We start from the raw sequence: 72089 nt of genomic DNA on the forward strand, positions 1-72089 counted from the left end.
TCAATACCAATATTTAACAACTAATAAAATATTAAATTTACACAATTCACCTACGGAGAAGAGCTTGTGGGAAGTATGAAAAAGAGGGCTGCAAATAGAGAAAAAAGTGTGAAAGAAAAATTTATTTGTATAAGTTAGCAGAACCATTTTCCTCTTTAGAAATTGTACAGGAGGAAAAGCGAAACAAGTCAGAAGATATTCTTGTTAGGCATAAAGATTCTCCAATCTGAATAAAAGAAGTCCATGAGAACTCTACTCCATCCTCTGGAAAAACAGAGGGTATTCTGGGGTTGCTTGCTTTATTCCCCCTCCCCCTTCTTTTTTTCTCAATGATAGTGTGCTCACACAAGAGAATACTATTAAATTTAAACTCTGAGGGTGGAGTCCAATTTCTTCTTTTGTATTTTGGCTACTATCTGGTGCTATGGTTTGCTTAGTGGAGGGTGTGAATAAATATTGATTTAGCTGGGTGTGATGGTTAATTTAATGTGTCAACTTCACAGGGCTAAAGGATGTTAGTAAAACATTATTTCAGGAGAACTAGTAAATCTCAGCTTGTAAAACATTATTTCTGGATGTATCTATAAGGATGTCTCTGGAAGATTAGGATTTAAACAGTGTACTGAGAAAAGATCTCCCTTACCAATGTGGTTAGACATCATCTAATCCACTGAGGGCCTGAATAGAACAAAAAATTGAGGATGGGCAAATTCATTCTTTTTGTTTGAGTTAAGCCATCCACCTTCACCTAACCTCAGACATTGGTACTCCTGGTCCTTAGGCTTTCAGACTCAGATCAGGACTGACAGACACCACTGGGCTTCCCAACCCCCACCCCTCTTCCCAGGTCTTTAGATTGGGCTGAATTACACTGGTGGCCTTCCTGATTCTTCAGTTTGGAGATGGCAGATAGTGGTTGACCTCCATGACAGTGTGAAACAATTCCTATAATAAATATAAATATTTACATATTGGTTCTGTTTCTCTGGAAAATCCTAACTAATACACGGGGTGATAGATTGAATGAGCAGACATTTAGACTCAGGTGAGGTACTCTTGCAAACATTTTGGCCTCAGAGACACAAACAAGTGTGTATAACTTGGGAGATTAGAGTCAAATATACATAGGCACCAATAACATAGACCTGCGCCCTAGTAATTAGGCCATAGCACATGCTTCACAAAAATACCACTTGACAAATGGCTCATCCTGAGAAAAATTCCACTAATAGTTCTGCCCTGATTTGCTTTGTGATCTTAAATAATTTATTACCTTCTGTCATTCTACCTCATTTTCTACATCTATAATAGGATATTCTATCAAGGTGCCATGAAAGCACATTAGCTAAATGTGCTGTTGCAGATGGAATTAGGTGTTATGTGCTGCCTGCTTGGAAATATTTTTTGAGAAACAAGTCAAAAGTATTTTTATAATAGGGTTATTCCTAAAACAAATGACATAATTAAACGCAAGTGTATAAGCAGAGCATTAGGTGCTCACAGCTTATACTTATAGAAATTCAATACTTCTAAGTATTTCCTGTATCAACCATTACTCAGCCATATTGGTATAAAATATAGAGGAATTAGAGTGATCATAAGCAGATATATCAAAACCTTATTCCAATAGATACCTACATTACAGTTACTGTGGCAACCCGCAACTTTTCTTTTCCTGCATTGTGTATCAAAGCCACACGATGTTTTGGCAAATGACATTTTAGGAGCCCAGGTTCCAAGTACAAAAGTTAATGACCCATCTCAATGAACTGTATTTTTAGTCTTGTTCAGTATTGTGGAGGGAAGTATTAAAGTGCTACAGTTCCTGGAAAAAATGGCCAGACTTTATTTTTAGTATAAACAGTCAGAATCGAGGTCTATTCACAATAAGCAACAAATGTGGGCTTCTATATAAGCTGCTATTAGGGAGCTTTCTAGTGCCAGACATAATTAAATGGTAACTGATAATTTTTGAATCTTAAAGTATAACAGAATTCTGAACTTCACTTATTGGTTTAATTTATACCATTATAAGTAACAAAAATGTTTTTGGTTTTTCAAGTATATGTTGTGTTCAAGTCACTATGCCAAGATCACAGACAGGAGCTAACAATCTAATGTAAACTGCATTTTTTGGGGGGGAACTTTCTTTTTAAATCAACATCTTCACTGTTAGCATAATATACATATATACAGAAAGGCACACAAATTGCAAGTGTGTAAGCTCAGTGAATTTTCACAAAGTGAACACTGCAATTCCCACTTCAATCAAAATACAGAGCATTAGTAATACTCTAATAATTTGTTTTCAGTTTGGGCTAATATATTAGTGACCATTTTTGTACATCTTTGGTAAACATAGCTCCATAGCTCAGAGTGCAAATGCTGGGTCATAGGATATGCATATGTCCAGCTTTAGTAAATAAAGCCAAACAGGATTCCAAAGTTGGACCAATTTGCATTCCTGTCAGCACATATGAAAGCTCCAGATACTCCACATCCTTGTCAGCTCTTGTTATTATATGTCATTTACGTTTTAGTCATTCTGGTAGGCTTGTAGTGATACTGCCTTCCACTTATATTTTCCATTTCCATGGTAAGTAATAAAGTCAAATACCTTTTCACAGATTCATTGACTAAAAAATCCCCTTTTGGAGATGTCTACTCAAGTCTTATGCCCATTTTTCTATGTTAGTCTTTAGTATACTGATCGGGAAGAATTCTTTACATATTTTGGATATGAATCAGCTACATGTATTGCAAGTATCTTCTTCCACTCTGTAGTCTGCCTGTTCATTTTCTTAACGTGTCTTTGGCAAAGAGGTTAAGTTTAATGTAGCCCAATTGATCATTTTTTTCCCCTTAAGGTTAATTATTTTTTGTCCAAATTTTTGCCTACCCCAAAGCCAAAAAGATATTTTCCTATTTTTCCTTTAAAAGCTTTGTTTTCTCTTTCATATTTAAATCTACATAACACTCGGAATGGATTTCCTAGCATGGTGTGAGATATGGTCCAATATCTTTTTTTTCATATTAATATCCTATTCACCCACTACCATTTATTGAAAAGAACATATTTTCTAAATCATGCTTTTGAGACAAGCCTATATGAGAGGGCACATTCGGCAAACATAGGTCTTTAAAAGCAGTACTGTATATAATCATGTGACTAATTTGGAATGCTCTAGACTGCCAATACAGATGTAAGAAAATTAATTTATCTTTAGACTAGAGTTGGCAAACTTTTTGTGTAAAGAAGGAGATAGTAGGGGCACCTGGCTGGCTTGGTCGTTTCAGCATCAACTCTTGATCTTGGGGTCATGAGTTCAAGCCTCACGTTCGGTGTAGAGCTTACTTAAGAAAAAAAAAAAGAATGAGATAGTAAATATTTTACGCTTTGTGGGTCATATAATTTCTGTCCTAACTACTCAGCCTTCCTACTGTGTACTACTATAGCAAAAAGGACAGCTATAGACAACATGTAAATAAATAGGCTTTGTGGGTCATATAGTTTGTCCTAACTACTCAGCCTTCCTACAGTGTGCTACTGAAGCAAAAAGAACAGCTATAGACAACATGTAAATAAATGGGCATGTAAATAAATAATATTCCAATCAAAATTTATTTACAAAACCAGGTAGAAGGCTGGATTTGGCCTCATGGCCACGGTTTGCCAACTCCTGCTCTAGATTGTCCAAAAATTACCAAATAATTATGTATTTCTCTATTTCCTTGTATCAGTGAAAACCAGCTATAGGAGTAGGCCTTTGGCAGACAGATGGTCTGATCCTACTTAGGAATTGTTCATAGGAGTTGATATCGATTCATCCAGTCTTAAGCTACCTTAGCTCTTTCATGACTATTTAAGGTAAGACTGAGTGAATCAATATCAACTTCTCCAGTGAATCATCCCCAGGCAGTCATTTGGTGAGAATTTTCAGAATGGTTTGGAAGGAAAGGATTACATGTGGTATAAAGTTCCCTGAGAGCAGAGAGAATGGAATTCTTGAGGATCTGATAGGATCATCCTCCCAAGTTAGGCCATTTCATTGGCAGCTTGAAAGCTCTGTGGGGACCTGAAGATCAGGGAAGTTTGCACCTAGTACTGGAAACACTGCCGTGTTCCCTGTTTTAGTGCAAATGAACTGTGCCCTCTACCTAAATTAAAGACTGTATCCTCACCCTGTGTCTATAGCCTGTTTCTGTCAATCACTTCAGAAACTCTTCTGATAGCTACACTCTGGGCTATAGAAAATAAACTTCATTGTAAGTGAATATCAGAAATTGGTTTAAGCCACACACCAATCACAAATCAAGAAAAAAAATTTTTAGTCCAAGTGGTTTAAACATTTATATTTTCCCCTTGTGAAAACATTCTTTTTTCACTTCTTGATATTTTATTACCAGGTTAATTAACACTGTCAGTTTTGTATGGGTCTAAATAGAGAAGTGAAGTTGTCAATGCATTTTGCTGAGGGATTTAAGCCTCAACCTTCCTCGTTTGTCAAATTTTCACTCATAATTTATATATTTTAATTAACTACTATATATATATATATATATATATATATATATATATATATATATATATATATATATATATTTTAAAGACTCCATTTATTTATTTGACAGAGAGAGAGTCAGCCAGTGAGAGAGGGAACACAAGGGGGGGAGTGGGAGAGGAAGAAGCTGGCTTCCAGAAGAGGAACCTGATGCAGGGCTCAATCCCAGGGATCCGGGATCACGCCCTGAGCCGAAGGCAGACGCTTAACGACTGAGCCACCCAGGTGCCCCTAACCACTATAATTTTTTAAATGACAGTTGAAAGCATTATTTAAGAATGAAAAATGAATCAAATTTTACCTAGGTAGCTACTTAATCAAATCACAGGATTTTAGAGATAACAGCAGTGGACAAGTTAGTTGCCACAGAGCATTGTCCTAAATGTTTTCTGGAAGCTTCTCTCCCCACTAGGTTCCTCACCTAGACACAGTTGTTTCAGTCAGAAGTTGTTCCCTTCATATGGCCAGTAGGCACTGTTCTCAGATAATCTGGAACTGAGACCAAGGGATTTTAGCCTGGGTGTGGCTGCTGTCTTGAATATAGGAAATGAAAACTCAAGAGTTGCTGTTTATGTTATTTTCCTCATGTGAACTGAAAATCAGAGTGAGCTGCACTGCAGCAATAGTGAAGAATGAAGCAAATGCAGAGGTTGGGGTGAAGGGTGTCCCTAGATAGCCTATAGCACTCCAGTCTGTTACTGAAGCTCAGCTTCAACCCTGCCTCTGTGAGATGCACATTTATTCTTTAAACCAATTCCCTCCTCTTTCTCTTTCTCTCTCTCAAGATAGGTAAAGAGAGTTTCTGTTAGTCACAACTAAAATATTTCTAACTAATACATCATCTAGTCCACACTTTTCATTGTCTAGGAAAAGAAATACAAGCCCAGGGATGATAAATGATTTGCTCAAAGACCTCATTTTTCAGTGACAGAGCTGTGACCAGAACCCAGTCTCCTCCCTTTTTGCCAGGTTTTTCTCCAGGTAATGCTAGGTAGACATTTATTGGATGGATGAATGAATGAGTGACCCCATGAATGAAATCACCTTGAATCTCAGCTTGTAATTAGTTTTTTCTAATGGGTTTGCTCTCTTCTTTTGGTCTGAATAGGGGACAAACTGTCTCTGGGATACTTAATTCCCAGAAGGGAAAGTGCTCAGCTTTAGAGTTGTGCTTCTCCTGCTCAAACAGTTTGAGCTAATTATGGAAAGGCCTTATTTGGTACAGCAGTTTTGTGCACTGCCCAGATGTCCCCTTCAGAAGGAGGCATTCATTTCCCTAGCTCCTGGAAGTGCTGGCTGCTGAAGGTTCACAACTATTGCTCTTTCTAGTTGTACCACTGAAGGGAATTGTCTCACTGAGGCTATATGCCTCTTCCCTGCGGTCTGCCTGTCCTCAATGACTGCCGATGCCAAGAAACAAAAGTCTGGTCCCCTTGCCTCAGCTCAGCTCAGCACAGTTCTGAAGGCCATTTCATCTGCAAGCTTCCTTTGCAGCTGTGTGGCAGTTCAAAAATTCCCTTACTCCCTCACAGGGATTGTTCCTGAGCATCCTCCTTAGTTTAAATCTCCTGCATGCACAAAGTCTGTTTCTCTGGGAGTCTTATCTAAGACAGTAGAACTTTCACTCTGTTACCAGAGTAAAAGATAAGAGGAGCAAAAAAGCTACATAAAGCAGTTTGTATCAGAAAGCTTAAGATTCCCCAATGTTCTCCTGTCTCACAAATGAAACTCCATTTCTTTCATTCTAATTGATATTTTAAAATTGTGTTAGCTGTGAGTAATTTTATAACTGTTTATTTCTTTAAGAGATTAAAAGTACATCATCTTGTATATTTATTGTATTTTATCAACCACTTCCTAATAAACTTTTATATTCTTAAAACTGTTTAATTTCTCTATAGCAGTAATTACACTACAACTGCCTCCTTCTTTGCTGGTCTTCCCTGCTAGATTGCCTTGTCTTTGAGTCTCTAGCACCTATCTTCGGACTGCCCCTAAGCAATTCAGTTAATTTTGGTTGAATAAATAAAAACACTGTATTCAGTTGAAATTTGGAAAAAAAATTATAGCAGGAAAAAAAATTCTTAAACTGAAGGCCTGAATCACATTTCATTAAATAAGATTTTTTTTTAAATTAAAAAAAATTTTTTTGGGCTGCCTGGGTGGCTCAGCCGTTAAGCGTCTGCTGAAAGTTCGGGTCATGATCCCAGGGTCCTGGGATCAAGCCCCGCATTGAGCTCCATGCTCGGCGGAAAGCTTGCTTCTCCCTCTCACACTCCCCTTGCTTGTGTTCCCTCTCTCGCTCTCTGTCAAGTAAAAAATAAAATCTTAAAAAAAAAATAATTAAAAACATTTATTTTATTTATTTTAAAGATTTTATTCATTTATACGAGAGAGCAAGAGAGAGAATGTTGGTGGGGGGCGGTGGTAGAGAGAGAGGGAGAAGCAGACTCCCCACTGAGCAGGGAACTGAGACACAGGGCTTCATCCCAGGAACCTGGGATCATGACGTGAGCCAAAGGCAGACGCTTAACCTTAACCCACTGAGCCACCCAGGCACCCCTGAATAAGTTTTCTTATACTCAGAAGCCTTGAGATATTAACAGTGGATTGTCAAAGACATTTTAGAAACTTGTTTGTTTCTAAAAGAATCAGTATCTGGAACTGAGTTTGGCAACATGTGAACCAAGCTAATGTAGAACCATTCCCGCAACAAAATGCTGAATGAGATTCAACTTGAGTTTCCTCCAACTTTTATTTTGAAAATTTCAAAGCTAAAGAAAACTTCAAAGTCTGTAAATGAACAAAAAAACTTACCTTTTTTTTCTTCCTTTCTTTGAGTGTCTTCATGAACTCATGGGTTATTTTTTTATTTAATGTATTAGTCCATGATAGTCTAATTATTATTTTTGATCCATATATTGTCCCAAATTTGACTGAAGAGTTCTTTTCAATCTGGCTTCTGTGTCCTTTTAACATCACGACATTAGTCTTTTAGTACTTCTTTGCATTCTGGTTCATATCATATGGCTGAGCTCACAAGAAAAGAAAGGAAATTCATATTTGCTAGAAAGAAAAGATAACTGAAAGCCAAACCAGAGTGTAATTGTAAGCTGACAGTGAAGTAACCCAGGAGGCTGTGAGGGGACCTGGACCTGGACCTTAATAGCTAGGGGCTTAGATTTCAGTTCCCGCATAAGATCTCTGTATAAAGCAAGTCCCCTTCAAAGAGCTGCAAGTACCATGAAAGGGGACTGAAAAACTGTTCATAAGGCCAGAGAGAGAGCAAAGATCCAGGGACTCTGGGTGGAGGGAAAAAGACATTGGTGAGAGAAGAAAATCACTATGCCATGCAGTGGTTCAGTATCAATTTTACATTACCTGAGTTGTATGGACGTCTCCAAGGTACACTTGACATACCTGGCAAAAGCATGCAAAAATCTCTTTGGAGGGACACCCCCATGATCTACAATTTCACATCAGATCTTCGGAGAAATAACAATTGCCATTTAAGATATACATATAATCAAAAAATTAAAAGACACATGAATAAAGACTGTTATGAACACAGGAGTATTGAAAATCTAGACAGTTGATAAAATAGAATATTCTGAGGGAGACTATTAGTACCTTTTTTTTTTTTTTTTTAAGAGAGAGTACACGTGAGAAGGGGGGGAAGGGACAGGCTCTACGCCCAGCATGGAGCCCAACATGGGCCTCGATCCAATGACCCTGAGATCATGACCTGAGCCAAAATCAAGAATGAACACAATGAGAGACACCTAAGAGAAGCTCCACTAGGAAAAAAGCGTAGAGAATGTTCGTGAGATATTGAAAATAGAGTGGATGAGAAATTTCCATAATTGAAGCATGGTGTGAATTTTCAGAAAAATGAAATACACCAAGTTTGAGTAGGATAAACAAAAATAAAATCCCTACGTAGAATACCAAAGAAAACACAAAACTCTTACAAGCAATCATAAACAAAGGGCAAATAAAGTAAAAGGGACTGGAATTAAACTGCTAAAAACATGCCAGCAGTAAAAGGAGGTTAAAAGATAATGTTACAGTATCTGTGATGTGCTAAGGGCAAAAAAGTCAACATAGAACTCTGTACCTAACTAAACTACTATTCAAAAGAAAGGGTGAAAATAAGTATTTTCAGACACAATGATTGAAAGAAATATTAAGAATGTATAGAACGGTCAACTGCTACTATTTTTCAGTTCTTCGACCAATATTACACTTAAAAAGAAAATCACTATGGCTTTGTAGTATTTTTTAACAGCTTTATTGTACTATAGTTTATATACAAGTTAAGTATACATATTTAAAGTGTACGCATGCATTTTGTACATTTTTTGACATGTGCATACACCCATGAAACCATTACCACAATCAAGGTATAATGAACATACACATTATCCTCCAAAATTTCCTCATGCACCTTTTTAACCCCACCCCCCACCCCTTCCCATGCCCTCATCCCCTGGCAACTACTGATCTGCTTTTTATCACTATGAATTAGTTTGCAGTTTCTAGAATTTTATATAAACAGAATCATAGAATATGTACTTGTTTTTATCTGGTTTCTTTCACTCAGGATAAAGTATTTGGAGATTCATCTATGTTGTTGCAGGTAGCAATAGTTTATTTCTTTTTATTCCAGATAAGTATTCCTTTGTATGGATATGATAAAATTTGTTTATTCATTCATCTGCCAATGGACATCTGGGTTGTTTCCAAATAAAGTTGCTACAGTCTTTTTTATTGCGATATAATTGACATATAACATTATATTAGTTTCACCTGTACAATGTAATGATTCAGTATCTGTATGTATTATGAAATAATGGCAAAAATAACAAGTAAAATAAGTCTCGTTAAAATTCATTGCCACACATAGTTGCAATATCTTTCCTTGTGATGAGAACTTTTAAAATTTACTTAGCATTTTTCAAATATACAATATTATTAACTACTGTCACCATGCTGTACATTACATCCCCATGATTTATTTTTTTACAACTGGAAGTTTGTACGTTTTGACCACCTTTGATCACCCTTTTTGCCCACACCTAACTCCTTGTCTCTGGAAGCTACCAATCTGTTCTCCATACCTATGAGTTTAGCCTTTTTGTTTTCAGGGTCCACAAATAAGTGAGATGATACAATATTTGTCTTTCTCTGTTGGACTTATTCCACTTAGCATAATGTCCTCAAGGTCCATCCATGTTGTTGCAAATGGGAAGATTGTATTTTTTTTTAGAGCTGAATAATATTCCTATATATATATTATATATACATACCACATTTCCTTTATCCATTCATCCATTGATGGACACTTAGGTTACTTCCATGTCTTGGCTACTGTAAATATGCTGCAGTGAACATGGGGATGCATGTATCTTTTCCAGTTAGTGTTTTCATTACCTTGGATAAGAAGCGGAAGTGCTGGATCAAATGGTTGATTTGGAATTTTTTGAGAAACTTCTATACTGCTTTTCCATCGTGCCTGCACCAGTTTGCATTCTGCTAACAATGTACAAAGATTCCCTTTTTGTCCACATTCACATCAAAACTTATCTCTTGTCTTTTTGATAAGTCATTCTAACAGATGTGAGATGATGTCTCATTGTGGTTTTGATTTGCATTTTGCCGATGAATAGTGATGCTGAGCATCTTTTCATGTAGTTGTTGTCCATTTGTATGTCTTCTTTGGAAAAATGTCTATTCAGATCTTCTGCGCATTTATTAAACTGGATTGTTTGTCTTTTGCTATTGAGTTGTATAAGTTCTTTACACATTTTGGATGTTAGCCTCTTATCAGATATGATCTGCAAATATTTTCTCCAATTCCATAGGCTGCCTTTTCCATCTGGTTGATGGTTTCCTCTGCTGTGCAATATAAATAAGTCTTTGCATGGATAAGTGCTTTCATTTCTCTTAAATACCAAGGAGTGGAAAGTTTTGGATTATATGGGGAGTATACGTTTAACTTCTTAATAGTTTCTCAAATTTGTTCTGCCATTTTGCATTGCATTCAGCAATGTCTGGGAATTTCAGTTCCTTTAGATCCTTGCCAACCCTTGGTATGGTCACTCATTCTAATTTCAGATCCCAGAAAAGGTTATGTAGCAGTATCCAATTGTGATTTTAGTTTCCAAAGACTAATGATATTGAACATCTTTTTATGTGCTTATTTTCCACTTTCATATCTTTTTGATGATTTGATAATGATCATTTTTTCAAATATTTTTGTTTTAAAAATTAGGTTGTTCCCTTATATATTTGGGATACAAGTTCTTTTTTTTTTTTTTTAAAGATTTGATTTATTTATTTGACAGAGAGTGAGAGAGAGAACAGAAGCATGGCTGGAGAGGGAGAAGCAGGCTTCCCACTGAGCAGGCAGCCTGACAACGCAGCTAGAACCCAGGACCCTGGGACCAGGACCATGATCTGAGCTGAAAGCAGATGCCTAACGACTGAGCCACCCAGGCGCCCCTGGATACAAGCTCTTTATCGGTTTATTATTTGTGAATATTTTCTTCCAGTCTGTGGCTTGTCTTTTCATTCTCTTTACAGTTACCTTTTACACAGCAAAGGTTTTTATTTTGATAAAAGTCCAGTTTATTAAATTTTTCTTTAATATATGGTGCATCTTGTGTCATATCTAAGAAATCCATGCCTAACCCAAAGTCACAAAGATTCTCTCCTGTTATTTCAAGAAGTTTTACAGTTTTAGGTTTTACATATACTATGATCGATTTTGAATTCATTTTATGTATACAGTTTGAGGTACGGATTAAAGTTCCATTTTTTGCATATGGTTATCTAATTTTACTCTTTTGTCATAGCTGATTTAGCTGTTTACGGGCCTTTATTATTCCTCATAAATTTCTGAGTAAATTTTAGTAGTTCCTGAAAAAACCCTACTGCAATTTTAACTGTGATTACAAAGAATTTAAATGTCAATTTGGGTAGAATCAACATGAGCATAAGTTTCCCCAATTGTATCACTGAAATTCTCTTGCCAGTCATCAAAACCACCTCCCTGTGTCTAAATCCTACTGGAATTTTAATTGCGATTACCCTGCAACACTTCCTCTCCAATGAAACACTTTTTTCACTTGGTTTCCAGGACTCTACCCCAGGGGTCAACAAAGTTTTTCTATATGGGGACCAGATAGTAATTTTAGAGTCTGTGGGTCAGTTTCTGTTGCAGTTACTCAACTATGCCATTATGGTATGAAAGCAGCTATAGAAAATATATAAATGTGGTAGTATTTCAATAAAATTTTATTTACAAAAAAAGGCAGTGGGTCAGATTTAGTCTGTGAGCCACAGTCTGCCAACCTCTGTTCTACATTCTTTTTTTCATTCCACCTTACTAGAAACTTCTCTGTCTCTTGTGCTTATTGTTCCTTATTTCTTTAACCTCTTAACATTGGAGTAATCTATGACTCAACTTTCCTTCTTTAGGTATAATCAATGTCTTGGTGATTTCATCCAATATTATGATTTTAAGTAGTTTATCTATATTAATGGCTGCCAAATATGTAAGTCCAGCCCAGACAACTTCCGGAGCTCCAGCTATTACATTTGATGTCTTATTAATATCTCCACTTGGATATCTAATAGGCATTTCAATCAATACACGTCCAAAACTAAACTCCTGATCTTTGTTCACAAACCTAGTCTGTTTTCACCATAATAATTGATGGCAACAATGTATTTCCAGTTGCTCAGGCCAAAACCCTTGGGAATCATCCCTGACTTCTTTCTTTTTGTCTTACTTCACATTTAACCCATCAGGAAAACCATGAGTTCTATCAAAATATATCCAGAATCTGGCCACTTCTTATTACCATCATTGCTGCCACTCTGGTCTAAGCCATTATCACCTCTTACCTAGATTTATACAATGATTTCTAATTGATATCCATGCATTCAACCTTGCCCCAGAGTCTATTCTCAGCACAATAGCCAAAGTGATCTCTTTAAAACTTAAAATCAGATCATATCAACTTCTCTTTTCAAAACCATCTAATGGCTCTGTATTTTATTAAGAGAGAAAACCATAGTCCTTGTAATTGCCCACATACACTGGCATCCACTCCCCACCTCCTTCTACCACCATATGATTTCTGTGCTTTCATCTACCACTCACTCCGTTAACCACTTTGCTCCCTTCAAAGACAGCAGGCATGAACAAGTCTTAGGAACACTGCACTAGCAGTTTGCTGTTCGGAAAGCTCTCCCCTTACATACATACATGGCTAGATCCCTCACATCCTCATCTTTGCTCAACTATCACTTGTCTTGACTCAACTATCACTTCATGAGAACTTCCCTGATCACATTTAAAATTGCAACACCCTACTTTTCCTGGCTTCCCTATCTCCCTTTTCTGCCCTTCCTTCTAATTTACTTGTTAATTTTGTCTATCCATCATCTCCAGAAGTAAGTTTCCCCGGGGCAGTGAATTAGTGAGAGTCCTAATAGGAACAGATGGTACACTTAAAATATGGCAGTTTGAGAATGATTTACTTGTAAAGGGACCATTTACAAAACTATGAGTGTAGGAGAACCTACAAGGAACAGTAGCAGATGAGCTGTTGCAACTCCAGGCCTGAAGAGGAAAGGGAAGCTCTTACTCAAACCAGGAGAGAACTGTATAGACTCACCTTGAGAGAAGCTTTGAGGGATAGTGCAGCCTGAGGCAACCTCTCAGGGACAGTCAGAAAGATAAATACCTGCCTTCACTCTCCTCCCTCCTTCTCATCTCCCCATTAGCTGAACCAACTAAAAGTCAGAAGATAACAGAGGCCACTTGAGCTGGTTCATACAGGTCAGTCCTCCCAGAGAAGGTTGCGAGCAGGGTCAAAAACGGCTGACAATGGATCTAAAATGACAAACAAGACAAGGCAGGAGTTTTTGTTACTTGGGTTTATGTCTGTATCATACTCACAATAGGTTTACAATAAAAGAGTGTCTAGGTCTCTCTGTTCAAATAAAAGGGAATGATTGATTATGGCAATTGTTACTGAGAAAATGAATAAAATGAGGACTAAAAATTGACCTTTGGACTTCCAAGTGGAGGTCACCAGTAACTGGGACAACAAGGGTTTGACAGGAGTGGCAGAGATTAAATCTTGATTGGGGTCTTTGTAAGACAGTTGGGAAGGAAGTGGAGACAGCAAGCACAGAAGCCTCTTAGTAAAAAGTGCAGAAAAATGGTGTTGAAGTGCAAGAGCAGAGGTGGGTTCAATAAAGCTTTTTTTTCAGATGCGAAATATTTCAGAATGTTGAATGCTGTTAAAAACAATCCAGTGGGAGCGGAAAAAAAAAAGATTTGGTGGAGGAGAGGGGTAATTGTAGAGACAAAGTCCTTAAATGATTCCAATATACAGTAAGTAACTTGGGATATGATCATAGTTGTTTTACATGTAATCAGGAAAAGGATGGGCAATCCAATAAATGATGCTGAGGCAAACTTTTCCCATAAAAAAGAATAAAATTAAACCCCTCCCTCATATTATAAACAAAAATAAATTCTAGATGGCATAAAGGACCAAACATAAAAAGCAAAACTTAAATGTTAAAAGGGAAATGTATTAGAACACCTCTGACTATGGAGTAGAAAAGAATTACTTAAAAAGGTACAAAAGCAAAAGAAAAGATACTTAAAAATGGATACACTAAAATAAACTCCCATACTACAGGTTTACATAAACAGTGTTAAAAGACAAGTCACATTATGGAAGAAGACATTTATATCACAGATAACAAACACAAGATTAGTACCCATATATATAAAGAGGGATCAATAAGAAAAAGCCAGATAATCCAAGAGAAAAAAGTGAACAAAGGAGATGAACACACATTCATAAAGGAAAACTGTAATGACCAATGAACACAAGATGATCTACTTCACCTGTAATCCAGAAATGCAAATTAGAATGTGATACCGTTTCATATCCATCAATTTGAAAAAAAATGAGAGATGTCATATATAACAATAACAGTGAAGATATGGAGAAAAGGGACCTCTCACAGAGTGTTGACTAGAATATAAACTGGTACAAATACTTTAAAGAACAATTTAAAGATTATTGGAAGGATTGGATATGTACGTACCCCATGACTCAACAGTTCTGCTTCCTCATATAAATTCAGATAAACTTTCGGCACAAGAATCCATGTGTTGGAGTTTTTGGTAAATTTGTTTGCAATATCAAAAAACAAGACAATACTATTGTTCATCAAGAGACATGGATAAACTATTTCATTCTTACAATGGAATAAGACATAAAAGACCCAGTTATTTATCTAACAAAATAGATCAATCTCATATAAAAAATTTTAAAAACATAGATCTTTAAGACCTAAGTATGATGAAAATAAGTTACAGAACACATGGAGCATAACACCATTTATTTTCATTTTAAAACCTCAAAACAACACTATATATTGTTTTGAATACACATAAAAAGTATAAAAACAAGTATGGAATGATATCCACCACTTGTAAAACAGTAATTATACCTGAAAAGAGAAAGGAGAATGAAAAGGAAGTGGGACTTTAGCTTTATAAGATTTTGTGACTTATAAGGAAGGACATCTTTAAACAAATATGGCAAAATGTAACCTCTGTCAAATGTGGGAATGAGGTTCTTGAGTGTCTGATACACTAGAAGCTAATATTTTTACTATTTCATAACTAAGTTTTAAATAAATCACTAATTGCTTAAGTATTGTCCTTTAAAAATTATGCATTTTTCTACTCATTGTAAAAAATATTTAAACATGCAGGAATTACCTTAATAAAAATCTCCAATTTACCATTCCTTTCACCAAAACTCATTTTCCTACCTAACTACAATTGACCCTTGAACAACATGGGGGTTAGGGGCACTGAACTCCCACATGGTTGAAAATTGACATATAACTTTTAATTGGTCCAAAATCTAACTTCTAAAACCTACATGTTGGCCTTACTGATAACATAAATGATTAACACGTATTTTGTATGTTATGTGTATTATATACTATATTCTTATAAAGAAGTTAGAGAAAAGAAAATATTAGGAAAATCATAAAGAAAGTACATTTACAGTACTGTACTCTGCCAAAACAAAAAGGTCCATATAAGTAGACCCATGCAGTTCAAGCCCTTGTTGTTCAAAGGTTCAACTGTACTAACATTAAGCACGTGTATTTTTTTAAATATGAAGATTTCTATTCATTTGTGTGTGTGTGTATATATATATATATATATATGCACAAATGTGTGCAATAATACTTTTGTACATAAATGGATTCATAAAGAAGATATATTGTGACTTGCTTCTTTCACTTGATGGTATATATATTTTACATCAATCTTTTCAACACCTGCATAATATTCCAAAGCTACATTTCCTGTAATTGTTCCCCTAAATTTGGAAATTTAGACTTTCAATTTTTTTTAAACAATGCTACAGAAATTCTTATACATAAATCTGAGTGTTCATTTATTAGTATTCTTGTGTGTTACAGAGATAAAGACAGAGAAATAGATTTATTTTATTATTTTTTAAGATTTTTATTTATTTATTTGACAGAGAGAGTGAGCACAAACAAGGGGAATGGCAGGCAGAATGAGAGGGAGAAGCAGGATCCCTCCTGAGCAGGGAGCCCGATGTGGGGCTCAATCAGGACCTGAGCCGAATGCAGACACTTAACCAACTGAGCCACACAGGGGCCCCAATATGTTTATTTAAATTTTGATGTCAATTTTCCTTTCAAAAAGGCCCTATCACTTACATCCCTTCCAGAAATATTTCAGCTTGCCCATTTCCTCACGCCCATGCTACCTTTACAAATAATGGATATGATCAGTTTCTTTAACTGATCACTAGAGAGGCTTAATATTTCTTCTTTTGTGAACTTTTTATTTATATCATTTGTCCACTTTTCACTGAGTTATCTTTTACTGACTGAGTCATAGGAGTACTTATATCTTTTAATCATTTATGTTAGCGGCAAATATTTTCTCTGAACTTTTTTTATAGTAGCTTTCACAGAGTACAGAAGTTATATATTTTTACGTAGATGTATCTTCAGTCTTTTGGGATTTTGATAAATAACATTTAAATTCTTCATGTCAATAATTTTCAATTGTCCCATCTGGGAACATAATACATCTTTCATTTTTAAGTTACATGTTTTTTAAAAAAATCTATTACTATTTCATAGTTTTGTCTGCTAATATAAACAGGATCTTTTTTCTTAGATATATATATATAAAATACATGTATCTTGAAGAAAATCTCAAACCCACTGGCTTTAATAAAATATGCATGTGAATTATTAATCTCTATTGCTCCTAATGGTTACGTTTATAAAAAAAAAAGAAGAAATCTGTTGAGATAGTTAAATTAATGTGAATGAAGAATGGAACACAGGAATTAAGATTAAAGAAAAAAAGCTAAGGGCGCCTGGGTGGCGCAGTCGTTAAGCGACTGCCTTCGGCTCACGGCGTGATCCCAGTGTTCTGGGATAGAGCCCCACATCAGGCTCCTCTGCTAGGAGCCTGCGTCTTCCTCTCCCACTCCCCCTGCTTGTGTTCCCTCTCTCGCTGGCTGTCTCTGTCAAATAAATGGATAAAATCTTTAAAAAAAATAATAAAGAAAAAAAGCTAGGGTGGAGCCTGGGTGGCTCACTCGTTAAGCACCTGCCTTCAGCTCAGGTCATGATCCCAGGGACCCGGGATCAAGTCCTACATTGGGCTCTGCTCAGTGGGGAGACTACTTCTCCCTCTCCCCTTGCTCCACCCCCTGCTCATGCTCTCTCTCTCTGTGTCAAATAAATAAATAAATAAATAAATAAATAAATAAATAAATAAATCTTAAAAAAAAAAGAGGAAAAAAAAGAAAAAAAAGCTAGGAACTGCTAAAAATGTTCAGTAATACTGAAATAATTAAAATATATTAAGTTAACCTAGGTCAGCCAACTTTCCTCCAAATATATAATATAGATACTTAATGAAACAATAGTAAGTCAGGGAATTTACCAGTGATTGCATTGTGACAACTTTCAGCACTCTTTTATAAGAGCAAATTTCAAATATGAAATAACAATTAGGTATAATTTCCACATAAATAAAAACTACACATGGGAGATGAAAAATTAACGTAGCAAATCTTTTGACATGTATAAACCATTTCACAGACTACTAAACACTCTCCTCACAAGTATTAGAAGGCATTAAGGATAGTTAATGGCTTAATGTTAAGTGTAATATGTCTGAGGAATTTAGAAAAATCTCTGATCTCCTAAAATTAAATTATCTTATTATTTTTAAATTAAATTATTTAAAAATACGACATTTCAAATCCAGTATAGATACACCCATGTTTTGCCAACAAACAAAGCTTGCATTAAGAATCCCATAAAAATTAAAAACTGTGTATCACCATTGAATGGGAGAATTGGTCAATGAACGGGAGAGAACACACTGTTCACTAAGAAAAGAGAATGGTAAAGACACACAGATAAAAGAGAAACAAAAAAATATTACATACAATTCTTTAGTTCCCACCATTAGATGGTAGAATAACACACTGTTTTGTGATACTACTAATCATGTCAAGGATGGATGGGACGTGTGGAAGAAGAAAAACCATTTAAGTTTTATTGATTAAAATGGAAAGAATGTAGCCACATATTACATTTTCACAATAAAGTCTAGCTGTGGCCTAAGTACACTATTTCTACTAAGGCTGTATTACATAGTTTGATTAAGGGTCACTATTTCCTAAAAAAAATTAGGATTTCTTTATTCCACAGTGATCCTAGGTGATTTTGATATTTTATTCATCTGTCTTCAGACGACTTATTAGAAAAATGTCTTTACGGAAACAGAGAGATAATCTATCTCTGAAAGGAAACTGAATCATTATTTGTTAGCTACAGAAATAATTTCAGTGTTTTAGGAAACAAAGGCCACCTTCTGTAGAGAGTTGGCACACATTGTGATTTTTTTGACCAATTTAATGTTTATGGAACTACACACAAAATTAATCTAATAATTTTAATCTCATAGCTTCATTTCACATGGGAGGAAAATCCACCAATTTGTCATATCACTGCATTCTTAGTTATGTTAAGACCAAAATACTCATCAAGGTCAAAGACAATTGAGTATGACATATACCTCCTGAGCATTTATTTTAGTTTGTAAAGTTTGAGTTTCAAAGCAAATGACATGTCTTATTTAATGCTGTCTATAAATATTTAACTATGTTCTACAGTTTTCAGCAATGTCCTTTTAATGTGAAATTTACTTATGAAGTGATACTTTCATTCATTCATTTTCAATAGGCTGGCTATGAACTACTTGCATTTTCAAAACTTTTGCCAGAGTTGTATATTTAGAATTAAAAAATAAAAGACTTGATTTTATCCTAGAAAACTCATTGCTTCTGAGTTGGTGCATCACAATACGGCACATTTTCTATAAGGAGCTCTTTCCTAGGGACCAATTCTGAAAGAAAAACAAAAAGAATAATTGATATCATTAAAATTAAAATAAAATGAACATAGAAACACTCATTACCCCCTAAAATTTCTAACAGTAAAATACTGAATTTTAAGGTAAATCTTCCAGAAATATTTTATTTCAGTCAACTTCAAAGGTGAAGTCCTTGATTTTAAATGGCAACTGTTAACAGGGTTCTCATTTCAGATTATATTAAGACATCTATGATCAATTTAACCCTTTATCATTTATTCATTAAATATAACTAATTACCTGAACAGAATTTGGCTAATGTACATTATCACCTATCTGATGACAGATTACTGATAATCAAAACAAACACCTTGAAAATTTGTTAAACTGCCTACTATATAAAAAGCAAGACCGTTTTCCTAACTTAAAGACTCTAAATAAGTTTTACAGAATAGTGGTTCTCAAATGGGGGTGTTTTGGGTTATCGCACCAAGTGAAGAATGCTGCTGGCATTTAGTGAGCAGGAGCCAGGGATGTATGAGGCAATCTGGTGCAGTAAAGAACTATGCTGTTCAAAATGCCAACAGTGCCCCACTGAGAAACCCAGTCAAACAACAACAACAAAAAATATGAGTCTTTGGTAAGACATCCTACTGGAGGTCAAGTGAGATAAGATACAGCTCTTAATTAAGACAGAAAATTTTGTAAAGATCAATGAATTTTTCCTTTTTTTCTCCAGAAGAGATGAATTCAGGTATCATGATCAAAAAATGCTCGTATCACATTCTTAGAAATAACCTGGATATACTCTTCAAAAATACTATGGTCAGGAAAGACAAGGACAGATTGAAGAATTGCTCCAGATTAAGGAAGACTAAAAAACATGGTGACTAAATGTGATATGTGTGATCTTCAACTGGATCCTAGACCAGAAGGAATTTTTTTCTTCTGCTACAGAAGACAAGTTAGGACAAATGAAAACATCTGAATAGTAGAGTTGTATCAATTTTAATATTCTGGTTTTTATTATTTATTATTTTGTTGTCATTTAATTATTCTGATAATTACACTGGTTTTATAAAAGAATATCTTTGCAAATTTAGCAAACATATATGAAAGTACTTTTTAGAAATACACTCTTTCTCCAAATCTAATCCTAGTGGGCTGTCATGATTTTAAAAATGACCATTTGGGGGTAAAGAGGCATTATGTTTACAATTTACCCTCAGAACATTCAGAAAAAAAATGAGGGACAGATAATAAAGCAAATGTGGTAAATGTTAGCATTTGTGGTATCTGGGTAGAGGAAATTTCCAGACCCTTCAACATCTCTTACATCTTTTTCTATAAATCTGAATAATTTAAAAAATTTTTAAAAAGGTATCATTAAAACAGATCCAATTCAAAAGGAAAAATAACTGATCTAACTAAAAATAATGTTCTCATGAGCCAGATGATAAATGTGGTTTACCAAAATGAAAATCAGCTAAGTAATTATTGTTTAACCACTGTTTATATTTCATCTGCTTCTACCAATCTTTGGAGATACCACCAGAGAGCAAATTATAGTTCAGGTTTTAACACAGTAGCAACGGCAGTAAATCGTTTCACTTATCAAGCATATATGTGCCATGCTGAACATTACATCACAAAATGAAAATGCAGAAGCGACTATAGAAGAGTCTCTTCCGTACAGCATAGTGACTGCAGTTAATACTGTACTCCATATTTGAAAGCTGCTAGAAGAGTAGATCTTAAAAGTCCTCATCTCAAGAAAAGCAATTTGTAACTATGTACGCAGACAGACATTAACTAGACTTATTGTGGTAATCATTTTGCAACATATACAGATATGGAATTGTTGTACAAATGAAACTAATATAATGTTATATGTCAATTACAGCTCAAATAAAAAAAAAGTCTATTCAACCTTAAGGAGTTTACAATCTGGTGGAAAAGACAGATTAACCAAAAGTCCAACAAACAACAGTTCAAAAAAAATAAGAAATTTAATTTTCTCACATATCAAGAAATACAGATTAAGGCGTCCTGGGCTACTGCAGGTCTTCACTACACTAAGAAGCCAGGCTCTTTTTAAACCCCTGCTCTGCTTTCCTTCATGTGTGATTTTTGTCTTTACTGCTGCTGTGACATCACCATCTGTACTCCACGCAGGGAGAAGGGAATAGGGCAAAAGGAGACTGCTAGGTTGGCTTATGCCTTTTCAACAGGAAAACTATACCCTTCTTACAACAACATCCAGTACACTACAGCTCAGGTGGTCAGAAAGGTGAAATAACTTTTTTTTTGGCTTGGCACACTGTGCCCCAAACAAAATTTTTCAGCCGGTAAGAAGGAATGGATATTGAAGAGGTAACAAGCAGTACACCCTCTGGGCTACACAACATGAATATATACCCTTTGTTTCGTATACAGAATACACCCATTTATTCCTTGACCCCCAAGGTCCCATCTAGATTCAAGCTGAGTACCTCTGGCTGATGTGCTAGCCTTTCCATTAGGTCTAGCCAGGGCCCACATGGTAGTTACCATTCGACTACAGTAAAGAATAAATAGATACAGCAATGACAACCTGGAATAGGAAACACATGGCAGCCACTGTAAGACAGTAAATCCTAAATCCTGCTAGACAGGAAGAGCAAGGACCCCTTGCTTTGGGCAACCCAATAAATTCCTTAGTCAGCCAATCTGGTAGCACATATCCTGTTTTCTGGGAGACTCAAAGACCCTCTCTTGTCCACTGTTCTTCAAGGCTCCTGGTTCTGTATGTTAGGGGAATCCTTGTCCAGAGGTGGGGATACTGGGGAAGATGCCATTCTTTGAGGCTCTGGAGTTTCACAATCCACTTTCTACTGATATGAGTTTAGAGGCCCAGGGATGGCCTTAAGAGTTGAAGTGAGCTAGTGAGGCTTGGGGTTTCTTGGCAATATACTTCATTCAAAATTATTTTTTTCTAGTCATTTCTTTGTATAAGTAGCCTCAGGAAAACATTCTGATAATTTTAAGCATAAAAATTTTCATCCTTTGGTAATGGTCTCTATGTTCTGCCCATTCCCCAACCCTAAGATTAATGGATACTTCTTAAAGTAATGAAAAACTATAGGCCCTAGTGAGTAAATGCATTGTATATCTGATCCTTGTCTGGAAAATGTGAAAGGCTTGAGGCACTAATTTTATTTCAGGTCAGAACTCAAAAGCCTCCTGCTCATATTGGCTATAGGGTTAGTGGATAAGAGCAATTCTCATTTGCAACACTGCAAGACTCCAAATATCAAGTATAGGACTCTCAATCAGAATGCAGACAGAAAAGTGCCCTTAGCAAAACAGTACTTCTTCCATATTTGCTTTGCACCAACTAGCTAAATCTGCATTCATCCTCTTTTTCAGTGTTTTGCTGAAAGCATGAAGAAATAACCAGAACACCTTGACATTCTGGTTATTTCTCTTATTGCTGTAGCCTCAGCTGGTACTTGGTCTGTGTCTCAAGAAACATTGAGGCACTGACCTTATATTTCATCACTACATAACAAGGACCACCAGCCTAGAGACTGTAAAGGTCAGGTCCACAACAGTCTTATCCCCCTCTGTCCTTGCCTTCCATTCAACTAATTTCACATTTTAGGCTGTGTAATTTTCAGTATCTCACTTCTGGTAATAACTTTTCTTGTTCTTAGTTAAAAGTAACAGAAGCTGACTCTGGCTGACTAAGTGGAAAAGTCATTCATTAAAAAGGTTATTAGTCTAACTCATGCAATTATTCTGAGGGCTTAAGAATCAGGCAGCCTTAAGACTAAGCTTCCAGCAACAATGTACAAAACCGTACCACAAAACTGGCCTGATGATGAAAACTACTGCTGCCTATTGGGTACTAGAAGAAATTGCCACCACTTCTACCACCATGGAACACCAGAAGCTACATTTCAGATGCTGCTGGAAACTCAGTTTTACTACATCTGCTCCTGTCACCACACCAATGATACTTGTGAATCCGTAACTTGACTCTGCAACCACTGATGCTACTCTTGCCTGCAAAAGAGATTCAATGCCAACTGTCTTTTCTCAAGTTTGTTTCTGAATATGAGTGAATATACTTCACCTATGTCACATTCTATGCCTGAGCTTTAAAGAAAAGGGGGAACTGAATTTTCTAGTTTCTATGATGGGAATTTAGAACTCAAAGGGATGGAAATCCCTGAAACAAAATTATCAATTCAAAGAGTGGTAAATAACCAGAAAACCTGTCAAATATTCACTACTCCATCCCTTCACCCTTTACCCTTATTGGGTAATCTTTGGAATCAAAAAGTGTCCAACAACTGAATTTTTCTAAATTAACTGCTAGCACTTTCATTAGGGCAAATATATCATAGGTATATTTATATGCTGTATACTATTTCTCACTATAATGCTGCTTTATTGTTTATAAAATCCCTGACTTTGCTCTCTATATTAGATGTCAATGCACCATAACAGCATAAGTTTATTGAAGCTGTCGGATCTTGAAAAATAATCATACTGAGATCATGATTTATTTCCTGTACTTTAGGCCCCTGAAAAACCTTATCTATTATGGTCATATGAAACGTATCACTTAAAAAGCAACTACTTAAAATAAAAAGCCTTTAATTCACTTATGGCCCAAATCAAAATTTAGGTCAAGATTAAAGATAAATAAATAAATAGAACAAAAGAGGAAGGAATATTTCCAAACTCATTTCATGAGGCCAGCATTACTCTGATACCAAAACCAGACAAGGACACTATAAGGAAAGAAAACTAGAGGCCAATATCCCTGATGAACATAGATGTAAAAATCCTCAACAAAATATTAGCAAACCAAATTCAACAATATGTGAAAAGGATCATACACCAAGATCAAGTGGGATTTATACCAGGGAAGCAAATCAGCATCTACAAATCAATGTGATACACCACATTAACAAAACGAAGGAGTAAAAAAAAAAAAATCATGGAATCAACTCAAAAGACACAGAAAAAGCACTTAACAGAATTCACTATACACTCATGATAAAAACTCTCAGCAGAATGGGTATACCAGAAACATACCTCAACATAATGAAAGTCATATATGACAGGCCCACAATTAACATCCTACTCAATGATAAAAAAACAGAAAGTTCATCCTCTAAGATCATGAACAAGACAAGGATGCCCATTCTCATCACTTCTGTTCAACATAGTACTGAAAGCCCTACCCAGAACAACCAGGCAAGAAGAAATAAAAGGTATCCAAATAAGAATAGAAGAATGGTCTCTATTTGCAGATAATATGACGTTATATATAGAAAACCTTAAAGACTACCAAAACTGCTAGAATAAACAAATTCTGTAAAGTTGCAGGATAAAAAAACAATATACAAAAAATAAGTTGTATGCCTATATACGAATAACAAACTATCAGAGAAACCTAAAAAGATCCCATTTATGATTGTGTCAAAAATAATAAAATACTTAGGAATATATTTAACCAAGGAGGTGAAAGACCTGTATGCTCCAAACTATAAGATAGTGATGAAATAAATAGAAGACAACACAAATAAAAGGAAAATTATTCTATGCTAACGATTTGGAAGACTTAACACTGTTAAACTGTTCCTAATACCCTATGGAATCTATAGAATCAGTGCATTCTCTATCAAAATTCCAATAGCATTTTTCACAGAAATATAACAAATAATCCTAAAATTTATATGTAACCCCAAAAGACCTTGAAAAGCCAGAGCAACCTTGAGAAAGAAGAACAAAGTTAGAAACATCACACTTCTTGATTTCAAACTTTACACAAAGCTATATTAATCAAAACAATATGGTATTTGCATAAAAACATAAGAATAGACACATCAATCAATGGAATAGAACAGAGGGCCCAGCAATAAACCCATGCATATACTGTCAACTAATTAACAACAAAGGAAATGGAAAAGGATAGAATGGGAAAAGACAGTCTCTTCAATAAATAATTCTGGGAAAACTGGACATCCACATGCAGAAAATGAAAGTGGACCCCTATTTTATACCATACACAAAAATGAACTCAAATGGGTTAGAGGTTTGAACATAAGACCCAAAACCATAAAACTCCTAGAAGGAAACATGGGAATAAACTCGTTGACATTGACCTTGGCAATGATTTTTCGGGATTAGACAATGAAAACAAAGGCAATAAGAGAAAACATAAATAAGTGGGACTAAATCAAACTAAAAAGCTTCTTGCACAGCAAAGGAAATCGTCAACAAAATGAAAAGGCAACCAATGGGATGTAAGAAAATGTTTGCAAATCATACATCTGATAAGAAGCTAATATCTCAAATATATAAAGAATGCATATAATAGCAAAAAACCAAACATACAATAAAAATCTGATTAAAAATGTGCTGAGGAGCTGAATAGACATTTTCCCAAAGACCTATAAATGGCCAATAAATATATGAAAAGGTGCTCAACATCACTAATCATTAGGGAAATGAAAAGCAAAACCATAATAAGATAGCACCTCATGGCTGTCAGAATGGCTATTATCAAAAAGACAAATAAGAAGTAGGGCAAGGATGTGGAGAAAAGTGAACCCTTGTGCACTACTGCTGAAAATGTATATTGGTTGCAGCCACTATGGATAACAGTAGGTAGTCTCCTCAAAAAATTAAAATAAAACTACCATACGATCCAGCAATTCCGCTTCTGGGTATTCATCCAAAGAAAATGAAATCACTATCTTGAAAATATATCTGTACCATATGTTCACTGCAGCATTATTTATAATAGCCAACACACTGAAACGATCTAAATGTCCATGGACAGATGAATGGATAAAGAAAATGTGGTGTGTATACACACACACACACACACACACACACGCGGTGGAGTATAATTCAGCCACAACAAGGAAGGAAATCTTGCCATTTGTGAAAACATGATGGGCTTTGAGGGCATTATGCTAAGTGAAATAAGTCAGACAACGACAAACACTGTATGATCTCCCTTACATGGAGAATCTAACACAAAAACAGTAATAAAATATAGAGAGATTAGTGACTCAGAGGTGGAAAGCATGGGGATTGGATGAAATGAGTGAAAGTGGTCAAAAAGCACAAACTTCCAGCTTTAAGATAAACAAACTCTGGGGATGTAATGCACAGCATGGTGACTATAGTTAACAATACTGTATTGTATATTTGAAAGATGTTAAGAGAGTAAATCTTAGGGGTGTCTCCCTGGCTCAGTTGGTAGAGCATGCAACTCTTCATCTTGGGGTCATAAGCCCCACATCAGGTGTAGAGTTTACTTAAAAAATAATACTAATAATTTTTAAAAACCTTAAAAAAAAGAGTAAATCTTAAAATTCTCATAAGAAAAAAATGTGTAACTATGTGTGGTCATCAAAGTTAACTAAAAACTTGTAATAATTTCACCATATGTAGATATATAAAATCATTATGTTATATACCTAGAACTAATACAATGTCCTATGTTAATTATATTTCAATTAAAAAAATCCATACATGGCATGGTTTATAATAGTTTGGTAATCAGAGAGTTGTTTAGGATATAAATAAATTTAAGACATTAAAATATTTAGAATATTTAGTTCCACAGTTCTAGAAATGTCTCTAAACATATTAAGCACACAAATACATATAAGCTCAAATTAAAGAACTTGAAGAAAAACTGTTTTTTTTTTCTAAGAACCTGTCCCAACCCACCAAGTGTTGGATTTGGCGCTCTGCCTATGTGCCTCAACGACACCTCTGCCCCCCTTATCATGGCACCCAAAGGATTCTAATACTTAGCTGTTTATTTTCCACGCAGCATTCTAAGTTCCATTAGGACAGAAACTGTCTCGCTCATTTTCTATTCTCAGGGCCTAGCACAGTATGTATTCAATAAATGTTTGTTGGATCACCTGAACTTGCCTCAGAATAGAAACCATAAGATAGTTTCAGGCAAAGACAAATATAAAAAAACCCCAAAGAACAGAAGTTTAAAAATGCACCCGAAATAAAGAATAGTTTCCTGGAACTTTTTTTTTTTTTTTTTAATATAACACACATGTACTTTGTCTTTCACATGTATGCCAGAGAAGAAATTTTAATAAAATGGATAATGCTGTTTAGAAATGAAGTATGATTAATATATAGCCATGTGAAGCCCTGAGTTTTCTTGTTCACAAGTTGTTCATTATATATTTTCTTATTCATAGTTTTTTTCTTATTCACAAAGTTGGTGACTGTCTATAAAATATGTGTTTGATAAAGGCCAACAATAAAACCAGTTGCCAATGTTCATATGAGAAAGAGGGCTTTGAGAAATGTCAATAATCAATGAACACATGTAGAACAAGGGGATAATTTCAGTATTTTTCTCATAGTTATTATTTTTCTATACACTATCTAGGGAAGGCTAGGCTAGACCAATGATGAAAATGGTATGAATCAAAGATTATGATTAATCCAAATTCATGTACCTGAGATACCAAAAAACAAACTAGACAAAACACAGAAAAAAGTAGGGAATACATGGAAAGAAAAATAATTTCCCTAGTTTCCCTAATATTTTTTTCACTTGTCCTGCCCCAGTTTCCCCAATATTTGAAAAGATTTTAAAAATAATGAATCAACAAAACTAAAATGGGAGAAGATATTTGCAAATGACATATCTGATAAAGGGTTAGTATCCAAAATATATAAAGAACTGATACAACTCAACACCAAAAACCCAAAAAATCCATTTAAAAATGGGCAGATGAATAGACATTTCTCCAAAGATATACAGATGGCCAACAGAAACACTAAAAAATGCTCAATATCACTCATCACCAGGAAAATGCAAATCTAAACCACAATGAGATATCACCTCACACTTGTCAGAAGGGTTAAAATAAAAAAGACAGTAAACTACAGGTGTTGGAGAGGATGTGGAGAAAAAGGAACCTTCATGCACTATTGGTGGGAATGCAAACTGGTGTAGCCACTGAGGAAAACAGTATGGAGGGTCCTCAAAAAATTAAAAAACACAACCACTCTATAAGCCAGTAATTCCACTAGTGGGTATTTACACAAAGAATAAGAAAACACTAATTTGTAAAGATATATGCACCCCTATGTTTACTGCAGCATTATTTACAATATCCAAATTATGGAAGCAGCCCAAGTATTCACCAATAGATGAATGGATAAAGATGATGTGGTATACATGTATATGATGGCATATTATTCAGCAATAAAAAGAATGAAATCTTGCAATTTCCTACAATATGGATGGATCTAGAGAGTATATGCTAAGTGAAATTAGTCAGAGAAAGAGAAATAGCATACAATTTCAGTCGTATGTGGAATTTAAGAAACAAATGAAGAAAAAAAGAGACAAACCAAAAAACAGACTCTTAACACTAGAGAATAAATTGATGATTACCAAAGGGAGGTGGGCAAGGGGAAGGGTAAAACAGGTGAAGGAGATTAAAAAAGTACACTTACCATGATGAGCACTGAGCAATGTATAGAACTGTTGAGTCACTATATCGTATACTGAAACCAACATAACACTGTATGTTAACTATAATGCATTAAAAAATTAAAATAAAATGCTGCCATTTTACAAACTTTTTTTTTTTTTTTTAAGATTTTATTTATTTATTTGACAGAGATAGAGACAGCCAGCGAGAGAGGGAACACAAGCAGGGGGAGTGGGAGAGAAAGAAGCAGGCTTATAGCGGAAGAGCCCGATGTGGGGCTCGATCCCACAACGCCGGGATCACGCCCTGAGCCGAAGGTAGACGCTTTTAACCGCTGTGCCACCCAGGCGCCCCTGACATTTTACAAACTTTTAAAAAATGAGTTTTGCTCAAATGATGAAATTATTAGGTCTGTAATAAAGAAACTTTAATTATCTGCAAGGATAGAGATGTGATTTTTTTTAAAAAGGGAAAAATGAGAGGGGCACCTGGTTGGCTCAGTCAGTTGAGCATGTGACTCTTGATCTCAGGGTCGTGAGTTCAGCCCCATATTGGGCATGGTGCTTACTTAAAAGAAAAATAAAAGGGAAAAAATGAGAAGTTATTTAGTATAAAGATTTCTTGGTAGGTGTTCATATTTTATTTCCACTGTAGTTATTATTTGAAAGGGAAGGAAAAAGAGACACGGACTTAGAATTCATCTATCTGTTTCGGAACTTGGTGATTATTCTTGCAGATGAAGTTTAATTTTATTATTTTCAATTTCTATTATTTTTCATGTTGGGACATTATCTGATATTTTTTAGAAACACACTATCACAACTCTACTTTTTAGCCAAGTAGCCAAATTTTAATTAATTTCTGTATATCAATACACATACTGCTAAAATTTGTGGAGAGATTTGCTTTAAAGTAATTGTAAAACAGAGATTAAAAAATCAAATTTGTTATATCTTGGACTCATAGAAATAAATTAAGAAAAACAGACCCATATATCTCTCAATAGAAAGAATGAGGCCATTATTAAGGTAATATAGCATTTTATACCTATTACCATGAAAGAGTCAAAATTTTCAACCTTGTGGGAAAATTAAATTATATAGAAAACCAACAGATAAAAAGAAATTTAAATTAATATTGTCACATCTAAAACCAGGCATCTGAAATACAGATATCAAATTTAGTTAGTTGAAATAAACTAAATTTTCATTAATATAAATAAAAAACCTTTTTTTAAAATGATAAAAATAACATTTAGCTATGACTACCTGTATAAAATATTGGCTATATTATACAAAAGCTCTAAAGATCATTATTAAGATTAAAGATGATGACTAAAATCTGCACTTTAGATTAACTACGTTTACTGCTCTTATAAATACAACTCAAATCTAATAATTTCTGATAAATTCTCATGAACTAAAATAACTTTAAAGCTCTATAGGACTTATACTACTAAATATCAAGATTTATTATGAGAGTGTAATAATTAAGACATTACGGCAAATGATCCATGGATAGAGAAACTAATTACATGGATTATAAAGTTCAGAAACAGATATCTGCATATATAGTTATTTGATTTTACAACAAAGGTGATCCTGCATTGCAGTGGGGAGAACTGGTCTTCTCAATAAACGATGCTGGATTAACTGGACATTCACATGTAAAATAATAATTTTTTTAAAGCTTTTATTTATTTATTGGACAGAGAGAGACACAGTGAGAGAGAGGGAACACCAGCAGGGGGAATGGGAGAAGGAGAAGCAGGCTTTGTGCTGAGCAGGGAGCCCGATGTGGGGCTCGATCCCAGGAACATGACCTGAGCCGAAGGCAGATGGTTCATGACTGAGCCACCCAGGTACCCCTAAAAAAATAATTTTTGGCAAAGAGTTTATGATTTCACTTCTATTTGGAACCAAACAACAACAACAACAACAACGAATAAAGAAAGCAGAAAGAGACCTATAAATACAGAGAACAAACTGGTGGTTGCTGGAGGGGACAGTGGTGGGGGAATGGGCCAAAAGGGTTGAAGGGAAGTGGGAGGTACAGGCTTCCAGTTATGGAATAAATAAGTCACAGGGATAAAAGGTATGGAACAGGGAATATTGTGAATGGCAGTGTAATAGTACTGTGTGGTGACAAATGGTAGCTAGACCAGGGATTAGCATAGCATGTACAGTGTTGTCATATCACTATGTTGTGCACCAGAAACTAACATAACATTGTGTCAACTGTACCTCAATTAAAAAAGAAATCTTTACTTCTATCTCACACCATATACAAAAATCAACTCTAGTTGATAAATAACCAAATGGAAACGATAAAACAATAAAGCTCTGGGAAGAAAGCACAGGAGAATCTTTTTATGACCTTGCTTGAAACAGCCAAAATTTCTTAAACAGGGCTCAAAAGTACCACCATAAATGAAAAAACAGACAAACTGGATCACATTAAGAACTTCTTATCAAAAGACAACATTACCAAAACAAAAAGCAAGCCATTAATAGAAGATTCTTTTAATACACATATCCAACAAAGAATATATATTCAGAACACACAAAGAATTTCTTCAAATCAATAACAAAAGGCAGATAACCTCTTGGAAAAATGGGAAAAAGACTTGAACAGACATGTCATATAAGAGAATATCCAAATGGCCATTTAACAACTGAAAAGGTGCTAGTACTTCATTAGTTACCAAAGAAATGTAAATTAAGATCACAACGCAATACCATTATCACAACTACCAGAAAGGCTACAATTAAAGATGCAGAGTAGCAAGTGTTGGTGAGGACATCAAGCAACTGGAGCCAGACACCGCTGCTGGAAGTGTAAATTAGTCTAACCACTTTGGGAAAACTGGTTAGTAGTATCATACATTAATTTTTTTTTGATAAATACAGTGGAGCACTATAAATGTCTTTTCTTCTTATGATTTTAATAACATTCTCTTTTTTCCAGCTTACTTTATTGTAAGACTATAGTATATAATACATTTAACATATAAAATATGTGTTAATGTACTGTTTATGTTATCAGTAAGGCTTCTCATTAACAGTTGGCTATCAGTAGTTAAGTTTTGGGGTAGTCAAAAGTTTTACATGAATTTTTTTTTTTTTTTTTTTTTTTTTTTTTTTTTGAGAGAAAGAGATCAAGCAGTGGGGAGGGACAGAGGAGAGAGAAACTTTTTTTTTTAAAGATTTTATTTATTTGGCAGAGAGAGACACAGCGAGAGAGGGAACACAAGCAGGGGGAGTGGGAGAGGGAGAAGCAGGCTTCCTGCTGAGCAGGGAGCCCGATCCCAGGACACTGGGATCACGACCTGAGCCAAAGGCGACGCATAATGACTGAGCCACCCAGGTGCACCGAGGAGAGAGAACCTTAAGCAGGCTACACGAGCAGCGCAGAGTCTGACATGGGTCTCTATCCCAGGACCCTGAGATCATGACCTGAGCCGAAATCAACAGTCAGACGCTTAACCAGTTGAGCCATCCAGGAGCCCCTATACGTGAACTTTCTAATGTGCAGGAGGTCAGCAACCCTAGCCCCTGCACTATTCAAGAGTCAATCGTGTATGTGTGAGTGTGTGTCTGTGTGTGTGTGTGTGTATATGCGTGTGTTCATATATATGTTTACACATACGTACATGTATGTGTAAATATATGTGTAAATTTTACTTTTCATATATGTATAAATTTTAAACTAAAAGGCATATTCAATAAAGCATCAATATTCATTATACTCCAGAACTAGGAGCAACCCAAATGAACAGGAAGGATAAACTGTGGTATATTGAAACAAGAGTCATAGAAATGTTGCTGTACAATATAGATTAATCTCACAAACACAATGTTGAAAGAAACTAGACAAAACAGTAATCCTATATGATTCCATATATATGAAGTTCAAACGTTTTATTATATTAAAAGTCTATAGTATTAATAGGATACTGGTTAGCTTGTTGGGAGGGGGTATCTGGAAGACATGAGGACATGAGGGGTTTTGGAGATTCTGGTAATATTATTAAGTAGCTTACTGTAGATGTTGGTTACAGGGATATCACTATAAAAATTCACTGGCTTTATAGTTATAAATTGTGCACTCTTCTGTTTGTATGTTACACTTCGATAGTTCACTTTAAAAAAAAGCCTTTCAAAAATATGAATATCATTTTTTTTGTTGTTGTTGTCCCCAAAGATACTTTAGGCACTGAAAACAAAATATAATGTGAAATGAAAATTCTGCTGAAGTCCTACAAGGAGTCTGGAGGTATAATGGAGGATCCTCAACTATATTTCCATTTCCTACAATCATTTTTAAAATAACTCTAATCACAGAATAAAAGGTAAAGAAATAGACAGTTTAAGTAGGGTGATAAATGATAACACAATAGTTAAGAACTCCAAATAACCATGATGAAAAACTAGACATACTGTCTTTGTAACTACAGTTGTGTAATATAACCAGTGGTTAAAATTAAAAAGAAAAAATAAATTAAAACAAGGCAAAGACAAAAATCTAGTAAAGCAAAGTTTTATAATCTAGCATTTAAAATGGTAGCCTTACAAATATATACAAGATATACCATACTGTCTGGCAAAATCAAGCTGTTTTACTAACCAGCATTAAAAGTGCTACAATTGCTCAATATTTTAAAGTACAATGAAGTCAGAAAATATTTTTCTTTAATTTTACTTACTCAGTGTATTGTGGTCTGTGTGAATACCTTGTATAACAGATGTTCTGAGTAACAATTCAACATCGGAACCTATTTTTATTAGCTGTTAAGAAAACCAAACAGAATAAATCCTTTGGATATTTTTTCAATGGTCCTTATGAATGCACTGCTTTTGAAAACTGTAGGTTTACTGTTATTTCTTTTTGGGTAATACTGCCTTTAACTTTTTGTAACCATTCCAAGCACACAGAAAACTCAGACATATGTGTACTTTTACCTTTTATCCATCCATTCCATATTTTGTTCCAAAATAGATTCAGAGTATTTTTTTGTTGGAATATATATCTTATATGTTTAAAATGCTGTTTTCTTTGGGAGAGGGTTGAATCATTCTTTTATAGTGTTGGATGTTCTAAACATTAGAAATAATACTGAACTAGGAGTTGGAATACTTGGATTCCATAGTTCTATCATTAAATATAAAGCCTTGGATTAATAACCTACTCTCTTTAAGTTTCAGAACTTATCATATGCAAAATGAAGAAGTGGACTAGAACAAAGATTCTCAAAGCTTGAGGGACCTTGAGACCCTTTCAGATACCATGAAGTCAAAATGATTTTCTTAATACTAAAGCCTTCGGCACTGAGTTGTGAGCAGAGGTAGAGCTTTCTCCATGGAATACCACTTTATATGAATGAACAACAGATAAACTATGATCATTTAGACTTGGGTATTTGGCAAACATTTTCTTGAAAATGAACGAGCTGACTGTTACTTCAAGAAAACAACTAACTGTATTTGCTGACAATGGTAAAATTCAAGTTTTCAAGAAAAAATCAGCATTCTAGGGAAATTACCTGCCCCCATGAGCCTGATAGTTTATCAATGCTTAAGGATTTTTCTGATGAGATAGCTATTAGTATTAATAAATATAATTTTAAAGTATTACATACTGAATATGTTAACATTTAGAAGATATGCATTACTTGGTGAACCTGTATTTTCCAAATCAATGATGCAAGATGTTACAAAATCATGCATGGTAAAAGATCCATTCAAAGAGAAAGACAGATTAAATCTATTGGTCTACTAAATGAAGACTTAAGGCATGTGGGAAAAGAATATCCTAGGAATAAGCAACAGCATAAATGCCCTGAGACAGGAAAGTTCTTGGTAAATTCAAGTGCCTTCAATGCACTGAGACTGTAAGAGTAAGAGGGATGGAGGAGGCTGAGGTGGGAAGTTAACAGAGGTGACATGATACAGTCTTATAGGTCATGGTAAGGGTTTAGATTTTACTTTGGGATGAGAAGCTATGGGGTTGTGAGTACAAGGAGTGATGCGATATGCTTTGTTATTTAAAAGGCTCAATCTGCCTTTAGAAGTACTGAGAATAGGCTGTAGGAAGTTAGGGAGGAAGCAGGGAGACCCACTAGGAGGCTGTTGTAACAATCCAGAGAAAGATGATGGTGGCTTGAACTAGGAGGTAATGATGGGGAGAATGAGAAGTGGTTGAATTCTGGATATATTTTGAAGTCAAGAAAATTGGCTCTTTTTGGTTGGATATTAAGTGTCAGAGAAAGACAGCTATTAAGAAAGAGAGCACCAAGTTTTTTGGTCCGAGCATTAAAAGGTGGGAGCTGCCATTCACTGACATGGAGAAGGAGTGGAAGAGCAAAGCTTCAACTCCCAACAGATCTGAGAAGGGACTTAGCAGGAGAGAGAAAGAATAAAAATGGGGAAAATGGGCCCCCTCATCCATTGGAGGTGCATAAACTGAGTTCACTCATAGGTCTAAGGCAGAAAACAAGGCTTAACAAGGGATAAGGGGAAATCAGAAAGGATGAGCAGGTGGTGGTCTGTATGAATCCTGGAGCCAAAAAAAAAAAAAAAAAAAAAAAAAGAATCTATCTATCTACTTACCTACCTATCTATGTCTCTTCACGCATTGGTCTAACAGATTAGAGTTCCATAATGCAACTAACCTTTAAGGAAGTTCACTATTGTTGAGGTGTAGTATCAAAGAATATTCACAATTTATTTGAAAAGGCTATTATATACTCCTACTCTTTTTCAACTACTTAACTGTGTGAGGCTGAATTTCCTTCATATATTTCAACCTAAGAAACACTGCACCAGATTGAATGAGGAAGCAGATACGAGAACTGAGCTGCCTTCTATTAAGCCAGACTTGAAAGAAATTTGCAAAACAGAGTGCCCACTCTTCTCACTAAATGTTTTGAAAACAGTTATTTTCCATGAACAGTGTATTTGCTACCATGTAATGAGCTTCTTATTTTTAGAGAAAAAAATACATATTTCAAAAATCTGTTTTAATTTCTACTAATGTAAATATTGAAAGACATACCACATGAAATGCGGTTGAGGTCCTCAACTTTTAAGAAGGTAAAAGGGTCCTGAGACCAGACAGTTTGAGAACTGCTGGTATAAAAGATACCTAAGATTTTTTTTGGTGCCAAGACTTCATGAACCTTCCAATACATAACAATGTAATTAACTAAAAACTAATAAATATTTAATCTACGCAGAATTATACAAAATATATTTTTATATAACAAATATGTCATTTCTAGACTGCTTAACGTTAAATTAGTGCTTTACAAGTAAAAGAAATTCAGAAGATTGTAGTTCATTTCCCAGTTTATATAAAGACATGTCTATTTAAAAATTTTTTATCATTTCAAAATTTAAAAATAATTACCATATTGTTATTAATCAGCCTACTGAATAGCAAATAATACAAACTTTTGTATACATCTTTTAACTTCTCTTCAAGTTATGACTTGATTATGATCTCATCTTAACTTGTGCCATGAATAAAAATTACACAGTCCCTGTTTGCCCTTTCAGATGGTTAAATGAAGTCTTTCCCTTTCTTCTTTATATCAGAGGGATAGAAAAACTTAGGCTATCTCATCTTGACTCATTAACTTGATTACTACAGATATTTATTATTCTAAAAACAGCATTTTTCTCTACTAAAAATAAACGCGTTTTTATCAAAAAAAATTTTAACATGTAGAAATTTCATTAAACATGGAAGATTTTCTCTAATTTGTACCTTCCTCTTTATCAAACCAATTCTTGGAATTATAACTGCCCCTGCAAATAATTTTCCATTTTCTGTTTTCCTCCTAAGGGTCCTTTCTCTACATTTATACAAAGTTAGATACAGAAACACTTAGGAAGCTCAAAACAAGCGACAATATGTATGTATACGCAGTATGATTTTATACAAAAAAGGAATCATTGTGCATTTTTAAAATGAACATGTACTGGGAGTATTAAGAAACGCACAGATCTGTGTCAGCTGACTGACTCTTCAACTAGAGCAAGTGACCAAAAGGCAAAGCAAGAATAGTTCATGAATTGTGGCTGATTTAACTTTCATTGCCGAGATAGGAATTAAAAAAAAGTCTGTCTAGCTGAGCTAAATGAACAGAAATTCCTTCTGTAGTTCTAATACTAATTCTCCTTAGTTTTAGGCACTTGCCTTAGGTAAAGATAGAATTTCTGTGGATTTCTGGGTTGGTTCAGCTACTCTTGCTTTGATCATGGCTATATCCATGTTCTGTACATCGGCAACTTGCTGTCTTAGGGGTGTAGCAGATGACCCTGAAGAGGTGAGCCATACCAAACAAGTGAAGGTTATCTATAGTTGTGATGCCTTTAACTATCAAGTAATAATTTTTATCTCATATAACCCCTCTATTTTCGTCATTTTCTAAAAAAATTTATAAGGGCTTTATCATAATTAAAAGACTCAATTACTATACCTCTTCTATTTTCTTGGGAGAAGTTTCACTTTTATTACTTTTGAATTCTTCATTTATCTTTATTCTGGCTGCTAGAGAAAGGAAAAAATATATATATAATTATTTCTCTTCTAATTTATAATTTCTGTCCCAAGAATTTATATGTTATTTGTTATGAATGACTACTTCTCTAGTAGTCAAAACAGTTTTGCCCCATGTGAAACTAATTATAAAAATTAGACATTTAAAAAAAAAAACTGTCCTGGAAAGCTTTTGACAGGCTGGCAAATTTTTAATTAAACCTAATACACTCTAATAAACTAATACTTTCGTTTCCTGCTTTTTACTTCCAATTGCATTTGTATACCTTTAGCTATCAGAGTCTAATGAATCCCATTTAATACTTTCTTTCCATGAATCTAAAAATTTATATTAAAATGCTTTAAGATGGCAAACTCAATACATACAAGCATGTTAAACCACACACACACACACAAACATACACACATACATACACACACACACACACACACACACACACACAAATAAAATAAAGACACAGCACCAAAATATATATAAAAGTACTTTGGCTGGCATGTAAAGTGAGTGATAAATAAACCTTCGTTCATATAAACCACTGATATTTTGGCATCATTAGCATAATTAAGTCTAATCTGACAACTGCCTTATTGTTGCTGTGTATATTTAATGGAACAACCCACGTAGGGTGCTTAGTAATTACACAATGTTAACTGTTCTTATGCTACTTAATAACACTTAAAGTACTGTTGATGGATAATAGCCAGAAAACCCTCCTTCTATGCTTTATATATTTCAATATAAGGTGCTGAAGATTTGGGATTTGGAGCCAAACTGCTTAGGCTAAATCCTAGTTCTACCTCTCACTAGTATGATGTGGGACAAATCCTTTCACATTTTGTCAGTTTTCTCATTGGAAAAAAACAAATTATAACAGTACCTACCCCATAGCGGTATATGAAGAATTAAACGAATTTGGTAAAACATATACAATATGAAGCATATACTTTAATAGTCAAGAAATTATTCTTGGTGAATTAGAAAAACTTGAATTCTTAGGACAGCAGGGATACTACCTAAGTGCCCTCTTAAAGAGTTTTAGAAATATATGAAGATAGATACTGCACATGAGCAACACAGAACCTAAGCTTTAGAACTACAACTTCCAGATATGATAGACGCCACTTAAAACAGTGAAATACTAAATCTGTAAAAGCATTTGGGATAGATTCTCTTTCACAGCTTCTATCACTTCTAGAATGACACAAGGAATTAATAATATGGAAGTATCTGGTCCTAGAGAGTGTGAAAATGTGATTATATAATACAGAAATAAGTTTAATGGCTTGACAAGCAATGGAGCATGCTGAAATCCTGATCTTTTCCGATTCTTTATAAAAAACTTGATCTTTAAAAATTTTTCTTTAAGTAGATACTCCTCAAAGTAGTGTAACGTAAACTAATCTTTATTAAACATAACAACACTAGGGGAGAGATGTGAAGATCACTCTCTAAAATGGGTCTTGACCATACACGTTCTCTTGGATATATTAGCAGCCATCTGAAGAACTGACTTACTCCAAAGTGGTGAAAAATAAACCTACCTTCTAATGCTCTGGTATCATTTTTAAAAACCTGTTGTCTGGTCCTGTGTAATGTTTTAAAAAGCTGTAAAACCTGTAAAAAAAAAAAATTAGAATTCAGACCTCAAAAGAAAAAAATTTTACATTATATAAATATAAATTATATAAATAATTACAAGGATTATAAGGTATTTCTTTTCTGTTTATTACTTAGACTATCTCAAAATAGCTGGTGAAAACTAGGGTTTGCCAAAACAACTTTCCCTTTGTTATTTATCTTTAAATTTAAAAAAAATTAGATTTACGAAAATAATACCAAGTTCTTTGGGGGGGGGGAAGGATGGTTAAAAAGTTGATAATCCCCCTGCCAAAACCAGTCTGCTAAAGTAACAAACTTTGTCAGTATGGTATGTATTTGTTCTCACTTTTCTTAACATATTGAGGCCTTCACCTGCTCTTAAAGTTTTACACATATATACACAAACTCATGAACTTATTAAATCTTAAGAGACCACAAAAGGAAGGTGTTTCAGATAATTTAGGAAAGCGTAATTGTGATTTCCCAAAGAGAAGTGGAACGCTGAGACTTACGAATATTCTAAGACTATTAGAATATTCACTCAGTATTAAAAAATAGAAGAGCCTGACATTTTGGTAGAAGACAGAGTGTGTAGAGGCTTTAGTGTTAGGCCATGCCTACCTCACATTTCTCAAGTTTAATAAAGTACTCAATATTGTTCCCCTGATATTGTCTTTTCGCCTGTCTTTTCAATTTCAGAGAATAGAAGACACTGAGTTTCTCAAGCTTGAAATCTCTAGGCAATTCTTTAAATTTATATTACTCTTCATGTGGAAATCTTCGGAATGTCTCTCTAATGTTTTGATGTTCTCCATTCATGAAAATTATTTAAGTTCAGACCCTCCCATCTCTTGCTTAAACTACTTAACACAGATTTGTCACTCTGCCACTATTTCTTCCTTCCCTCCAATCCACTAGATAAAATATCTAGTATTTATTTACGAAGTATACCCTGGGTGCTAGGCATTGTTTCAGGTATTTACATATATTAGAAAACCTATAACATCAAAGGCAGACACCAAAACAGAAACAGGAAATATGAAGCAAAAAACATAAAAACACAACAAAACAAAGATCAAACAACCACAATGAACTTCCTCAGAAACATAAGTGACTGGAAAGATGGAATAGCAACAAAAAGAAAACACAGTAAACCGAAAAAGGAACATTCAGAAAACACCCCAAAGCTCTCAGATACCAAATGAGTAACAGCAAATATTAAGGGGAGAAAAACAACAGAGAAGTAGAATAAAAACTCAGATAGAAATTGAGGAGGGAAAAAGAAAATTAAGGAAGTAGTCTAGATGGACCAACAATTACATTAACAGGATTTCCAACAAGAAAGAACAGAGGGGCGCCTGGGTGTCTTAGTTGGTTAAATGTCCAACTCTTCATTTTGGCTCAGGGTCCTGGGATGGAGCCCTGCGTCAGGCTCTGCACGCAACATGGAGTCTGCTTAAGATTCTCTCTCCCTCTCTTTCCCACTCTTTCTCTGCCAAATAAAAAAATAAATCTAAAAAAAAAAAAAAAAAGACAGAGAAAACAGACAAAAGAAATTAAAAAGGGAAAAATTAAGAAAATGTCACCAAGTAAGGTGCATCAGTTAGTTGACTGAAAAAGCTCCAAGTGCCCAACACAAAACCCATACCATAGCTCATCATAAGTTCAGCACAATGCTAATAAAATGAAAAATCTCAAAGATAAAAAGCAGTTCATGTAGAAAGGATAGAAAATCAGAATGACACCTGACTTCTAATAGAATCACTGTGAGAAGACAATGGTATAAAATCTTCAAGTTTAAAAAAGACTGTCCAGAGCAACCTCTCGGATCCCCTCCCTCTTTGGGAGCTTTGTACTATCACTTTACTATCACTCAATAAACTTCGCTTTGCTGCCCACCCAAAAAAAAAAAAAAAAAAAAGTCCAGCGTAGAATACCATACATAGACAAATTATCATTTAACTGCAAAGGCAAACAGACATTTTTGAAAATGCGAAGTGTCTTATCTGCCATACATCCTTTCTTGTAAAGCTACAGAACAATGTGCTCTACAACAAGGGGATGAACTACAAAAGAAAAAAAACATGAGAACCAGTGAGACAGGTGATCCAACATAGAAAAGATGATGAAGGACAAATAAGGGTCAGCATTTGTGCAGCCAGCCCACAAAGCAACTAGTCTACACTATAGCAAAAGGTTGAACTGCTCTAGAAAAGCTGTTCTCAGGAAAAAAAATCAAACTGATACTGATTTTGGGAACAGATAAGTAGGAAGCTAACCAATGATAATAAAAACAAGGTTATTAATTTCAAGAAAAACAAAGAATTAGAGAAGAAAGACAATGTAATCATATATGAGAGGACTCAGCTGTGGACAATTTTATACAATCATAGTAACTTAAAAAAATGAAAACTAATTCACCAAAATTTGTAACTGAGAGGACTAAGGTATAAGGGGGAAGCTTACTCATCAACTCCTATTGTTAAAAGTCAGTAAACAATGTCTTCAAAAAGTAAAAAAAAAACCTGTGAGTAGCAGTTTAAATATGTTCTTTAGAAGTATGGAAGTAAATGTGAGAATAGCTAAAATGAATAAAAGCACTTATCTCTGGGGAGCAGGAATTGGGAGTATGTAGATGGAAGTACACACCTATTGGTTTCTGTGTAACACTTTGATTTCTTAAACCTTACGCATTTATCAACTTTATAAAACCTAAAAAAATCATTTTAGAAAGAGAAAGGGAAAGGACATTATCAAAAAAGAGATAAGACAAGCCCTGACTGGAAGAAAATATTTGCAAACCATAGATCTGGTAAGGGGCTATTATCTGGAACATTTAAAGAACTTTTACAACTCAACAATAAAAACACAGACAAAGGATTTCAATAGACATTCTTCTAAAGATAGACAAATGGTCATCAAGGCCATGAAAAAATGCTCAATATGATTTGGCATCTGGGAAATACAAATTTAAATCTCAGTGAAGTACACTTAAGCCAGAAGCATGATCTGCAATGAAAAAGAAAATCAGTAACGAGTATTGGCAAGAATGTGGGAAAATTGGAACTCATACATTGTTGGTGGGAATGTAAAATGTTGCAGCTGTTTGGAAAACAGTTTGGCAATTGCTCAAAAGTTAAATAATGTTATCACCTGATCTAGTAATTCTACACTTAGATATATACCCAAGAGAAATGAAAACATATGTTTACAAAAAAACTTGTACATGAACGATCATAGCAGCATTATTCACAACAGTCAAAAAGTAGAAATGACTCAAATTTCTATCAATTCATGAATAGGTAAATAAAATGTGGCATACTTATACTGTTATAGCTTGAATTATGTTCCCACAAAGGACATGCTGAAATCCTAATTCCTAGTACCTGTAAAATGTGACTTTATTTGGAAATAGGGTCTTTGCAGATGAACTGAGTTAAGATGCAGTCATTAAAGTGGGCTCTAATACAATATGACCAGTATCCTTAAAAGAAGGAGCAAATGCCATGTGAACACAGAGACTCAGATTGCCATGTGAAGATGGAAGCAGAGATTAGAGTGATGCAAGAGTGAGCCAGCAAGCCAACAAGCCAATGAACATCAAGGATTGATGACCACCCTCAGAAGCTAGGAAGAAGTCAAGGTTCTACCCAGTTTCAGAGGAAGCATGGCTCTGCTGGCACATTCATTTCAGACTTCTAGCCTCCAGAACTGTGGAGACAATGCCTTTCTGTTGCTTTAAGCCACCCATTTTGTGATGCTTTGTTAGAACAGCCACCGGAAACTAATACAGATGTTAGTACTGGGGAGCGGGGTACTGCTATAATGAGTACCTAAAAATATGGAAGTGGCTTTGGAACTGAGATGTCTAGAGATTGAAAGAATTTTGAGGTGTTTCACAATAAAAGCTGAGACGGCCTTGAAAAGATTGTTTGTAGAAATATGGATTTTAAAGGTAATAGAATATCATAGAAATTTAATATTACAGTTTAATATTACAAGACTGGTAGAAGACGAGTTGCATGGATCAAAAGCAAAGTGGAAAGTTAAGTAAATCTAATCATTTTACATGTTGTTTAGGCAAAAAAGAAAGTAATTCATTAATACAACAGCCAGCATCCCTAATTTAAGAACTAGCATATGCAAAAATAAATTCAAAATGGATTAAGGACCTGGATATAAAACATGAAGGCATAAAAGTTCAAGAGGAGAACACAGGCAGTAACCTCTTTGACATCAGCTGTAGCAACTTCTTTCTAGATATATCTCCTGAGGCAAGGGAAACAAGAACAAAAATAACTATTGGTGGTACATCACAATAAAAAGCTTTTGCACAGCAAAGGAAACAATCAATAAAACTAAAAGGCAGCCTACAGAATGAGAGAAGATATTTGCAAATGACATATCTGTTAAAGGGTTATCTAAACTAGACAAAGAACTTATAAAACTCAACACCCAAAAAATGAATAATCCAGTTAAAAGAGGGCTAGAAGACATGAACAGACATCTTTCCAAAGAAGACATACAGATGGCCAACAGACACATGAAAGGATGCTCAACATCACTCATCATCAGAGATATGCAAATCAAAACTACAAGGCATATCACCTCAGGATGGCTAAACTCAAAAACACAAGAAACAACAGATATTGGTGAGGATGCGGAGAAATGGGAACCCTCTTGCTCTGCTGGTGAGAATGCAAGCTGGTGCCGCCACTCTGGAAAACAGTGCAGAGGTTCTTCAAAAAGTTAAAAACAGAACTACCCTATGATCCAGCAACTACGCTACTAGGTATTTACCCATGGAATACAAAAATACTAATTCAAAGGGTTATATGCACCCTGAAGTAAATAAGCATTACTTACAATAGCAAAATTATGGAAACACGCTAAGCATCCATCGACTGATGAATGGATAAAGTGGCATATAAATATACAATGGAATATTACTCAGCCATAAAAAAGAATGAAAGCTTGCCATTTGCAATGATGTGGATGGAGCTAGAAAGTATGCTAAGCAAAATAAGTCAGAGAAAGACAAATACCATATGATTTCACTCATATGTGGGATTTAAGAAGCAAAACTAATAAGTAAAGGGGGGGGGAAAGGGAGAGGCAAACCAAGAAAGAGACTCTTAACTATAGGGAACAAACTGATTGGGGGGGGGTGGATTAAACAGGTGATGGGGATGAAGGAGTGCACTTGCTGTGCTGAGAACCATGTGTCTTATGGAAGTGCTGAATCACTATAGTGTACACCTGAATTGAAAATGACACTCTAAGTTAACTAACTGGCATTTAAGTAAAAGTTTAAAATAATAGAACTAGTATAAGAAAAAGAAAATGTCATAAATACTGTCTTGGAGCTATAAGAGCTAATACCACCTTGGAGTCAATAAATTTTTATTAAAATGAAGAAAACTAGGTCACAGATTATGTTCCTCATTTATAGTAATTAGATAATTCAGGTAATGTATATGGAAAGTGGATTCTCTACAGACAGATCAGTTGGAACGGGACACTGCCACTTAATGCAAGCTTGGACAAGTTACTCAACCTTTATGTCTCAATTTTCTTACATAATGGGTTAATATTAAGGGTGTATAGGAAAATTTCTGAACTAGGTCTCACTTTAGATAGACTTACCCATCTCTTCTAAATTTGGGTTATATGCCCTTCCTGAGTGCAACCACAGCACTGGGCACTTAACTACTTAGTATATGAATCAAATGATTATTTGCTATGGTCCCATACTTCCTCAAAGTCTATGTATCCTTTACACTTACCATAAGAATCTTCTATATATGGTAGGTCTCCCCAAAAGTGTTTTTGGAATCTTACCTAATTTCTTTCATATTCAAGTTTTCCAAGCAACTTTCCACTTCAAGGACTTTCCATATACTACTTGCTCTTTCTGGAATACTCTTTCCTCTCTTCTTCTAACTAATTTCTAATCAAACTTCAGGTATCAACCTTTAATTCTATGAGACTTTTTTTTTAAGTGGGCTCCAACTCATGATCCTGAGATCACGACCTGACTGAGACAAATGTAGGATGCTCAACTGACTCAGCAACCCAGGAGTCCTAAAAGATTTTTTTTTTTTTTTTTTTGCATCCCTCTGGAGGGGTTAAATTCCAGCTGTAAACTCACAAAATACACTGTATTTCTGATTCAAAATCTCCCTTCCTGCTAAATTTCTTTATGAAGGCAAAGGTGGTCCGTTTATCTTTGCATCCACTATGCCTAGACAGTGTAGGCTAAATGTTGGCTGTAAGGTATTACTGATAGCTATTATGGACACTCAATAAATTATCTGAAGAACTCTTTACAACTGTTTCTACTGGTGTTGTGACATATACTAAAATGTACTGAGAACACCAAAGTCAGTATAGTACAGGAGGCACCTCTTGGTGGTGCCTTATTATTGATCAACCATAAGCACTGCTTTTCTTCACTACTGTAACAGGCCTTTCCCCCCTTTTCCATGCTTATATTGCAGCCAGTGACAGAGACAGGACCGAACAGGCCATGCTGTTATTGAAATTCGGGGATGCTAGTCCCTGAGAAGTGTGCGCCAGGCAGGAACGTGCATCAGTTTGACAAGGAATGAATCTGACATCGGGTCCTCTGGGAAGCACCCGCCGGGGCCATCACTTCCCAAGCTCATTCCAAGCACTCAGGTCTCAAGGATCTCTGCTCTGTCTCCGTGGGTGTTGATTTTAGGCAAGGGATTCCGCCGGGACTCAGTTTCCTCGGCTGCCACACTTCGGTGTACCTTCCGGCTACCTGACTAAACTTTACACCTCATCGGACCTTTCACTTATTACATGGTTGCAGCGCCGGGCTGCCTTTGGCGTCTCCTCTGCCTCTCAACGATGTGAAAAAGGTCTCTCGAACACTCGGTGTGGGGATGAAACGGGAGTAGAACTTGCATGACGCAGAAACAAACACTTTGGGACCCCAGGAGGCGAGTGGGGAAGCACTGGTGCCACCCTCCCTCCTCGCACCAGTACAAACCCTCCATCGCCCTTCGCAGGTGGTCTCTGGGCTCCTCAGCGGCAACGTTCACAAGCTCTGTGGAGGGTCCTGAACCCACACTTACTGAAATTCCAGGCAACCTGCGCAAGGCCGCCGGTTTTCCCTCCCCGTCAGCAACGCACCCACACCCTCCCTGGGCCCTGTCACCTTTGCCGCCTGGCTCATGGCTCTCCTCACCTCGGTGGCTACCCCTCTCCAGCGATCGCTTCGCCCCGTCACTCGGCAACCAATCACTGACCGGAGTGGACTATCCAACTCCCCTAAGGCACGTTCCTAAAGTGACGCAACCAATCACTGCGCAGATTCCCCTTTGTAGCCCCGCCTCCCACAGAGGGACATTGGAGACAAATTTGCTAAACCGCAGCAGTCTGGTAAGGCCGCGAGAAACTGCGGAGCCCAAATACTGGAGAGGAGAACGGAACTTACCTGGACGCCATGTTAGTTAGGGGCAGAGTCATGTCCGGTCTCTTCCGAGGCAGTCAGGTGGCTGAGGGTGGGTTGACATTTAATGGATGGCTTCGACGTCTTACGTTATTACCTCTTCTTTGGGGGTTGCGGTTATCTATTAAAGAACCTTTATGTTAAATATTTCCCGGTTGCGACTGTCTCCTTGTGAAAGTGCATAAGTAAGAGCCAAGCCCTAAGAAGTATAGTTGCCGTTAATTGGAATTCTGGCTTCCCAAAGCGCTATTTGTACATTCTCTCAATTAATTCCCGGAAAACGTGCTCAAGACCACAGGCCAGTGGGATGCCTGGGTGACTCAGTCGGTTAAACTGACAACTCTTGACTTCAGCTTAACGATCTTTGGGTAGTGAGATTGTGCTCCCCCCCCCACCTTGAGTTCCACCCTCAGCGTGGAGTCGCTTCCTTCCTCCCTCTCCCTCCGCTCCTCCCCCTGCTCAGGTGCTCATGTGCACACACTGTCTCTCTCAAATAAATAAATGACTCTTAAAAAACAAAACAAAACAAAACCACAGGGCTAGTAAATGGAGATCTGGGACACAAATCCCTATGCCTGACCTGGAAACCTAGTCCTACCCTCTACACATCCTGCTTATTCACCTAACCCTATTGCTTGGTTTTGCTGGTTAAGCTGTCAGAAATGTTATTTAAGTACATTTTAACTTAGGACCTTGCAAACTTCAAGAAAAATTTCAACCTTTCCCCCATCGCATAATCGTTTGCCTTCCCTACTTCACAGCCTTTCAGGTTAATTTTTAGGTAAAACTACTTTTTAGTAGGAATGAACGACTTGAAGCAAAAGATCTTAAAAAAAAAAAAAAGATTTTATGTATTTGACAGAGAGAGAGACAGAGGGAAAGCACGAGCAGAGGGAGCAACAGAGGGGAGGGAGAAGCAAGGCTACGCTGAGCAGGGAGCCCCAAGCAGTGCGCAATCCCAGGACCCTGGGATCGTGACTCTAGCCGACCCTTAAGGGACTGAGCCAACCTAGGCGCCGTTTGAAGCAAAGGATCTTAAAGACCTTTTTCCTTCTCTGTGAGTTATGTAATTTTAAAGAATATTGCAAGTCATCATAATAGCAAGATAATAACTGACTTTTAAAATTATAATTCATTAGATTTGCAGATGAGTGTTTACATAACCAAGCAATTAAACCAAATATACTCGGTACTGACTTTTATATAGGAGACAATAGATGATCTTGTGACATTACATTATAGTGCCTAATTTTTAAAGAATGATTGTAAATGCTTATTTTCATTTCCAGTTTAGAATCATTGCCCAATTTCCTGAAAATTCATAATTTGTTGTTATAATTTCTGGCTAACTAGGGTCCTATATTCAGTTAACCAAAACCCCATATCTGCCAATAGTTGAAAATAAAGTTCTCATAGGGCCAAAATCAGTTCAGTACTAAAGCTTCTCTTCTTTTAGATAAATCTGTATGGTTCCTTCAGCTGTTCCATAAACGAGGTTAACTATTTTGGTTATTCTAGGAATATGTCCTGATTTTTAACAGCTCAAGTGTGAGACCCAGAACTAAACAAGAATTCCAATTTGTTCCTCACATAAGTTCATGGAGCTATAAGTAGGGAGAATACAGGCCTCCAAAAGCTGTCCCTGTTTAAATCCTAGGAACTTCTGAATATGTTACCTTTTATGACAAAAGGGACTTTGCAGATGTGATTAAACTAAGTCTTTTGAGATGGGAAAATTTTCCTGGATTATCTGGTGAGCCCAATGTAATCACAAGGATCCTTATAAGTGGAAGAAGGAAGCAGAGTCAGGGAGAGGTTTGAAGATGTCCTGCTGCTGGTTCTGAAGATAGAGGAAAGGGCCTTAAGCCAAGAAATGCAGGTAGCTTCTAGAAGGTAAGGGAAATGTTCTCCCCTAGAGCCTCTAGAAGGAATGCAGCCCTGCTAACACCATGATTTTAGTGCAATGAAACTCAGACTTCTGACTTCCAGAATGTTACCTGTTTGTGGCCCCTACCATCTTAAAAGCCAACAGTAAAGCATCTTCAATCTTTGACTGTCACCTCTGTTTCCATCGTCATATCTCCTCCCTCTCTTGTGTCCCTCTTTCACTTATGAAGGCCCCTGTGATTAAACTGGGCCTACCTGGACAATCCAGGAATCTCACCCACCACGAAATCCTTTCTTTAATGACATCTGGAAATCCCCTTTACCAGGTAACATAGCATATTAGCAGGTTCCAGAGATTAGGACACAGGCATCTTCTGCCTACCATACCCAGTTTAATTGAAGCTGGTCAATAAGGTTGAAATGGAAGGAAATGAAGTAGAAGCAGCCATGGGCCTGATCATGTAAGAACCCTATAATACAAGGTAAGGATTTTGGATTTAATTCTGAGATGAAATGCCTTACCAGCAGGAGAGTGAGATCATGATTTATATTTTACAAAAATCACTTTGTGTGCTGAATGGCAAACTGACTACAGTGGAAGCAGAACCTAGCTAGGAGGCTCTCAAAGTACTCCAGGCAAAATATGACAGTGGCTTGGATTAGGGTGCTATAGTAGAAGAGGTGAAAAGTGATTAGATTCATGATATGTAATGCCCAGTATAAGAGAGAAGAGTTAAGGATGATTTCATGGCTTTTGACTTGAACAATTTGGTGAATGGTATTATGGTAGATATAGAACGCTGCAGGAAGAGGTTTTTTTGTTTGTTTGTTGGGCAAAGAGTAAAAATAAATTTGAAATACCTGATAGACATCCATATGGAGGTGGTGAGTAAGTGGTAATACATACCATAGGCCAATCTGGAATTAAGGGGAAAGGTAGGTCAGGAGATACATACTGGAGAATCATTGTTCTGCAGATGATAAAGCCTTAGTGAAAGGTGACCACATTTGTTATCCAAACCAGTATATATCTCCTTTTTAACTTTCTATGTTGACAATTTCAGTCTTACAGGAAAGTTGCAAGAATAGAATTTGCATATACCCCTCACTCAGATTCCCCAAATGTTAACTAACATTTGACTACAATCACTTTATCTTTTTCTATCTCTCTCTATAGGAAAAATTTTTAAATTTCTTTACTGTTTGAAAGTGAGCTGCAGACGCGATACTCCTATACTCCTAAATACTTCAGTGTTTTTTATTCTGACCAAAAAAAAGACAGTCTTTTATATCAGTGGGCCTAAAAGTATGATTCTGGGGCAAGCAGCAAATGCATCACCTGGAAACACGTTAGTAACCTAAATTATAAGACCCCCACCCCTAATTTGATAGTTTTGCAGTGGTTATGTGAGGAAATTAACACAACTTTCAAAGCTACTATCTAATTTATAGATATTATTTAGATATTGCCTATTGTCCTAGTAATGTCTTTGATAGCAACAGCAGCAAATGAGTCACTTTTGAGATTCAAGGGATCCGCTATCAATAATTTTTATTGGAAGGGGACAAGACAAACTGGCAAAGTATTATCATATAGGGTAGTCCTGGAGCTATAATTAAGAGCATGTGGAAATTAAGTGTTATCTAGAAAAGATGGCCAAGAATGGAACCCATTGAGAAGTCTGGAAGGAGAAAGTCTGTCTGTGAAGTGTGTGAAGGAAAAAATAGCATCCAGAGGAGTAGGAGACAAGACTACCAAAGAAGACTATTCCTGAAAAGAGGAAATGATCAACATTAGGAAATAATGCCAAGAGGTCTAGTATGATAAGAAATGGAAATGTGCATAGAATTTTATAAGTGGAGGTTCTTAACAACACTGGCAAGAGGGAAATGGGTTTAAAAAATGAGAAAGTGGACAAAGAATAAAGAAAAGTTTTAAAAAGCAGCAAAGTTATGAAGGGGTATGTCAAGTTAAGGCAGGCTTTCCTCTTTAAGGTGGGGCATGTTACATTATGGTGATTACTTCTGGGAAGAAGTCTGGTGCACAGGGGAGGGAGGATTACAAACTACTGATGCCTGGGTCCCAACCCCGGAGTATGATTTAATTGATCTAGATTTCGGCCAGGTTCAAGAGGATTTTTCAAAAGCTCCCCAAGTGATTTTAACGTGCAGTGAGAACCACTGCTAGAGGGAGAAAAACACTGGTGCAAGGAGGGCTTATCGGAACCAAGACCTTCTGTAGCGGAGAAATTAAGTGTTAAGGTGTCTCAGACAGCAAACACGACCAGCATTGCTTGCATTATCAAACCTTTTCAGTTACAGTATCTAATTTTTCCTACAAGTGTCCAAAAAGCAAGTGAAGAAGAGCGTATACAGAAACTCCACTCCCCAAGACACACTAAAGAAAGAAAAAACGACCTCGGTGTGGCTGCCTAGAGTCTCGAGGCAGGAACCTCCCTTCCGCCGGGTCTCGTCGGGCGGTTCTTGGAAGCTCCCGCGCGCTCTCCGCAGCCGCAGCGCAGGTCGCCAGCGCGCACGCGCACGCGCACGGCCAGCCCGGACGCCCGAGCAGCGGTCCCCGCGCAGGCTTGGCTGTGCACTCCCGCCCTCTGCCAGCAGCCCCGGCTCCTCCTTCCTCTCGAGCTTCTCCCCGGGGCGGTCGCGCGGGAGGGAGGCCGAGATGGCAGATGAGATCGCCAAGGCTCAGGCCGCGCGGCCTGGTGGCGACACGATCTTCGGGAAGATCATTCGCAAGGAAATCCCAGCCAAAATCATTTTTGAGGATGACCAGGTAGACCCCAGGCGTCGCCTCCCTGGAGGGCTGAAGTAGGGCAGTCTCCCGTGAACACGCGGGTTTCCCGCGGACGGAAGGGAAAGGGTCGGGTCGCGTCGCGAAGGGAAGGGACTCGGCTGCCCCGCGGGGCCTCTGCTGCGGGCCCCCAGCCAGCGGGCAGGGCCGCGGCTGCTCCGAGGCCGCCTGTCGGCGCGTGCCGGCGCTCCGGTTACGCATTATCAGCCTGGGGCGCGGGTTCAGGCTGCCGGGCGCCCGCGGGGCCAGCACCGCGGGGTCGGGGCGCGTGTGGAGGACACGCTGGCTCCTCGGCGTGGGCGCCCGCCGGCTCCGCGGCTGCCTCGGACCTCGCCCGTGTCAGGAATCTCACAATCTCGCCAGCGCTCTGCCTGACAGGGAGAAATCCGATCGCGCCCTGACTAGGGCCCAATCTCTTCGATCTCCCGCGCACAATCTCCCGGTCTTGGCTTTCCCGGGCGCCAGTCCGCGCCACGTTGCGTGAGACGGCCGGGGGCCCGCGGCCTCGGGGTGGCGGGGGGCGTGGGGCCGCGCGGGGCCGCAGGTCCGCCTCCGCGAGGGCCTGCTAGTCAACCCCACCCCACCCCCATCCTGCTCGGGCCGCGGACTCGGACAGGGAGTGGGTCGTCTTTTGAGATTTGCTTCCCTTTGGCCCCGCCCGGTAGCAAAGTTTACTTTCCTATTTCACAGGAAGCAATTTTATACCAAGGAACTAAGCACGTAGTTTTTGTTGACTTAATCGTAGGTGAAATTCTGTTTTAGGAGGGCCAAGTAGATGTGACATCTTGTGTAAAATACGTACTGGGCACTTGAATTTATTAGTTTGGATCTCAAATAAAAAGCTGGGCAGAAGGTTGGCTGATTTAGACAGAAATTAACTTTGTTAAATTAACTTTAAAAAATATGGAATTTAAGGGATACATTCTTTTTATACTCCTGGTAGCGTTCTTAGATTCAAAATGTTACCTAAGATTTAATTAGATTCCTCTAGGTGAATTTTATTTAGATACCTTTGTTACTAGTAGGGAAGTTCTTTTGTTCTATAAAATGCGTAGTTCTTTTTAAATATTTTCACTTGATTTTTATAAATGATGACTGAAATACTGATTTTTGAACCACCAAAGACCCAGCAGTGTAACTGCATGAAGCAGTCTAAATGATACAGCATTTTGTGTGGAGTGCTAAATAGAATTAGTTCTGTGACCGTTGAGCAGGGAAGGTCCTATTAAGCAGCTTCCACCTTCAGTAGAGAACAAGAGAAAAAAATGTTCATGTGGTATGTAATTTGTTTAAACGCTACTTATCTTCATTTCTACAAAAGACAAAAGTTATATTACTGAAATAGTTGAGTAAGGTGGGAAGAAATAAGTATTAGTCAAAATATCAGACAAATGCATCATTACAAAGCTGGTCACTGCAGTAAAGGAAAAAACCAGGAAACTGCACAATCAGGACTCCTAACCTAGGGAAGGTGGGGAGAGAAAACATTGCTTTCAGAAATTTTATATATGCTGGGAGCTGAGGAATGAATATCAGGTTAAGTTAGACAAAAGTTGGGGTTGAGGGGAGAGGGGACCATTGAAATAGAGGGAAGGGATTTTGAAAAAAGCCTGGGAGTGTGGAGATGAAAGACATTGTGATTTGAGCAGGAAAAGTTACATGAGATCAAACTGAAAAGGTAGACAAGGATTAGTATGCCTAATTTCTACTTAACTTTTGGATCTCACTTTAAATATCCCTACCTCAGAGTGGTTTGTCTGTGATCCCCCAGTCAAAATTGGGTTTTTCTGTGGTAATCATTTGTTTTACTCTCTACTTTTCCTTTGTAACGTGTAGGTAGGATCTATTACCTTTATTTGTTTAAGATCAGCCTTCCCATTAGACTAAGTTGCATGAAAGTAACCATGGGATCACATGTATTGTGTACACTTCTGATTTCTTAGCATCAACTACAGTGCCTCCCATGGGGCTAGTGTGAAAGAATAAATTTAACCTATTATATGATATACTAAAACTGATTTTTCCCCCCTTTTCTCTAGTGTCTTGCTTTCCATGACATTTCCCCTCAAGCACCAACTCATTTTCTGGTGATACCCAAGAAACATATATCCCAGATTTCTGTAGCAGAAGATGATGATGAAAGTGTAAGTAAATTTACCAAAACAATTTATTTTCTTGCCTTTTTTTTTTAAATTTGGGAGAGTAAATTTTGACCTCAAAGTGATGTCATATTTTCATTTTCCTGAGGCAGCTATTGAGGGGAAAAAACGAGACAATCCTTTGGGAATCAGTGCAATGTAGAAATAGTTTGATTTTTTAAAATTGAGATATAGTCAACACATTATGTTAGTTTTAGGTGTACAACATAATGGTTTGATATATATATATTTTGAGATGATCACCATAGTCAGGTTAACATCCATCATCACCAATTCTTCAACAAAATAGTTCCTAACAAGGAATAATTGATGACATTCATTTTTCCTCAATAAACAGTACATCATATAGGGGATGATGTTTTTTCTTTCTCTCTTTTTTTTTTTTTTTTTTAGATTTTCTTTTTAAAAATTTATTTATTTGATAAAGAGGGAGAGAGCACAGCAGGGGGAGCAGCAAGGAGAGGGAGAAGCAGCCCCCCCACCCCCCAAGCAGGGAGCCTGATGTGGGGCACGATCACAGGACTCTGGGATCATGACCTGAGGAGAAGGCAGTCGCTTAACCAATTGAGCCAGCCAGGCACCCTATTAGGAACATTTAAATACCCACTTGGAAAATGACTCTAAAATCGTTTTAATTGAGCAGATTTATGTCGAACTTGTTTATTGGAGTTAGTAATGAGTAAATACCTATCTTAATGGCTTTTTAATTGTAAATTGTGTTATATTAGTATTAAGAGTTTGCAAATATTTGCCCAGAGGGATATGTTTCAACTTGGTGATCTTTTAATATTTCATCTTGGTAGTATGTTATTTAATGGCAAGAATTTATAAAGTGCCTGTGCTTAAGACACTTTTTTTTTCTTTTCCAGCTTCTTGGACATTTAATGATTGTTGGCAAGAAATGTGCTGCTGATCTGGGCCTGAAGAAGGGTTATCGAATGGTGGTGAATGAAGGTTCAGATGGGGGACAGTCTGTCTATCATGTTCATCTCCATGTTCTTGGAGGTCGGCAGATGAATTGGCCTCCTGGTTAAGCGTGTTTTAGGGATAATTTTCCCTCCTCTAGGCAATGGTCAATATTTCCCAGTTCTAGTATGTTAAACAGTATACTTACTTTTGCCTGTGTATGGAGAAATTGAGGAAATAATTTTTAAAACCCATATATAATAAAAGACAATGTTGCATGATTTACAGTCTCTTTGACTCCTGTGTTTGATTTATTAAAAAATATATATATATATATGTATTTGTTGGAATGTATGAAGAGTTCATAATTTGGGAGGTTTTTTTGGTTTTTCTCTCCAAGGAGGACTAAACATATGTACATTGTTATAATGGTGTGACTGGTTTCTGAATACAAATTACAAGATTTCACAACTTTAGTTTTAGGTGAAAATATTAGTCCAGGAGAAGATTTTCTAATCTAATTTTTTCATTTCTTAACAAAGGAGTATGTGATGTGATTGATCCAGCAAGTGACAATTTTGGGTCTAGAAGGAATGACTTTCGTCTAGCCCATGTTTCCCCTGGACTGTTGGGGTAATTTGGAAGGGATGAAAGTAGATTTGTCACAGAATCTTTGATGACCATGTGAAGCCATGCATTGGCATTTCCTTTGTTACCTAAACTCTGTCTGAATATTTATTACAGTCATTTTACTTAGAATTAACTTTCCAAATTGAAAACTTACTGTTTTGAATGTGCATGTGCACACTAGCAAAATAATTAAGTTGTATGTGAATCTGGCTACGTGGAGTTGGGGAGGGAATCTCATGGTGTGAGTTCTCCTTATGTAGACTGACCAAACTTTTTTAGTCTTACCATGCATCCTAGCCTTTCTGAGATACTGTAGGGCAACCAGTTTTGCCTTTTGGCTTTCCTTCATGTAGGCACTTTTCTGTTTTCCGAAACTAAACTTGATACTTCCTGTCTGCCTTACTTTCCTCTTTGGTTCTCTTTGTGCTTATGGATTCCTTCGATTATTAATCTCCATAAAGATCATTTTAGTAAGATTTGACACTAATTGAAAACTTTTTTTCCTACATTTTAAATTATGTTATTGATTTTTAAATACTTGTTTGGGGGGATTAGGCAAATTGGCCATTTAGATCTTAAAAATAATTTTTTCCTAATTGTCATTTTTTTTAAAGATTTTATTTATTTATTTATTTGGGAGAGAGAGAGAGCCAGCACAAGTTAGAGGCAGAGGTAAAGGGAGAAGCAGACCCTGCTGAGCAGGGAGCCTGATAGGGGGCTCGATTCCAGGACCCTGAGATCATGACCTGAGCCGAAGGCTTAACCAGCTGAGGCATACAGGCGCCCTCCCAGTTGTCATTTTTTAACTTTTTTATAGTGTTTAAAATCTTTGTGTAGTTAATGTATCAAGTTTTTAATTTATTTCATATTTTAAAAAGCCTTTCCTACACCAGGAGGATTTTAAAAAAATCACTATTTTTTTTTCCCTTAATACTTTAATGGCTTTATGTACTTCCATGACTTTTTTTTTTTTTTTTTTTAAAGTAAGCTCTAGGCCCAAGGTGGGGCTTGAATTCACAACCCTGAGATCAAGAGTCACATGCTCCATTGACTGAGCCAGCCAGGCACCCTGACTTTTTTTCAATGGGGGAAGGTCTGGGGATGAGTTTGGGAACGACTTCTGCCACTATAAAGAATGTAATAATGAGAGAAGCATTTGTATGATGTATAAGAGGGTAGAGTCTGCTTTCTGTAGGCATATTATCTATCCCATTGATTACATCAAACCAGTGCTAATAAATCAGGTAGACAGCTGCTAAGGTGTCCTGCTGGTCGTGTCTTGACCTTTCTGCCTTAAACAAACTTGTGGCAGTTGTTGCCCACCAACTTATTTCTGTGAATAATGGTGCAACTTTTATTCCAAATTAAAGCTCCTTTCTTGCTGTACTGATTTTTGATGCTTTATTATACTGATTACAGTTTTTTTTTCTATTCACATTATGACATACAAAATAACAAGTAATTAAATTTTAAAAAGCCCTTTTCTTATAGCATGGGTTTCAGTTAAACAGAATGAAAAGTGGTTAAGCCGTTCTCAAATACGTACTAGAAGTATGCCAAGAGTTGATTCAAACTTTGCATATCAGTTGTTTCATTAGTCCGGAAAGCAAACTATTTGAGAACACCAGCAGATGACAGTAATTGCTTCTTGAATTGCTTTCTGTGATATACAGGATCATTTAGTAAAGAGATTTTTGCCTGTACTGGCATACCTTGGAGATACTGCAGGTTCTCTTCAAGACCACAACAATAAAGTGAATATCACAAAAGTTGAGTCAGATAAATTTTTTGGTATTCCAGTGCATATAAAAATTATGTTTATACTATACTATAGTCTATTAAGTATTCAATAGCATCATGTATTAAAAAACAATGTACATACTTTAAAAAATAATTAATTTCTAAAAAAAATGCTAATTATCACCTGAGCTTCCAGGGAGACAATCTTTGCTGACAAAGGGTCTTGCCTTGATGTTGATGGCTGCTGACTGATAAGGTTGGGGTTGCTGTAGCAATTTCTTAAAATAAGACAACAATGAAATTTGTTGCACTGATGGACTCTTCATTTCATGAATGGTTTCTCTCTGGCCTACAACACTGATAGCATTTGACCCACAGCAGAACTTCTTTCAAAACTAGATTCAGTTTTCTCAAACCCTGCCACTGTTTGATCAACTAAGTAATATTCTAAGTCCTTTGTTGTCATTTCAACAATCTTTATAGCATCTTCACCAGGCACAGATTCTATCGCAAGAAATCACTTTGCTCACCCTTAAGAAGCAACTCCTTATCCATTAAAATTTTATGAGATTGCACCAATTTGGTCAAATCTCAGGCTCCAGTTCTAATTCTAGTTCTCTTGCTATTTCCACCACATCTGCAGTTATTTATTCCACTGAACTCTGAACTCCTCATAGTCATCCATGAGGGCTAGAATCAACTTCCAAACTTCTTTTTTAAAAATATTTTACTTATTTATTTGAGAAGAAGAGCACCAGTTGGGGGAAGGAGGGGCAGAGGGACAAGCAGACTCTCCACTGAGCAGGGAGCTTGATACGGGACTCCACCTCAGGATCCTGATGTCATGACCTGAGCCAAAGTCAGCTGTTTAACTGACTGAGTCACCCAGTTGCTTCAACTTCTTCGAAACTTCTGTTCATGTTGATATTTTGACCTCTTCCATGAATCATGAAGGTTCTTAATGGTATCTGGAATGATTAACCCTTTCTAGAAAGTTTCCGATTTACTTTGCCCAGATCCATCAGAGCAATCCTCTCTATGGCAGCTACAGCCTTAGGAAATGTCTTTCTGTCTTGTCTTTTCTTTTCAGATTTATTTCAGAGAGAGAGAGAAAGCAGGTGCACACAATGTGGTGGAGGGCAGAGGGAGAGGAAAGAGAATCCTAAGCAGGCTCCACACTTAGCACGGGGCCTGACTTAGGGCTCCATCTCATGACTCCGAGATCATGACCTGAGCTGCAATCAAGAGTTGCACACCAGGGGCGCCTGGGTGGCACAGCGGTTAGGCGTCTGCCTTCGGCTCAGGGCGTGATCCCGGCGTTATGGGATCGAGCCCCACATCAGGCTCCTCTGCTATGAGCCTGCTTCTTCCTCTCCCACTTCCCCAGCTTGTGTTCCCTCTCTCGCTGTCTCTCTCTCTCTCTGTCGAATAAATAAATAAAATCTTAAAAAAAAGAGTTGCACACTTAACTGACTGAGCCACCCAGGTGCCCCAGGAAATGTATTTCTTAAAGAGTAAGACTTGGAAGTCAAAATGACTCCTTGATCCATGGACTGCAGAATAGATCTTGTCTTAGCAGGCACGAAAACATTAATCTCCTTGTACATCCCCATCAGAGCTCTTGGGTGACCAGGTACATTGTCAATAAGCAGTAATATTTTTAAAGACTTTTCCCCCCCTGAAGTAGCAGTCTCAATTGTAGGCTTAAAATATTCAGTAAATATTACTGAAAACATGTTGTAAACAGATGTGCTATCATCCAGGCTTTGTCCCACTTATAAAGCGAAGGCAGAGTAGATTTAGGATAATTCTTAAGGGCACTAGGCGTTTCAAAATGGTAAATGAGCACTGGCTTCAAATTCAAGTTTCCAGCTGCATTAGCTCCTAACAAGAGAGTCAGCCTGTCCTTTGAGGCTTTGAAGCCAGGCACCGCCCTCTCTCTGGCTGTGAAAGTCTCAGCATCTTTTTCCAATAGAAGACTCTTGGTCTATGTTGAAAATCTGTTGTTTGGTGTAGCCACCTTCATTAATTATCTTCACTTAGACCTTCTGGAAAATTTGCTTTAGCTTCTATATTAGCACTTGCTGCTTCCCCTTGCAATTCTATGTTATGGAGATGGCTTCTTTCCTTAAATCTCATGAACCAATCTCTGCTAGCTTTAAACTTCTGGGCCCTCCTTACCTCTCTCAGCTTTCATAGAATTGAAGAGAATTTAGGGCCTTGCTCTGGATTAGGCTTTGGCTTTCGGGAATGCTGTGGCTGGTTTGGTCTCTCCAGACCATTAAAACTTATCCATATCAGCAGTAAGGCTGTTTGCTTTTTTATCATTTGTGTATTCATTAGAGTAGCACTTTCAATTTCCTTTAAGAAATTTTCCTTTGCATTTACAACTTGGCTAACTGGTGCAAGAGGCCTACCTGTCAACCGGTCTTGGCTTTTGACATGCCTTCCTCACCAAGCTTAATCATTTCTGTCTTCTGATTTAAAGCAAGAGACATGTGACTTTTTCTCTCACTTGAACACCTGGAGGCCACTGTAGGGTTATTAAGTAGCATTTGCTCAGAGTATTATACGTATAATGGACTCTTATAATTATTGGTGTCCAGCATTTGAACGCTCTTCACATTTGAGGGATTCCTTGCCTCCCTAAAGAGAAGCTGAAGTGAACAGACATCTAGTATTCTAGCTCCTCTGCCAGCTGGGATGTAGGCCCTTGACTTAGGCTCTGCTCTGCCAATCAGATACACTCATCTGGGATTTTGAATTTGAAACTAATGACACAAAGAAACAAGGACAGTGGAGATTTCTTTCTGGTGTCAGTGGCAGCAGCATCCAGTTGGCAGGCACAAGAGTGCCTGTGTTGCCAATCGTTGGATCCAGTATTGAATACCAGGGATGACAACAGTGCTAGCTGTGGTTCCTGTGACGGGTAGCAGTGCCCTACTAGACTAGCTCTCTGATTCTATTTTTGAGTGTAGTATTATCTGCATAGCTTCTCTTTATTCCTGCCTATTTTCCCATTTAATCTCTGGCCATTAAATATTGTTTCAAGAAATGAACGGCTGGAGAAATTTTTACGAGGAATGGTTATAGACAATAGATTCTCAGGGAAAGGGGGGGTGGAGTGGTGGAGAGCTGAGATAGTTATTTGGCCTGGTTTGGGATCCAGTGAATATTAAGGAACTGTATTTTTTTACTAGTTCAAGTTATCAGTTGAAACCCAAGAGCTTTCTATGACTGTGCTATAAAAATCTCTGATTTTTTTTCAAGATAGAAGCTCTTGCAGCTGAAGATGTGAAACAATTGTAAGCCAAACAACATATGATTCTTAAGGTTGCCAATTTTTATTACTTTAATTCATAGCTTTGTCTAGTCTCTTATGAGGAAGTTAGAATATTGATAAGCAAAGAATGGTATCTGAATACTTGGAATGAGCTGTATTGGACAATTTGGCTGACTCAGAGCCTCCCAAATTCCCAACCTACTGAGCCTTTCTTGTCAGCTGAAGCAGCTTCTCTTCTTGTGTAAAATGTATTGGATGCTTAAAGAACCTTCTCAGGCACCTGGGTGGCTCAGCTGGTTGGGCGACTGCCTTTGGCTCAGGTCATGATCCTGGAGTCCCCGGATCAAGTCCTGGATTGAGTCCTGGATCAAGTCCTGCATTGGACTCCCTGCTCAACAGGGAGTCTGCTTCTTCCTCTGACCCTAACCCATCTCGTGCTCTCTGTCTCTCAAATAAATAAATAAAATCTTAAAAAAAAAAGAACCTTCTCAATTATTTCTCTTATATACTGCAGCTATCCCTGTGCCTTAATCTTTAAAAAGAAAAGGAAACTCTCCTGCCTAATCGTCCAAGCACCTCTTGCATTTCTTTCTCTGCAATTATATCAGAGGATCCCAAGAGACCCTAAATGGTAGAGACCATTCTGAGAACTGTAGAAAGAGAAACTGCCAGCAAAATGAGCACTTTCTACTACTGACAGGGATGGAGGAAGGCTGAAACGACCCAAGGGTTAATAAGCTAAATGTAAATTAAAAAGATAAAAAGTAGAGCCTAAAACCAAATGCAAAGAGAACCAAATGAAATCAACTATGTATAAATATTAAAAACATAAACACACACAAAATATAATTAAAGTTACTTCTGAAGACAACACATGGACTCTAGATCCTAAACCAGATAAATTCTGAGGATAAGGACAATGGCAAAGAAATCTTGAATATTATCTCATGGGCTTGTTGTTTGCGATATAATTTGTAACAATTTTTATGTGTATTATAGGATAGAGCAAAGAAGCAAAGATACTGGTGTGCTTGGAAGTCAGAGCTTTCATTGTGGAAGAAGGGAGATAAAGATATAGAACAGGGCAAGGTGAGAAAGAAACTCGTGAAGTTGAGAAGTATCAGTATACAGTGATGGCAAAAAAAAAAAAAAGAAAAAAAAAAGAAAAGAAAGAAAGCAAGCTTAGTTTCATCCACTAGGCCTTGTGACAGTAACACAACATAAAGCCCAGCTTTTGGTCTTTAGCATACCTAACTAAAAGGTTCCTTGCGGAAGACCTGGGTCTCCCATTTTAAAAAGTTCAAAGTGTCGGGGCGCCTGGGTGGCACAGTGGTTAAGCATCTGCCTTTGGCTCAGGGCGTGATCCCGGCGTTATGGGATCGAGCCCCACATCAGGCTCCTCCGCTATGAGCCTGCTTCTTCCTCTCCCACTCCCCCTGCTTGTGTTCCCTCTCTCGCTGGCTGTCTGTCTCTATCTCTGTCGAATAAATACATAAAATCTTAAAAAAAAAAAAAAAAGTTCAAAGTGTCCACAGACCCTATCACAGACACAAATTTAGGAAAGGAGATGTTTCTACCCCAAGAACAGGAGATGGGGGAAAGCCAGAGCCCACACCGCTTCATCTCCACTCAGGAGATGAGGAGTTCATGAGTCCTTGGGCAGAGAGCCCCAAGCTGGAGAAAACCCACTGTCAAGAAAACCCAGATTCACAGCTACATACAAAAGAATGAGACTGTACACTTTCTTGCACCACATACAAAAATAAACTCAAAGGGATTAAACGTTTAAATATAAGACCTGAAACCATAAAAACTCCTGAAGAAAACATAGGTAGTATACTCCTGGATGTTGGTCTTAGCAATGTTTTTCCAGATATGTCTCCTCAGGCAAGGGAAATGAAAACAAAAATAAACTATTGGGACTACATCAAACTAAAAAGCTTTTGCAAACTGAAGGAAATCGTCAAGGGCAATGTTTGCCTTTGAATGAAAACGAAAGGGCAACCTACTGAATGGGAGATGTGTGCAAAGGATATATCCAAAAAGGGTTAACATCAAAAATATATAAAGAACTCATAAAATTCAGCACCATAAAAAGCAAATAATACGATTAAAAAATGGTCAGAGGACCTAAATAGACATTTTTCTAAAGAAGACATACAGATGGCCAACAGACACATGAAAAGATGTTCAACATCACTAACCATCAGGGGAATGTAAATCAAAACCACAATGACATCTTACCTCACACCAGTCAGAAGGGCTAGTATCAAAAAGACAAGAAGTAACAAATAATAACAAGAAATGATGAGGGTGTGGAGGAAAGGAACTCTTGTGCCCTGCTGGCAGAATGAATTGGTGCTGCTATTATGAAAACCAGTATGAAGGTTCTTAAAAAAATTAAAAATAGAACTACCAAACCATCCAGTAATTCCACTTCTGGGTATTCACCCCAAGAAAATGAAAACACCAATTCAAAAAGACATATGCAGTTCTATGTTCACTGAAGCATAATATATAATAACCAAAATGTGGAATCAAACTAAGTAGTCCATTGATAGATGAATGGAGATAGATATATATATATATAGTGGAATATCACTCAGCTAGAAAAAAGATTGAAATCTTGCCATTTGCAAAACTATGGATGGACATACAGAGTACAATGCTAAGCGAAATAAGCCAGTCAAAGAAAGACAAATACCATATTTCATTCATGTATGGAATCTAAAAACAAATGAACAAACAATAAAAAAAAAAACAAAAAAGAGAAATAGACTGATACATAGAGAATAAACTTGTGTCTGCTAGAGGGATGGGGTGGGGAGATGGGTGAAACAGGTGAAGGGGATTAATGGTACAAATTTCCAGTTATAAAATAAATGAGTCACAGGAATGAAAAGTACACATAGGGAATATAGTCAGTAATAATGTAGTAACTTTGTATGGTGACGCACAGTAACAATTATTGTGGTGAGCATTTCCAAATGTATATTCTTGTCAAATCACTATGCTGTACTCCTTTTTTTTCCAGTATGATTCATGCCCAATGTGGGGCTCAAACTCACAGCCCTGATTTCAAGAGTCACATGCTCTACTGACTGAGCCAGCCAAGCACCCTGCTATGTTGTACTCTTCAAACTTTTATGTCAATTAAATGTCAATTATTTCAATTAAAAAAAAAACCCACACTCAATCAGCATATACTTCTCAAAACAACCCTGCAGGTCAGCTCTTCCCTCTATGCCTCTGTATTTGTAAGAGTTTTCCAGGGAAACAGAGCCAACAGAAAACGGATAGATATAAATAGATATAGAGATAGATTTAGATACAGACGAGGAGACTGATAATAGGAATTGGCTCACTGGGGTTATGGAGGCTGAGAAGTCCTATGACCTGTCATCTGCAAGCTGGAGAACCAGGAAAGCTGTTTATATAATTCAGTTCAAGGCCTGAGAACCATGGGGCTGCTGGTCGAAGTTCTAGAGACTGAAGGATGGAGCACCAAGAGTTCCAACATCAGATATCCAAGGGCAGAAGATGGATGTTCTAGCCCCAGATGAGACACAGAAAGAGAGAGAGAGAGAGAGAGAATTCTCAAAAAGAATTGAATGGTGGTATCTTCTTTACTCAGTCTACTGATTTAAATGCTAATCTCTTCCTGAAACAGCCTCACAGTTGGACCCAGCAATAATGTCTGATCAGCGGTCTGGGTATCCCTTAGCTCAGCCAAACTGAAAAATAAAAATAAGTGTCTCCTATGGAGACACAGTAGAGGAGAACACTCCTTGGCTGTAGTTCCCCAGCTCTGAAGTTTCTAAGAAAATGCCCAAGGTCAGTTAGTCCCCTTATTTGTCTACTTCTCTCTTATGTACAGGACTTCAGGTTAAAATTAACCTAATTTTAATCCTGAGGACACCTGGATCCCAGGATCCTGAGGACACCTCCCAGGCTTAACAGGGAGGGCCTTGAGTTGTAGTGTTGGTTGATTTCTGTGGCATAAATACTCCCACCAGGGCCAATTCAAGATGCCAACTCAAAGTGGAGTTGAGAGGAGACACACAATATTATATAATGTTTCTACCATACAAGTACAATACATATAAATATTATCAGGAATATAGATAACTGCAAATTGTAGTAAAATAATTAGGAAGTGATGACTTTTGAGCATTGTAAAAAAAAACTTTTTATTTTTAAATAGTTATAGACTCACTAGAAATTGCAAAATAGAACAGGGAGGTTCTGTGTATCTATCACCAGTTTCCCCCAATGGTAATATCTTATATAATGATCATATATGACAAAAGTCAGGAAATTGAGATTTTATTGCCTTTGATTTTTTTTTAATTTTACTTTTTTTTTTTTTTTTAAAGAGAGAGAGCACATAGCGAGGGGCTGGGGGAGGGGGAGAGAGAATCTTAAGCAGGCTCCATGTTCAGCACGGAGCCTGAGGGACTTGACCTCACAACTCTGAGATCATGACCTGAGCTGAAATCAAGAGTCGGAAGCTTAAATGACTGAACCACCCAGTCGCCCCTAAATTTCACTTTTAATTGTGGTAAAATACATGTAACACAAAATTTACTATCTTAGCCATTTTTCAGTGTACAGTTCAGTATTGTTTATTCACAATAATGTGAAAGCACCTCCAGAATTTTTACCTTGCAAAAAACTGAAACTCTGTACCTACTAAGTAACTCCCCACTCCTCCTATCCTCAACCCCTGGCAACCACCACTCTATTTCCTATGTCTATGAATTTGACTACTTTTGGGATCTCATATAAATGGAATTATACAGTATTTGTCTTTTTGAGTCTGGCTTACTTCACTTAGCATTGATGAAGGATAGCTGGAAGAAAGGCAGGCAGGGACAAGGGGACCCGCCCTAATAGGAAACCACCCTTAAGAGGATTTAACACTGCCCTGGAAGGAGCCCTCCATCTTTTCCCATGTGATAGATGACAAAAAACTTGATTGGGTGACAGGCCCAGGGAGGGTTAATCAGATTAAAACAGCCCTCCAACAAGCCCATACCCCCTAGACTTAGAAACTCCAGTGGCAACCCTCTCAGGTCCCCTCCCTCTTTGGGAGCTTTGTACTATCACTTAAGTATCGCTCAATAAACTTTGCTTTGCTGCCCACCACTCTTTGTCTGCTCTACCTCTTCATTCTTTGAAGCAGTGTGACCAAGAACCACGGGCACTAAAGGAGAAGGAAATCCTGTAAGGGCATAATGTCCTTGAGATTCATGCATTCTGTAGCGTGTGTCAAAACTTACTTCCTTTTTACGACTGAATAGTATTCCATGTGTATATATACCACATTTTGTTTATCCATTATCTACTGGTGGACACCCTACCTTTTGTCTACAGTGAATTATACTATGAACATGAGTGTTGCCTCCGTTTTTAATATAATTTTAAATAATGGCTGTATTTAAAAACTGGCTTGCAAAATTCCTGAAAATATAACAATTGGTTATTGAGCCACTAGACCAGCTCTAGCACATCAGTGGATCGGAGTCACTTCAGCATGGGAATGGGGGCAATTTGTTCCGAGCCAGTGGCAGAGGAGAAGACAGAACAACATTTCCCGTTTTGTTATGTTCTCTCCTGCTGGGCTGCTTCCTGTTCCCGGCCAAAGCCACCATACCCTGCACATACCAGTTCAAAGCACTTTCCCCATCAAGCATTCCTCACAATTTTTCTTCTTTACATACTTGGGGTCAGTCTTGGGAGAGGGAGCCAGTATTTCTGCCAGTTCAGCATCCTGTCCTTCCATGTTATCTCTACCATTTGCAATCATATTTTCAATGGTGAAGCGTGACAATAGAATGCCTGTGTCCTTTTATACGAATATGACTTGTTAATGCTGTGCTCCATGCTTACTGGAGCCTTATCTTGGAGGAGAGGATATTGTGTGTCTTGAAAGCACAACTTTCTTATGATATCCCCTGGCATTTCCAGGGGATAGAAGTCTTTTGCTTGTCAACAGTGATTTTCCCCTTCCAGACAGCTGCCAATCTCTGGAGGGAGGGATTCATCCCTGGAGGCTTTGTGGGCTGCTCGAGTTTTCCTGAATGCCTAATGCGGTTAGAGAATTTCTGCTTGGTTTGCAAAGTGGGAGGATGGGCCTTAGGAAGTAATAAAGACACAACTCAAGTAAAGCAAAGAAGGCCTTATTGTAGTTATGGTTTGTAGTACACTGTTAATTTTCCAGAAAAGTGTATTTTTTAAAAAAGTATAGCATACAATTATAAGTTGTAGTAGGCCATTTACATGGTACAATTATACTTTTGATGAGTGCTATACATAAACATTAGCCATGTACTTTGGGGACTTATCACATTTCATTTAGGTGACACATTTAAAAATTCATAGATCTTGATAGGAAGTTGTAATTAATCTCTATTTCTTTGCAGGGAAGGAGCTGAGAAATGTAGCAGCATCTTATGAGGTATGAGTGAGAGACTAAACAGAGGGGAAAGCCTGAGGAAGGCAGGCATGCAGGAAGCTGGCCAGCCGAGGTGACCCAGGATGCCGGGGAGATGAACAGCACAGACCAACTTGCAGGGGCTCACAGGAAGCTATGCGCACAGCCAGATGGATACGTTCACTTTCTTCTGCCTCGTCTTTAGGGGCTATGTGGCAGTCTTGGAACTAGGGAACTTGCTCCTCCCAGGTATTGCTTATGACTAGGTATTTCTGCCAGTTATTTAGCAAGATTACAAGTGTGTGTGTTCCTGTGCTTTTTCTGCTGATTATACAGCACGCACCATCCAATGACATCTGATCATTTATTTATTGAATAAATTTATCTCGAGATTCCTACCACGTAGTCTGCCAATGTGTTATTTCTCCTCAGGGAATAGACTTGGCTTCCTGTACAATAAGCATCAATTAAATCCTGGGCAAGAAGTCCTACATGCAAGAATATCACTTAGGTATATTACATAAAAACCTCAGAGACATATTTTAGCGATAAGCAAAGGGTTATTTTGTGTTTTGTTTTTGCAAGGAAGTCCAGCTTTCAGAAGTACTGGCTCACTAAATTAAGAGGGCAAACTGTAGTTATAGCTCAGTATATGGGGCAGCCAACAATTCTAATTAGATGGCATTGAGTTCAGTTTTGATTAAAAATAAAATGGTGTTTCTGTGTTTTGGTAAAGGAAATCAGGGTGTGCCTGTTATTCTTGGCTTACCATGGAATGCAAGGATTTTAGGAATCTTATTCTTTTTGCAGATTATGTATGTGACAAAGAGTCTGCTCTTGACCATACTTGAGTCAGGTTCATTGGAACTCTTTCCTCACCTGGTCCTGACTTTTGGCCTTCTGTGTCTTTCTCTGCAATGCCTAATTTTAGCAAGAATCCTGTCAAGTTGGTTTAGCCAGAATCTCCCACCTTCCATATCTGATCTCTCTCAATATCTGAGTGGGTCCCTCACTTCTACTGTTCCCCAGGTGGTCTGATTACTCTGGCCTGTCTTCAGCAAGAGTCTTGTTACATGGGCTTAGCCAGAATCTCCTCTCACCCCTGATGTTTCCTCTTAATAATATTCCATTCACCTACCCTACCTTCTCCCACCCAACTTGCTCATTGGCAATAAATTTCCACTTTTCCTTGCTGTATTTGGAGTTGAGCCTGATTTCTCTTCCCACCTACAAAACTCCATTGTAGTAGCCCCCCTTGAATAGTTTTCATTACCATCTTGAAAATGTGATTGCATTTTTTTTTTCTTTTAACATATGAAAACTTGCTTAGGTGAATGGTGAGCAGAGCTGGGTAAAGGATAGGATGTGTCTTGGGGCGCCTGGGTGGCTCAGTTGTTAAGCGTCTGCCTTTGGCTCAGGTCATGATCCCGGGGTCCTGGGATCCAGCCCCACATTGGGCTACCTGGCATCGGACTCCCTGCTTGGTGGGAAGCCTGCTTCTCCCTCTCCCACTCCCCCTGCTTGTGTTCCCTCTCTCACTGCTTCTCTGTCAAATAAATAAATAAATAAATAATAAAAAAAACAAAAACGGAGTGAATTAAAAAGAAGAATAGGATGTGTCTTTTTCAGGTGGCTAAAATTTGTTAGCTTAACTTTTAGAGGAGTGTTGATTCTAATTATTTTGTAAGTGTTTTATAAAGACATGTGGGCACACATGCACACATCCCCCATTTTCGTTATGAGAACCTTATCACCTGTGGTAGAATTTGGAATGTCAGTTTATCTCTGGGTTTATAAGAGAAACAGTAGCAGCTGGGAAAAGCAGACAAAGATTGAGGGAGGTAAATCCTGAGACAGGCTCCTGGCTCATCCATACTTCTATAAATCTTTACACTTCCCCCCCTCTGCCACAATGCCTCATTTTCCTCAATGTTTTGCTTCATTTTTTTTTAATCCATGAAATTCCACCAAATGAAAATTAACTTGGGTCAAGGATTATCATCATTAAAAATATTAAAAATCTAGAGGGTTGAATAACTACTCAGTCATTTACAGTTAGAATGAATGAGTCCTTTTGTGTATTCTTCTTGAGTCACATGGGGCTCTCCTGGGATAATTTTTTAGCTATCAGAGATTATATATGAAATTCATGAATTAATGTACATTATAAAAATGTCAAACAATTTGGATATATATGGAGTAAAAATACAATCCACTTATCTCAATTCTTTCTCCCCACATAGTTCTAAGCATATATATACAAGCATGTTTTTCACTGAACAATATATCTTAAAGATCTTTTAAACCAGTGTACAGTGATTAGTTAAAATTTAAACAAATTGTTGCATGGTATCACATTAGGTGGACATAAAAAATTATACACTAAAAATTCAGTTTGGGTTAAAATGAGAAAAAAAAAAAGAAACTTTCCAAATCCCAATGGTAAAGAAAAATTGAGGCGGGGGAGGGGGGGGAAGAGGATGAAGCTACTTATCAGGTTAATTTCCAAAAAGAAGGAAGTGTGCTTAGAGGTAGTTATCTCAAGAACACAGCAGACAAAACTTGAAGCTAAGACAAAGTTCTTCAAGGTTAATTTTATCAATGTTCTCCTGCAAACACAATTATACTTTCTTTAAAATTTTTAAGTGTGATAACCAGGTACTAAAGGTTATAACCTGTAAACTTAAGTAAATACAACATAGACCCTTTACAGGAAACCGTAATTTACTCTAGAGAATTGTATTTGTTCTGGAAATTAAAAATTTTTACAAGCCTTTGATAATTAATCCATTAATATGATCTCATTCATCTTATTTTTTAAAAGACTGGTTTATTTATTTGAGAGAGAGAGAGACAGTGAGGGGGGGGGAGTAGAGGGGGAATCTTAAGCAGACTCTGGGGCTCAGTCTCATGACCCTGAGGTCATGACCTGAGCAGAAACCAAGAGTCAGATGCTTAACCGACTGTGCCACCCAGGTGTCCCTCATATTAATATGCTGATATATAAATTATGTAAATTCTCTTGCTATGTAAGGGAAAATAACTAAGCTCAAATTGTAGAGATCTTTCTCTTCTTGTTGGTTGAACAAATTTAAAAAATTGGCATCTCTAGTAGATATATTTTCCAAACCAAAATACAAAATTTCATTCTTTAACAGGAGTATGAAAGCACCATAATATGATATTGCTGCTCTCTGACTGATGAGCATTTAGGTTGATTTCTGTATTTAACTATTACAACATCTGTGACAAAACATCTTTGTATAAACTTTTGCGAATATGTGCAAATATGTGCAAATAGGAGAGAGGTCTAGAATTGGAATTTCTACATCAAAACATATGTGCATATTATATTTTGAAAGAAATTGTATTCTTTAAAGGTTGCATATTTCTAGCAGTATATAAGAATATCTTTTATGCAGTATGATCACCAACACTGCATTTTAAAAGATAGCTTTACTGAAATATAAATCACATACTGTAAAATGTCCCAATTTAAAATGTATAATTCAGTGGTTTTTAGTGTACTCACAGAGTTGTACAACCATCACCAGAATCTAATTTGAGAATATTGTCTTCACTCCAAAAAGAAACCTTGTATCCATTAGTAGTCACTCTCTACTCTCCCTTTACTACTGGTTTTTCAGCCCTAGGCAACCTCCAAACCTCTGTTTCTACAGATTTGCCTATTCTGAACATTTCACATAAATCAGAATCATAAAATATGTGATCTTTTGTGTCTGTTTTTTTCACTTAGTGTGTTTTCAAAGATCATCCATGTTGTAGCATATATCAGTACCTCATTTCTTTTTATGTCTGAATAATACTCAATTAAATGGACATAACCCATTTTTGTTTATTCATCAGTTGATGGACATTTGGGTTGTTTCCACTTTTTGGCTATTATGCATATAATGCTGCTATGAACGAGTACAAGTTTTTCTGAGGACATACGGTTTTGTTTCTCTTGGGATATACTTGGAGTGGAACTGCTGGATCATATGGTAACTTTATGTTTAACTTTCTGAGAAAACCGCTGAATTGCTTTCAAAAGTGGCTGTGTCAATGGCCAACAGAAAATGACACATGAAAAAATGCTCCATATCACTCAGCATCAGGGAAATACAAATCAAAACCACAATGAAATACCACCTCACACCTGTCAGAATGGTTAAAATTAACACAGGAAACAACAGATGTTGGTGAGGATGCAGAGAAAGGGGATCCGTCCTACACTGTTGATGGGAATGCAGGCTGGTACAGCTAATCTGGAAAACAGTATGGAGGTTCCTCAAAAGTTGACAAAAGAGCTACTCTATGACCTAGCAATTGCACTATTAGGTATTTACCCCAAAGATACAAATGTAGTTATCTGTGGGGCACCTGCACCCCAGTGTTTATAGCAGCAATGTCCACAGTAGCCAAACTATGGAAAGAGCCCAGATGTCCACTGACCGATGAATGGATAAAGAAAATGTGGTGTATATATATACACACACACACACACACACACACACACACACACACACACAGTGGAGTACTACTCGGCCATCAAAAAATGAAATCTTGCCATTTGCAATGACATGGTTGGAACTAGAGGGTATGATGCTAAGCAAAATAAGTCAATCAGAGAAAAACAATTATCCTATGATCTCACTGATATGTGGAATTTAAGAAACAAAACAGAGGATCATTGGGGAAGAGAGGAAAAAATAAAACAAGATGAAACCAGAGAGGGAGATAAGCCATAAGAGACTCTTAATCATAGGAAACAAACTGAGGGTTGCTGGAGGGGGGAAGGATAGAGGGATGGGGTAACTGGGTGATGAGCATTAAGGAGGGGACATGATTTAAAGAGCACCAGGTATTATATAAGACAGATGAATTGGAGGCCTGTACCTCTGAAACCAATTATACATTATACGTTAATTAATTGTATTTAAATTTAAAAAAATAAATTAAAAAAAGTTTGGTTATTAATTGTACCAGTTCTCAGAATATCCTTAAATAAAAAAAGAAAAGTGATCCAGAAACAACAAGTTTTAACATAAAAAAAAAAATGTGGCTGTATCATTTTACATACTCATCAGTGACATAGGAGGATTCTGGTTTTTCCACATCCTAGCCAACACTCATTATTGTTTGTCTTTGATTCTAGCCATCACAGTGGGTTCAGGAGGTATTTCACTGTGATTCTGATATGCATTTCCCTAATGAATAATGGTGTTGAGCATCTTTTCACTACGTATTCAGGCCATATACGCATATTTTCTTTGGAGAAATGTCTATTTAGATCCTTTACTCATTTTTAATTGGGTAATCTTTTTACTGTTGAGTTGTAAGAGTTCTTTTTTTTTCTTTTTAAAGATTTTTATTCATTCGTTTGAGAGACAGAGGGAGAGAGAGCGTGCACAAGCACAAGCAGGGGGGAGGAGCAGAAGGAGAGGAGGAGACTGCCCACTGAGCAGGGAGCCCCATGCAGGGCTGGACCCTAGGACCCCAAGATTATGACCTGAGACAAAGGCAGATGCTTAAGCAACTGAGCCACCCAGATGCCCCAAGAGTTCTTTATATATTCTGGATACAAGTCCCTTGTCAGATGTATGGTTTGCAAATATCTTTTCCTATTCTGTGTGTGATATTTTCACTCCAACATTGCTTTTCATCAATCTTTTAGTTACTGTCAATCTGATAGGCAGAAAAGGTGTCTCACTGACTAATTTGTATCATTTTTGCCAGGTTGAACTCATTTATTAAAAATATTTTTTATCTTTAAGTAATCTGTACACCCAATGTAGTGTTCAAACTCCCAACCCCGAGATCAAGAGTGGCACACTCCACCAACTGATCCAGCCATGCACCCCAAATCATTTTTATATACTTGCTAGCTATTATTAGTGTATCTAATGTAGGTTGCCTGGTTCTGTATTTTGCCAAGTTTGGTCTGCTCTTTTTGTTTAAAAAATATCTAGGTAACAAAAATATGAATAAAATATTCGGTTCTAGCCTCCTTCTTTGCAGATATACCTTTGTAAGGACTTGGAATA

General features: G+C 37.0%; 2 protein-coding genes across 3 annotated transcripts; one reads left to right on the forward strand and one right to left on the reverse strand.

The window, feature by feature from the left end:
• Positions 1-10865: 10865 nt before the first annotated feature.
• LYRM7 (LYR motif containing 7) lies at positions 10866-50636 on the reverse strand. Of its 2 annotated transcripts, XR_015724580.1 has the most exons (8): positions 50498-50636; positions 46178-46313; positions 45899-46024; positions 38655-38727; positions 37033-37103; positions 33256-33337; positions 18950-19092; positions 10866-13467 (listed from the first exon to the last, which is right to left on the reverse strand). XR_015724580.1 is itself a non-coding variant. In XM_087862323.1 (7 exons), exons 3-7 carry the CDS (start codon positions 45914-45916, stop codon positions 19022-19024), a joined length of 315 nt encoding a protein of 104 aa, XP_087718449.1. In that variant the 5' UTR covers positions 45917-46024; positions 46178-46313; positions 50498-50636; the 3' UTR covers positions 10866-19021. The 2 variants fall into 2 exon arrangements, 1 of the variants encoding a protein (XP_087718449.1); XM_087862323.1 differs by having other exon boundaries at positions 10866-19092.
• A 73-nt stretch (positions 50637-50709) lies between these two features.
• On the forward strand, positions 50710-54234 carry HINT1 (histidine triad nucleotide binding protein 1). The gene is made up of 3 exons (XM_045794792.2): positions 50710-50870; positions 52928-53032; positions 53917-54234. The coding sequence occupies exons 1-3, from the start codon at positions 50760-50762 to the stop codon at positions 54079-54081; spliced, it is 381 nt and encodes a 126-aa protein (XP_045650748.1). The 5' UTR covers positions 50710-50759; the 3' UTR covers positions 54082-54234.
• Positions 54235-72089: the final 17855 nt, after the last annotated feature.

This window comes from Ursus americanus, chromosome 5 (genome assembly GCF_024610735.1).
Source record: "Ursus americanus isolate L20-20 chromosome 5, mUrsAme1.1.p, whole genome shotgun sequence".
Taxonomy (NCBI): domain Eukaryota; kingdom Metazoa; phylum Chordata; class Mammalia; order Carnivora; family Ursidae; genus Ursus; species Ursus americanus.

What these genes read in the sequence shown, in the direction of transcription:
- LYRM7 (XM_087862323.1), bottom strand. An exon ending in CTCCCAAGAAAATAGAAGAG is followed by an intron (nt 33,338 to 37,032) that starts GTATAGTAATTG and finishes TTTTCTTAACAG; the next exon opens with CTAATAAAAATAGGTTCCGA. An exon ending in CACAGACCACAATACACTGA is followed by an intron (nt 19,093 to 33,255) that starts GTAAGTAAAATT and finishes TTTTTCTTTCAG; the next exon opens with AATTGGTCCCTAGGAAAGAG.
- HINT1 (XM_045794792.2), top strand. Translation starts at nt 50,760, where the DNA reads ATGGCAGATGAGATCGCCAAGGCTCAGGCCGCGCGGCCTGGTGGCGAC. An exon ending in TCATTTTTGAGGATGACCAG is followed by an intron (nt 50,871 to 52,927) that starts GTAGACCCCAGG and finishes CCTTTTCTCTAG; the next exon opens with TGTCTTGCTTTCCATGACAT. An exon ending in CAGAAGATGATGATGAAAGT is followed by an intron (nt 53,033 to 53,916) that starts GTAAGTAAATTT and finishes TTTCTTTTCCAG; the next exon opens with CTTCTTGGACATTTAATGAT.